This window comes from Chionomys nivalis, chromosome 25, assembly GCF_950005125.1.
Source record: "Chionomys nivalis chromosome 25, mChiNiv1.1, whole genome shotgun sequence".
NCBI lineage: Eukaryota > Metazoa > Chordata > Mammalia > Rodentia > Cricetidae > Chionomys > Chionomys nivalis.
In genome coordinates, this window is record NC_080110.1 from 4,005,104 (window position 1) to 4,077,192 (window position 72,089).

Below are 72,089 nucleotides of genomic sequence, written 5' to 3' on the forward strand. Positions count from 1 at the left end.
CAGCTCAATATCTCTACGTTCAATAAGTCTCCTCTTGTTTTAACAAGTCCCCCTCAAAACCTTTTATTTTTTTAAAAGAAAACAAACTATCTTTTTTATTTCATTTTACATACTAATCCCAGTTCCTACTCCCTCCCCTCCTCCCATACCCTTCACCTTACTCCTCACCCCACCCCCACTCTCCAGAGAGGGTAAGGCACATTGCTCCGAGAAAGGACCAAGGCCCTCCCTGCTATGTCCAGGCTGAGTGTGGTATCCATCCAAAGAGAATGGGTTCCAAAAAAGCCAGTACAAGCAGCAGGGACAAATCCTGGTGCCACTGCCAGTGGCCCCGCAGTCTGCCCCAGCCATATAACTGTTACCCACACTCAGAGGGTCTAACTTGGCCCAGCTGGAGTTGATGAGCTCCCATTAGCTCAGGTAAGCTGTTTTAGTGGGTGTCCCCATCATGGTCTTGACCTCTTTGCTCATATTCTCACTGCTCCCACTCTTCAACTGGACTTAGGGAGCTCAGCCCAATGCTCCGCTGTGGTCTCTGCCTCTGCTTCCATCAGTTGCTGGACTTAGAGTCTATGGTGATATTTAAGATAATCAGCCTGACTAAAGGGCAAGGTCAGTTCGGGCACCCTCTCCACTATTGCTTAGGCTCCTAGCTGGGGTCTTCTTTGTGGATTCCTGAGAATTTCTCTAGTGCCAGGTTTCTTGCTAGCCCCATTCTTTTTTTTTTTTAATTAGCTCTTCTTAAAATTTTATTTCTTCTTGGTCATACTCAACGCTGGGTTTACTTTGCTTTTCTTGTTTTTCTTTCTAGTCTCTGTGTTTGCTGTCTGTGTTCCTACTAGAAGCGAGATCAATGGGAACAGTAACCTTGACAGACCTGATCCCCACTGTCTAGAACAGTGCCTGGTAAATGTGTAGTCGACAAACATTCGCTGCGCACATGCGTGAGCCGATGACCGTACCCAGTGAGCTCACTCTGAGGTCCCCGAGACGGGATGCTGATGCAGTGGCTCCAGAGCTGTGTTGAATCCATCCTATCTCCTTTTCATTCAATATACCTTTAATCAAAGGCACTTGATTTACTAATTGATTTCATTAGAAGCCGACGTAATGCCTAAATTCTGCTAAGAATTCCTGGAACAGCTGGCCCTAAATATTATTCTGATAAAAAGCATGACTTCATATCTTAATCACATTAGGTTATAGGGCATTAGTCAATAATGACCCTCAAATTTCTGGACTCTCTACGTGGGGAAGAAAATTAAAAAGAAAGTTATGATAGAAATGAAATTCTGCAGAAGGAAATTCCTATATTTGAGGGGCGACATTGAAGTGTGTCCTTTAAATTCTGCTGAGGAAAGAACAGTTCTTTTGATAATAAATCTATCTTTTACATCTTCCTTTTGTGTCTCATCTTGTGTGGCCATGAAAGAAGCTTCCAAATAATGGGTTTAAAGAAAATAACAATTCATTTCTCTTTTTTTCTCTTTCCTACAAAATGCCAGGCTGGCCACTCCTAGGTGTCAAGTGCCATGTGTTTTCTCTTGACCTGTCTCTTACTCTGCTTTGAAAAAGATGATGGTTGACGTTCTTAAATTAATCCCATAATTCAACACGGCAACTCCTGCTCCAACAGGATTTCTTCATTGAAACCCTCAAGGAATAAAAAGTAGAAGGGTATGCCTCCTACAAAACACTTTCTTGTAGTTATACAGATTTCCCTTTTGGATTTCTTGGGTCACACATTTGATTTGCAGCTATGCTTAGTTAGCTTCAAGGAATTCTGAGAAATGCCCCTTTGATTTTACAAAGAATTTCAGCGATAGCCCAAGCTCCAAGGTTCCATTTCTGTAAGTGAGCACACAGCCTCTTTCCCTCCTATCAGCTGGCCCTGAAGTTTCTGAGCTATACGGAAGAGTGAGCTTGTTGTGTTTCTATAAAGTGGGCCTGTGGGGAATCAGTAGGCACAAATGGATTCAATTTATTTATCTCCTCATCAGTTTGGCATGCCTTCAGTTAGGAGCTAAGCCTACAGTGCACTGGTTTGTACACACTCTGATGGTGGCAAAGAACTAAGCAACCCAATGCTCTTACCTAAAACAGACATGGTTTTTTGTTTGTTTGTTTGTGAGACAGGGCTTCTCTGTGCAACAGTCCCAGCTGTCCTGGAACTAGCTTTTGTAAATTAGATTGGCCTAAATCACAGAGATCCACCTGCCTCTGCCTCCCAGGTGCTGGGATTAAAGCCGTGCACCACCACTGCCTGGCTAACAGACATGATTTTTTAACCCTGGAATAAAGTAAGGTTTTGTTTTGTGTGTGTGTGTGTGTGTGTGTATGTGTGTGTGTAAAGAGGAGGGAGACATGAATACACAGCATACCTTTGGAGTTGGAGATGCTTTCTGTTCTTATTATATTGACCTAGGAAAAATCTTCTAATCCAAAGGGAGAAACAATCACCAGGACACTTAGAAAATACTGCATCAGAGAATGATTTCAAGTTCAGAATTTCCTCTTTGTAAAAGAAAAATTTAGAGAAGGCTGCAATATCACACTACAAAACTTAGGAAATTCCTATTCCTTAATATCCCTGTGGCCAGATAGGTCATAGACCCTAGAGGAGAACCCAATGCTATTATTCTGTTACATAGATACAGTCTTGAAACGGCTCCCAATGTGATGGAGGAAGGTCATTGGTTGATTAATAAAGAAACTGCTCGGCCTGATAGGTTAGAACATAGGTGGGTGGAGTAAACAGAACAGAATGCTGGGAGGAAGGGGAAGTGAGCTCAGACGCCATGCAGCTGCTCCTCTCCAGAGCAGACGCGGTGAAGCAAGCTGCCACATGCTGAATCTTTCCGGGTAAGACTGGGGCTACAGATTACTAAATATGGGCTAGGCAAGATGTGAGAGGTAGCCATTAAGAGGCCTGAACTAATGGGCCAGGCAGTGTTTAAAAGAATATAATTTGTGTGTTGTTATTTCGGGTAAAGCTAGCCCGTAGCTGGGAGCCGGAGGGCAGGATTGCAGCCTGCAGCTCCTTCTACACCAATGACCCATAGATCAGAGCGTGGTTCAACCCAAACCAGAGAAGTTTCCCTTTTCCGTGCTGACAACTGACACACCGATCCACACGTGGAAGAAAAGAGACAGCTGAGCGCCCTGCCCCGAATGGGGTGTCCGTATCAACAGCACAGGAGCGCAGGGGTAAGGAGTTAGAGAGAGAAGGGGGAGAGAGAGGAGGGGACAGGGGACAGAAGAAAGAAAGAAAGGGGAGAAGGCTGGAGAGCTGCAGGAAAGCCACTTGGTGGGGAAGGGGGCAGATTGGAAGTGGGCAGGGCTTGTCTCTTAAAGGGACAGGGTACCCATGTGACAGGCCTGCAGATTACAATAGGATATTCTCAAAGAAATGTTAATTATTGTTAAAAAAAAAAAAGAGAGAGAGAGAAAACATCCAATGCCAGGCGCACCTGTGGAGTTAATTTTCTGCCTCGGTGGAACTAGACATGAAAATGGGTGCTGGTTAGAGATGAAATCTTGGCCTTTATCTTACCCTGTGATTTTTTTAAAAAAATCTTTTTATTTTACAGTAAACTGAAAACTATATTTGCGAAAGCAAGGCTGTGGCTTAGTGGTAGCATGTGCAAGATCCTAAATTCAGTCACTGGCACCAAAATGTTAGACTTAAATATATTAAAGCATTGCTTAAAATAAAAGATACCGTAATTTGGACTCATAATGCATGGACAATGATGAGAATTGACAGTTAATATACTTTTAAGCAAATACACTTGATTTACTAATATATATTATTAAAAATTCCAGGAATTCCTCTCTTTATGATTTTTTAATTTTTTTTTTAATTTTATTTTACTCCAACCACAGCTCTCCCTCTTCCCCCTCCTCCTGCCTCCCCTACGTCCCCCCTCAACCCAGTCCTCATCCACTCCTCCCAAAGGGTAAGGGCCAATTCTCAAGTCCCCCTTTTTATCAAGGAAGAATTTAAAAGTTATTAAATTCTTAGGGATGGCCAAAGGCTACACATCCATCTATGTAGCATCTGTCTTGGTCCCATGGCACTGAATTCATAAAGGCTATTGTTTGGAACGGTTCAGATTTATCCTGATGAGTGTGTGGTAGGTGGGGCGTTTGCTCAGGTGGAAGGAGAGGTTATGCTGTATCCAGTTCACCTGTGTGTGTAGCGCACACCTGGCGCTCACGTGCCGGGTCTGCTTCTGCTGTTTGCATCCACACAAGGTTCTTCCCAGAATTCCTTTGGTGTCTTGCCTATCAGTCTGTGGGTGAAGCAGGGAAGCAAGCTGCCGTGAGGGCTGGTGTTCGCGCAAGCGTTGTTGTCTCTGAGGGTAACCGACTTGGTAAAGACTGTGGGCTTGTCCCAAACAATGTGAATGCCCTCTCTCTGTGAACCATGACTAAGTAGACCTCTGATATTGACTCAGCGGATGCTTGGTCTTTCTTTGAATTGGAACTTATTGATATTTATTACTGGTGTTATAGTCCATCTCACACTGTGTTAGAATAGGTTCAGGGAAAAAGATTTGCACTTTGCCATAAATTGGTAGAAGCCAATAAGAGATAAAAAGGAAGGCTGAGAGTATCCCAAGTACCTGGAATTTAAATAATATACTCTTTAAAACGCTTAAGTGATTGAGAAGATTATTTGCAAAAATCTCAAACTGAGCAGCAATATAACACACACATACATGCCAAATTCATTAATGGGCCTGACCTGCAATAGCACTTAGAAATGATTCATTTTAAATGTATTTATTAGGAAAACACAGATGATCGAAAACAAATTAGCGCTCAACCGAAGATGCTGGGAAAAGCTTAACAAAGCAAACTCAGGCGAGGAAGTAGTGAGGGCAGGTAGAGAGCAGCCGTAAAAGGGGGGCAACCCAGAGGCCGGTGTTATGAAATGCGGACAAACATCTGGCAAGATGAAAGAAGATATAAATAAATAAAACACAGACCTTGTAGGCCGGTCTGCAAAGTGCCGGTTGTGCAAGCAGGAGGACCAAAGTTCGATCCTCACAACCCGAGTAAAGAGACAGCGAGAGATGGCATGTGTTTGTAATCCCAGTACTGGGGAGTTAGAGACAGGAGGACATGTAGGGTTTGCTAACCCACCAACCCGGCCTAATCAGAGTATCAGGATGAGGAGAGACGTAGGTGGATGTCACCTGAGAAGGAAGAGCCCGAGGTCATCCTCTGCACACACATGCACCTACGTGTGTGTGCTCTCTACCCCCAACAAACCAAGAGATAGTGAAATACAGAAAGAGGGTGGGAATACATCTAGATAGACAGGAAAATAATGTTACGACAGTAATATGTTCCTTTCATGGAACACTTAAGAGACTGCATTAATTTTTGGGAAAAGTATAAAATGAGAAGAAAGACTATAGGAATAAGAGTCACAGTTAAATTGAAATGTAACCTTGAACTTATCCCTGAACACCATCCTCCCCACACACACCTCCTTATTTCAGGCCCCATGTTTATGAGAAAACAAAACAATTCTCCTCCTTGAAGATGATCACCAAATGTAGAAAAGTGTGCAAGGCCCTACATAAAACTGTTACAATTGCTTCTTCAAAATGAGATGACATACAAGTGAGGAGGTGAAAGTTCCATTTTTCCCAAAAACATAGGCAGAAAAATCCTACACGGGGCATGAACTGATGGGCCAGTGAGATGGCCCGGTGGGTAAAGGCTCTTGCCATCAAACCAGATGGCTTGAGATTGTGGGATGCAGATGGGGCAGTCCAGGTCTGTGCCCCACGTGGGGGAATGAGAAATGAGAGACTGCGAGCTGTCCACTGTTCTCTACACGTGTACACACATGAACACACATGACACAAATAAATACATAAATAAATGTAAAAATTGAAATAAATGAACTAACCATTTGCAGTAGTGCATTAAAATTAATAAGCCATCCACACAGGTTACCCTAGAATGCAAACCATTTAACATCTGGAAACTCTGTGGCTATAATCTTACATATTTTCTTATCACTGTTTATCCACATTAGCAGACCAGATGGTACAGATCACATACTTTTCTAAAAGTATGTAGATTCTAAAAGTCGGCTGTGTCATGCAACACTCTATGAAGAAAGCAAAGGGACTTCACTCTAGTCTGAAGGATTTTTCAAAGTCAACGAAGGTCACAGTACCAGAAGCTTGCATCAAACAGCAGCAAGGGTGGTTATGCACAGGTGATATTTGGTATCAGAACAGATCATCAGAGAACTAAGTTCGCATCCCAGGGCACGACTAAGTCTTCAGAGTAGATTCCAAGCCCTATAGTACTTCTATGTGTCCTAATCTCTCGAGTGACAGCACATACCAGGGCAAACCCACTCCTGTGCACACAGGTACACACCTAACATAGAAGGAACCCGGGATGTTCTTTCATCTTGCTTTCTCGAGCCTCGTAGGTTTTGATGAAGTGCCAGGACTTATGATTAACCCAGCCTTGTGCTCATGAAGCTAAACAGAAAGAAATTGATAAACTAGCAATGGTTGGGAAATCTTTAACCTTTAAACCTGTGGAGTCAGCTCAAAGACTGCCAAGGACAGAGCCGGGTGCCCATCTCCTATGAGGGCACTCCCGCACCCCCTGTTAAAGTGCTCCAGGGTTCTGCAGACGCTCTGTGTGAAAACGCCTAGATCTGTGCTTTCTTCTGCACAGTCTTGATAGTTACACCCCATCACCCACAAGCTTCCTTCACTCGCAGTCTCCTGTGATGTCAGGTTTGTGTTGGTCCCTAGATAAATGCAAAGAAGCTTTGCCCATGCAAATTCTTTTGGTTTATGTTTTTGTTTTCATTAGCTCAGGCTAAGCTTGAACTTGCTTCTGTAGCCAAGGATATCCTTGAATTTCTGGTTTTCCTGTCTATACTTTTCTAGTGCCGAGATTACAGGTGTGTACCATCACACCCAATTTTCTGAAGTGCTGGGGAATCAAACCTAGGACTTCCAGCGCGCTAGGCAACTACTCTAAGCCACATCCTTGCTCACAGAGCTTTTTCTGTCTTTTCTTTCTTTCTTTTTTTTAATTAAGAAACTGTTAGTATTCTTTTCTCTGAGAGAGCAGACAGTAAAGTATACTGTTTTGTTTTTCAATCTAGACTTGGGCAATTAAAACAAATGTGAAATGGATTTAAAATTCTATTTTTAACTGATGTGCAAAGAAAAGAGAAGGGCCATGGCCGCCGTGTTCTTCTAAAAACCACGTGTTTATTTAAAAAAGGAGAGAAAGAAGATATAAGAGCCAAGGCTTTGGGCTTGAACAAAACATCGTTTGAATTCCAGCTGTGGATTTAAATTTCCTGGGCAGCCATTGCTTTGTCTGTGCGGAGGAGCTGCACTGTCTGCAAGATGGATGCCAGGAAGAAAGGAAGGCCTGCATGCAGATAAGGCTGCGGTAACTGTGGCCCTCATTCACAGCTGGGCTTTTATATCGCAGGTTCTTCTGATGGCCTTGCCCTCTGTAGCACCCCAGCGATGATGAGGGACAAAGTGACATCTCTAAGACAGTCCCGAACCGAGGGAAACACCCTGTTTCACATCTGCAACCTCTGGAACAGGGGTTCTCAAGCTTCATAACGCTGCGACTCTTTAACGCAGTTCAGTTCCTCATCTTGTGGTGGCCCCAGCCATCAAATTATTTTGTTGCTACTTTAGAACTGTAGTTTTGCTACTGCTATGAGTCAGAATGTAAATCTTTTTGGAGATGGAGATTTGCCGAAGGGGTTGCGACCCACAGGTTGAGAACCATTGCTCTAGAGGGCTTTTGGAGTCAGACAGAGAAGGTGAAAGTCAAGAACATGACCTTGCAACTTATTAGAGGGGATTTTATGAGGCACCCATCAATGATTAATAATTCATTATTATTCAATAATAATAAATTAATAATTGATATTTATTAATGAAGTGTACTTTTAGACAGAAATTATCTTACAATATCAATATTCTCAGAATTTAGGAGAAAGCCTGTTGCACGATGGAGATTCAAAGAATCCTAAACAGCCTTAGACCCACATTTTAAAGACAAAGAAACCGAGGTATAGGTGGAGGCAGTAATCTGTGGGGGCAGCCGTCTGTGGGGGCAGCCGTCTGTCCGGTGAGGAATTAACCCACGTGTTTTGAATTTTGAATCTCAAACTTGAAATGTTATTTTTCCTTCTTGGCAGATTCCTGGCTATTAGGTCAAAGAATTGTGGGAGGGGATGGGGTGGACTTCTAGCACCTTCTATTATTGGCCCATTTTCTCTCAGTCCATTAACTTTGCTTGGGTAAATATTAAGCAGGCTTTGAGTCCTTGATGCCCCCGGCTTCTCACATCTTTCCGAAACTGACCCTCCCGTGTGTTTACGTTTTGTTTTTCCTGCTAGCAATGATTATCTTACCTCCGCTCATGACATCTTCATGTCCACTTGAAGACCACGCCCCGGTACCCATCAGCTCACTCCTACCTAGATCAAGTATTTTTCTCTACCCTGTGGCTTGGCCCTGCCTAAACTAGTTTTATTTTGCTTGACCGCTAGAGGGGTGCGCTGCTGGCAGGGAGGTCACATGCCCCCTCTGTAGTCCCAGCGCTTACACCACCAGGAACACAGAACAAATGCTCCTTAGCTGTCTGTTGTCACACTTTTAAGATGGACTTTAAACATTATCTTCCACTTATCCCGTGTTTGATTATGTGGCAAGAACTGTACTAATTGAACGTTTGATGCATCGTCTAATTCTTTTTTTTGACTTTTTAAATTGTTTTTATTGCAGTATACCTTTTTCTTTTTTTATTTATTTTTATTTTTTTATTTTTAATTTATTTAATAAAGATTTCTGCCTTCTCCCCGCCACTGCCTCCCATTTCCCTCCCCCTCCCCCATCAAGTCCCCCTCCCTCATCATCCCTAAGAGTAATCTGGGTTCCCTGCCCTGTGGGAAGTCCAAGGACCACCCACCTCCATCCAGGTCTAGTAAGGTGAGCATCCAAACTGCCTAGGCTCCCACAAAGCCAGTATGTGCAGTAGGATCAAAAACCCATTGCCATTGTTCTTGAGTTCTCAGTAGTCCTCATTGTCCGTTATGTTCAGCAAGTCCGGTTTTATCCCATGCTTTTTCAGACCCAGGCCAGCTGGCCTTGGTGAGTTCCTGATAGAACATCGTCTAATTCTTATGATTGATGCACTTGAACTCTCTTAGCAAGGCATCCCTAAGGCGGCCATCTGTCCTCTGTGCAGAGTCCCCAGCCCTCGTGTAAGCAGCTAGAACTGGCTGGATTCCAGCCCCAGCACTCCTGCCTTTACTCTTTAGCTACAAATGTCATCCACTGTGGTTTTCTGAAGGAAAGAATGCCAAGGAGATTGACCGGTTTGGTGGTTAATGAAAGGAAGTTGAGGGTGGAGAACATTTAAATTAGGAGCCTGGCTCTATTTCTATGCAGGGAAGGATTATCCTTAAGCATTATCAGCAGACTGTCCCTGGTTCCCTCCAGTGCAGAGAATCCTTACTCCAGGCACCCCTAAATTTCAACAATGCCAAACCTGTCTGAGCTCCAGGATACAGGTGGTCTGGGCTCTCCGCGGTCTACTCTTGTCCAGGGCAGTCTGCCAAATGAGTCCTGTGGTGGCTGCCACACCCTCCGATACGCCTCCCCTGGGGGTAGCCCAGGACCGGTGACCTGGAGCTGCACATGGGCTGTGGACAAGGGTCCACACACTGCTACGTCAGGGCAACGCCCACTGACAGAGCGACCTTACTGCAGTAGGGGACACCCTTTGAAGCCGCCCCTGCCCTGTCCTTCTGAGAGCCAGGTTAAAACCATCAGCCTCGCGTCCGGAGAGCAAACCTTTCAGACCCTGCTGCGGAGAGCTAGAGACCCCAATTATTGGGAGCCAGCATGTCGGCTGTGATCCTGGATCGCCCAGTCCTGAGCAGAAAGTTCTCAGACTTTGGACAGGTGAGCCTGGTGAGCCTCCGGAGCTGGGAGAGACTTGATTCGCAGATGTGAAAACAGCCTGGGGAACACTTGTATTTCCTGAGGTCACTAAGCAATAGGAATTTATGTAAAGATGATGAAAATGCCCCAGGAAGTCAACTGACAAGACTGTCTTTAAGGAGTGGAGGGACACCTATCCTTTAAGGATGCAGAGAGGTTGGGGATCTGACTGCCAGAGCAGCTCCCACATCTGTGTGTCTTTAGATAACTTACTGTTTTGTTTTGTTTTTCGAGACAGGGTTTCTCTGTAGCTTTGGAGCCTGTCCGTCCTGAAACTAGCTCTTGTAGAACAGGATTGCCTCGAACTAACAGAGACTGGTTTCCTGTGTTATCTGCTTTATCTTCTGAAAGGAAAGGGTGGGTCCTCAGTCATCTGGGGCAGCAGTCCCGCTGCATTTCTCCAGTGATAGCCAAACAACCCTTTCTTCTGGGTATGGAAATGAGAAGAAAGTAAGAAGCCCCCCTTCTTTAACGTTCAGGGGATGATGTAGCATGAAGAGAATTTGGGGACTCACTCAGATATGATGAAGGAGAAAGTAAGCCGAGAGAAAAATAAATAGGAGTTAGCCCTGAGTCTGAGTATGCTTTCGGAATCCTGCTGGAGGTGGAAGGAGCCTGTCCCCTCCAGGCTGGCTGTCCTCTCTAGGAGCTCTTGCAGAAAATAGTCTTTACCATGATTTATGTACTTGACCCAGGCCAGGATTCATGGTCTGAACATTGAGATTCAGACCTTGGAGGAAATGGACTCACAGGTAGCTGCTGCGTGCAATCCTTGGGAACTGTCTCGCCTCAGGACCCTAGGAGAGAGTGGATGTCAAAGTCAGAATAATTCTGTAGCTGACACCCATGCCCTGGACCAGGGGGGACACTTTGTGAGCTCATCCTCTGTCAGGACTCAGAGTTGAGGGATGCCTGGAGTCAGAGACTTAGTGCTGAAGACGGTTGTATGAAGGACAGGCGGGCCGGTCCATAGATCCTGGCTCTGCTCTGTTCTAGGCTCCTGTGTTGCTGGTACAGCCGCTTGGCCATCTGGGGAGCTTAAGCCAGTGATGTGGGGGTGGGGAACTAGGGGGAGAGTCTCACAGCTGTATTTATAAGACCCTTAGGTGACTGTGAACCCACAGTTTGTCTCCACCAATAACAGGGACCCTAGAAGAGGATCCAAACATGTCCTGGTTCAACCTCAGCATAAGAGGCAGTGCATCTTCCCTTGAAAAATAAGAATAAAAACCCCTCAGATTCTAGGGTCAAGATGAAAATTAAACAATGCCTATGTATATTTTACTACAGTTTCTAGAGCATTTGAAACTGTCAGTGTGGATTCGGCCAAAGCTGTTTGTTCAGCAGCCTGGGTCTTGAAGTGCAGGAAGGACAGACGGCAAGGCAGATGTCGTGCCTGGTGTCACTTGCTCGTGGGAAATCCTCCACAAACACAGCCAAGACACCAGGGTTGTCCTCTTTGGAGACTCACGTCTACAAAGCTATGCATAATGGAGCTATTTGGTGGGTGTGAGGAGGTTGTTTGGTGTCTATAAAATTGAGATGAAATGCTGGAACTTACGGTGTCTTCTAGCTCCGCCATGCGGCACATTTATGTGTTCTTAAAACTTTTTTATTGCATTAATTTACTTGTGTGTGGGGAGATGCAGTGTATGCAACGACGTGTGTAGAGGTCGGATGACATTTTGGAGAAGCAGTTCCCTCCTCTCAGCATATGAGTCCTTGTTATGGAAGTTGTCAGGCTCGACAGCAAGCACCTTTATGGGCTGAACCGTCTTGCCAGTACTGAGTACCATTTGCATCTTCTTAAAGCTTCCTACCCAGATAAACAAGCACATAGTTGATATAATCCTACTAAGAGGGAGATTGCAGGAAGGAGACTCCGTTCATTGAGGGCATAAAATGTGTCAAGACTTCATCCAGATGGCATGTGCAGTCAGCCTGCGAGACTGAGTGGTTTAGCGCCTTCATTCGCCAACAGGTCAAGAAGCACCCACTGTGTGCCAGGTACAGCAGTGTTTTCCCTCTGTGAAACCACTTTAGTTCAGGAGACAAATGGTAAAGGAATCAACAGGATGAAAGCATAATGCAGTTTCATATAGAGATAAGAGCTGTGAAGAGAATTTAAGCAGAGTAGCGGGGTCAGTGAGGAGCGCAGAGCCACCAGCAAGGACAGGGCAGCCAGTGTTCTATCTAATCTGCTTCCCGTGGCTGAGCACGCTGCTTCATGGCAACCTTTCCTCCTGTGGGAAAATGCTGAAATATGGAGACATCGTCTATCTACACCCGACACACAGATACATGTTCCTCGGGACCTTCTCATCTTGTTTTCAAAAGTTCTTCGGTGCGGATGTGTGCAAGGGGTTGTAACCACACATGCAAATGTGCAAATATGTCAGCCCCAGATCACCAGCACTGGCCCTAAGACATCCTTGACAGAGCACGTTGCTTGTGAATGTGAAACAGAATTCTTTCCAGTGGTAACAGAGGGCGTTTGCGTTCACTGCACAGCTAACGAGAACAGTCTGTGTTTATGCAGAGTGCATTGCTCGATAACGGAAGTGTCTCACTCCTTGATTCCCGGGTCTTTTCCGTGCATGGTTTCTTCCTAGACAGTTTTGAAGGTGCTTTTGCTTATAAGCCAATCAACATGTCTGATAGAATTTTAAAAAGGCATAGTTTCCAAACCAACAAAATTACTATGAAAGAGATTTGCTCATGGGCCCAGGATTGGCTGGGCGAACTTGGAATTCAGATCCATGAAGGCCCACCCCATCTCACAAACTTCTCTGTGCTTCTTTTCATGTAAAGTCCTTCCTGCTTTGAAAAGAAGGAGCCATTGTGACAGTTGAGCCTGCCACTGGAAAGCAGAGTAATGGTGGTTTTGAGACCCCTGAACCTGGGTTCAAGCACAGACTTTGTACGGATTATCTGGATTGCCTAGGAGAAGCCACTTGATCTATTTAACTTGGTGTCTTCATTTTCAAAGCATCAACACTCCATTACTGCCCTTGTGAGGACCAAATGGCCTGTCTCAGGGACCATGCAAAGAGTGGTAGCTGCTGCCAATGACAACATGTATTGAGCATAAAAGGACATGATTTGGTTCCTGTAAATAAATAGATGTTCATATAGGAGCAGACAGAGGGTACTGGCACTAATAACGGCAGTGGAGGGCCATGTTAGGTCACAAATGTGAATTTGTAGGCAGTTGCAGGAATATGTTATGATTTAAGAACCATGATGGTATGTATTCATTATCAGTGGTTTTGAAATTGCCCGCGGTTAAAATGTATTAACCATGATTTTGATAATGAAGGACATGGGAGGAGCCCTGTTAGGACAGGATCATTGGGGAGCACTCAGAGTTAGAGTCATGGGATGGCAGAGGGAAGGACAGACAGTGACCTGACTCTTGAGTATCATCTCTGGGGAAGATGGCCATGGAGTCTGGTTACTGGACACACACAGGAGAGGTGGATGCCTGGGTCTCTACCACAGGTATCTTCAACTTTTAGGTGGCATGGGTTGTCATATATCTTCAGTGCCCCACTTTTCTTGGAGGTCAAGAGAGAAGTGAACTTAAAACAGGGAAGCCCTTTGTTGTTTATTATTCTGAGTCCCTGACAAGAATCTTCCCGCCACCGCCTTCGGTCCCTGAGAGGATGGAATACCCACACCATTAACTTAATTAACTTGCATACGAGAGAGTAATCGTTCTTCCCATTTTTCTTCTCCATTTTAGGGACATGATGCATATTGGGGGGTGCACGTGGAATGTTGTGAATTATCTCAAAACTTAGGAAAAATGCTCAGCAAACCCCGAAATGCCCACACTTATTCCAGTTTCTTTTGTTTCCTCACTGAAGGTACCCATCGCCTGACGATAATAGTTTTATCAATACAAAGCCAATATTCTATTTAAACTTACATTTTCTTTTTCAACATTTGGATAGTATTTGGCCAGAGCTTGTTTTTACTATTATTTCATAGGTGAGGGAATGAGGTAAAGTGATCTGCTCCAAACAGTTCTGGTGATGAATGGATGAGAGAGGATAACACTCAGCCTTTGGACCCGCAGTCTGTGAATATCCATTTTTAATGTCTTTTCACCTTGTGTTTCCCAGTGTTTTCTTAAGGTGATTTTTTAATTTTTGGCAGCACTTGATTCTTCCTCCAAGAATTCTGGCATCTTTACTATGTGTCTGCTAGTCAGAACTTTGACACTGAAAGGATGGGTGTGTTTACCTTAATTCAGATTTCTGCCTCTCCAGGATGTGGGATATGATCTGGTACTAGGTGGGTGATCATTAAAATATATTGATTTTTGCCAGTGACTAGGGGCATCGATGAGCAATTTGAGCTTTGAACTTCAAAAGTCAACCCAAGAGTGATATGCATTATTTGGTTGTTCTCAACTTACTTCTTTCTGACCTCTCTGCCTGCTGTATAGAATACATTAGTTCATTTTGTTTGGAAGCTTGAGGAGGAGGAGGAATTGTTTATGCTGGCCTCCTCTTGACAGTTTCTAGGGAATAATTACTAAGCTGTGGAAGACATTTTAACCAGGTGATCTAATTCTGCAGGAGACCAGTTATATTGAAGACAACTCCAACCAAAATGGGGCTGTGTCTCTGCTTTTCTCACTCAAAGAAGAAGTCGGCGCCCTAGCGAAGGTCCTGCGTTTGTTTGAAGTAAGTGCTTGGTTCCTGGGTGTCCTGGGCAATGGCATAATCATTAGCCTTGGTATTTTTTTAAGAAAACATTTTTTTAAAATTTCATTTCCATTAGTTCTTTGAGAATTTGGTATAAAATATTTCGCTCATATTCACCCTTCTTCTAATTTCTCCCAGATCTTTTCCCTTTTCCTACCCTTGCTACCCAACTTTGTTGACCTGCCAGGTCCACACCCTTAAAAAGAAACCGACTCTCCCTCTTTCCCCAGCAATCATGTGCCAACAGCTCCTGAGCTAAGGCTGAGACTTCTGGTCAACCTCTGCTTTCTATGCTGTGATTTTGCCTGGCTTGAGCTTGTGCTGTTTCCACTGTTGTGAGGTCACATGCACAGGCACATGGCCGTGTCTGGAGAGCACTGCTCTGCTTTACACATGGCCGTGTCTGGAGAGCACTGCTCTGCTTTACACATGGCCGTGTCTGGAGAGCACTCCTCTGCTTTAGTCGTCCATTGTCCTCAGCTCTGGCAATCTTCCCACTCCTTCTGCGGTGATTCCAGAGCCTTGGAAGACGGAGAAGGGGTTTAATACACATGCCTCATTTAGGGCTGAGAACTGTAGTCTCTTATTCTCTGTACCCTGACTAACTGGGGGTCTCTGTTAATCACCGCCCACTAAAAATAGAAACTTCTCTGATGAGCGTTTAGAAATGCCATCACCTGTGGATATAATAATAAGTCATTGGGAGTTGGTTTACTATTGTGTCAATTTAGCTGAATAGTGGTAGGGTCTCCCCCAGAACCTATGATTTGCTGACATACCTTCACAAACACATCCAGATGTTTGCCTCCTAGGTGATTACAGATCAATCAACCTGACAATGAAGATCAGCCGTCATCGTGACCACATGACACTAGATACAAATTCATGAAATCTCAGTAACAATACTCTGGTGCTAGGCGTGAAACCCAGAGCGCCGCGCTTGCCAAGCAAGAGCTCTAAGACTGTGCCAGCTTCAGCCCGTGAATCCATGTTGAACATCTAAAATTACTCTAGAAACCGAAGTGTATTTAAAACAGAGAACCCGACTTTCTAAAGTGGTGGTGGTAGTTGAGGGGAGACGAATGCCCAAGCGCAAGCAGAGGGAGTGGAGAGAACAGAATGCTGTCTCAGAAGGTTTCTGCAGAATACTCCAGTGCGCCTACTTAGCCTTTGCACTAGCCTATTAGGGAACCTAATAGGGAGTCACATGTTTTTCTTGAACAGTTGCCCCTTGGGACCAAGTCAGCATTAATGGATTAAATAATAATAAATGAAGAGGCTGTTTACACTCTAATAAACAAACCACAAGTAATAAATTAGCTGAGCTGGTTGGAGAGCAGTGTGTGTGTGTGTATGTGTGTGTGTGTGTACTCTGACTGGATTCATGCATTGCCCAACTCTCAATTCCTCGAGGGCCTTATTTTACCCATCCTGCTGAGGAGGATACAGAGCTGGACGTGCTGGTTGGTTGGTTGGAGGTTGTTATTAGTGTGCATTGATTTCTTTCCTCCCAGCACCTTCAAAAATTGCCATAGGAACTTTCCATCCCAGTCCACCTTTTAAAGCCGATTAACACTTTGGTAAAGTTCACAGTCAAATGGTAGTCACTCGAAGTCGTGAGTGAAGGGAGAAAACAAATTCTTGTTCCCATGGCACCACACATAGATGTCAGACACACAGGTTCTCCACTTGGGTGGAAGCCATCCTTTTATTGTACGGATGAGGAAACGGAGGCTCTGCAAGGAGATCACACAGGGAGGAGGAGTGGAGGTGAATTTGAACCCCGGGTCTCAGGCTTCCATGTCCACGGTCACTCTGGGACACCCACACTTCTGACAAACGGAATGAGCTTGACAGACGAAGGGGAGGGTGCTGAGGTCATGGTGCTTTTGCATGTCTGTATCTGTTATTACACCTTTGTGTTCTGACAAAGGTTTTGGACATAAAAAGTGAAATCAAAAGCGGCAAATGACAGAGCAAATGGAAAAAAACTGAAGTACTTTAAGGCAGTATTTTCTTTAAAAATCATTCTAGCAAATTCTATGTTGTTAGAAAAGAACTCTGGCAATTCATCTTAGACCTGGGTTTTGGAGAGCCACAGGGCACACATGCATGTTAAGGACTGGTCAGCTTGCAGTGGGAAGACCATTGTCACACTTTGTGTATTTCTTAAACACATTTGACCTTGGCACCTTCTTTAGGGACCCCATAGTATCTTCTAGCTTTTAGTATTTTATTAAACTTATGCTGTCTTAGGTTTTCACCTTTAATGTATTGGGTGCAAACCTTTTCCTGGGGAGATAGAGCACACATACACAACATGCCTCTACTTGGCCCACAAGAGACCAAAGTTATTGATGTGGGAGTCTTCTGTTTTGTGTTTATTTCATTGGTTAAATAAAGAAACTGCCTTGGCCCTTTAATAGGACAGAAAATTAGGTAGGCGGAGTAAACAGAACAGAACGCTGGGAGAAAGAAGCCGAGTAGGCAGTCGCCATGATTCCCCCACTCCAGACGGACGCAGGTTAAGATCTTCCCTGGTAAGCCAGCTCTTGGTGCTACGCAGAATATTAGAAATGGGTTAGATCAAAATGTGAGAATTAGCCAGTCAGAGGCTAGAGCTAATGGGCCAAGCAGTGTTTAAAAGAATACAGTTTCCGTGTAATTAGTTCGGGGCATAAGCTAGCCAGGCGGCTGGGAGGCGGGTGGAACGCAGCCCACTGCTCACTCCACAAGTTATGACTGCAACAAAGTCCAAGCTCACGGACCAATGAATTTTTAATGGGGTCACTATACGGAGTCTGGGCAAAGTGGCGAAGTGTTATGCAAAACTCTTGAGCAGATGCTCAAAAAAAAAAAAAAAAGCAATTGCTTCACCAGAGTCCTCTCATGCAACCCCATATGGGTGACCACGCCCGCGAGCTGCAACCCCAGAGCTCTCTGCACAATTTGCAAGACAGTCCACAGGTCTGGGACACCCTACTTTTGTTGCAGCTCAGCTGTTCGGAGCTCCTCCCAGGGCAACTGTTGACGGCTGCTGTAAACCCGAGGAGCTCCTAGGAGAACCTTCTGAGTTTTCCCTTTCTCAGACTCAGGAGCCTCCTCCTTCCTCCTAGATGGAAGGTTTCAATTTGGAGAAACTGCCGAACAGCAGTCTGAATGTGTGGCACCGCGGTAAAGAACCAGATTAAAGTTAAGAGTTTCCTGTTTAGAACCAAAACCCAGCTGCTCTGCGTGAAAGAGAGATGGCTGTAAGCAAGCTGTTTAACCTCTTGGCTTCTTTTCCTCGGTTTCACGGTGATAGTAATAACAAACCTATTATAGGGTTCCCACAAAAATCAAACCCTGTTCTGTGAAAACTAATTAGAAGAGTAACTAATGTAGATGAAGAACTCAGTAAACGTTTGTTGTAATTATTTCTGTGTACTCTATCAATGGAGTCACAGAGCCTAAAGGGTTCTAAGTTCTTGGTTATAGGAAAACTAGTACAAAAATGAGGTTTATTTGGTGCAAAGAGAGAAGGCTTGGGATGGGAATATTCACCTATTCACCTATCTGAGGCTGTCCATGGAAGGAGACTCCTAGAAATCTTCTTAGTGCCAGAGACAAGGTGGCAATGTTAGAAATACAGGGAGAGTATTCCAAATTGTTTACAGGTGACGTCTCTAATATGGAGGGCACTGGGAGGCTTTAGTTTCATGTATTGCATCTGCTAAAATAGACCCCCTCAAAGGACAACATCAGAGCAAAAGTTGCGCTGTAGATACACTTATCTTCCTTAATAGAAACAGAGTGTAAAAGGTCTTAATCTTGACCTGAGAGGGAAAAGCATTTCATAAAGGGATAATCACACATCTCCTATAGCTTTCTGATTAAATAGCCCCGCAATTTAATCCGCAATGCCATCTGGAAGCTTTCTTAGCTCAACTCCTAGTCAGAAACACGAAAGCATACTCGCTCCTTGGAGAAAGACAGGTCTATAGGGTGTGTCATAGACTCCCCTTGACTAGTCAGGGTGTTGTTCCTCATTCCATGGCAGTTAGCTCAAAGTCACCACCCCATTCAGGAGCCACTTTGGCCATCACTGGCCTTATGGACTTCAGCTGGTAGCTACATCAGACTGCCTCTCAACAGACATCGATTACTGTGTTTGCATATGTTTGTGGAGCGATGACTAGAGATTAAGTAGATGTCTGGTAATTTGTGTTCAAACCATTAGGAACACACTCAAACCTTCCTTTACTGACCTACAGACACCCGCTGTCCTCAGGAGATTGCTTTAAATCTCAATTCCTTATGCATTTATTTAAACATTTTTCATAACACTCTGCTTTTAGCCCCTACCAGCCCACATATCATGTTTCTTAGGAAAACAGCCGTTTTTACAAGATGTTTAGGGGTGAATCATACAGTCAGAAGTGGTCTCCTTGGGGGACGCTGCAAAAGAACTTTTTCTTCGTGTGCCCATGACTTCCTAGGGAAGGGAGTAGACAAAGAAACAGATCGGCAAAGCTTTGAGATATAAGGTCATCTCAGACGTTCTCTGGTAGTCTCAAGTAGACTGTTTAACCAGCAGAAGTGAAAAGCTTCAGTTCTGCAAGCTAGTCACAACTGGACAGGTACAGCTGGCACTGGTTCTGAATTTATACTCCACCTTCATGGATACGATTGATCTTTTAGAAGCAATCGAAAGGAAACGGTCTATATTTGCTACGGGCATTTCCTTTGCCCCACCCCTAGCCAGAGATGCACTCCTTCCACACATCCATTGTTTGGAGACCTCATGCCCCTCGCTTTGTGAACCAGTTATTCCCAAAGCAGGATGCTGCTACTGCCTTCCCCTTTCCCTCCTCCCCCTTCTCCCCTTCTCTATTTCCTCCTCTTCCTCCTCTTTTTCTTCTCCCTTTTCCCCTCCTCCTCCTCTGAGTCTCCTTCTCTCCCCTCTCAACCTCTTCCTCTCCCTTCCTTCTTCCTTGCCCCTTTCTCCTCTTTTTCATCTGCTCCCTCTTCCCCGCTCCTCCTCCCCCTTCTCCTCCTCTTGCTTTTTTATTGAGATGGTATATCACTATACAGCATTAGCTGTCTTGGAACTCATTATTAGACATTGTATGGCAACTGTGCTCAAGTGTGCTCACACTACACACACACACACACCATTCAAATAAGTAAATAAGACATGGTGTGATGGGGGCAGATATGGTATAGGTGACTAATGTCAAATAAGAAGTATCTAGTTCATCTCTCTAGCTATGCTATAATATTTTATTCAAAGGAAAAACTCTGGGGGAGGAGTGTGTGTGTGTGTTCTTTCTTAGGAATTCTGACTTCTCATTCAGTCACACTAGCAAATCTGAGGATGGGATGGGATCTAGTGATGATTCTTCTTCAATTTTTCTATCCATGAACTCCTCTCATGATCCTTATAATTTCGATTGTCAAGGCTATTTCTTGAAGCACACAGCCTGTGACGTCTCCTATCCCTTTCATCCTCACTCTGACTGCGGCCACCATCACATCCCACTGGGATGTCACCAGTGACTTCTGGGCAGGACTTGGTGGTTCTGTCGGGTCTATGAGGTTCAGTTTCAAGATGGATGTCAGGTTGATCATGCTAAGATAATACTTAAAACCTCATGAAGGCCCTCATTTCTTTCAGAATCAAGGGTACATTCTCTAAGATAATTTGCATAGCTGTCCTTCTCTTTGTGGTTATTCTGACTTATTAGACTTCATTTTTCACTTCTTCTAGGCCAATTACTCCCCCCATGAGGTCTTCATATATATCAACTCCTTTGGGATGTGCATCTGGTTTGTTTTCTTAAGAAGGCCTCATCCACAGATCCTCTTAAATTCTACAATGTACCCTAACCCTAGCCCCAGGACAGTTGATCTGCTTCATCTGCTCTGCCTTACATATTTTATCCCCTGCCATTAGAAAAGAACACATAGGTTAGTTGTCTTTTATAGCTGTTGCTTTCATTCCCTGCACTTGAATTTAAGATTTAAAAAGAAAAGCATTTAGGTCTGTTTGGTTCATCTAGAGAGTGATTAGCACCTAGTGAGTGTTATATATATTAAAAGCATTAAGTATACTTTCATGTGTAATATTAATTATATGTCTATGTATAATTACCAAATGACTTAAATGAACATATGATGATATTAATAGTAGGTCTGAGCATTGGGTTGCACCCATCAGAGTACGTGTGTGTGTGTTCACTTGTCAAAGACCCCCCAAACGCTCATGGAGCAGGGATCACTAAACCACCTGTGTGAAGATGGGGCGGAGGGATGCAGAAGCATGAAAGTCAGTTGTCTAGAGCTTCTCTATATCTGCTCTAAGTTAGAGCTTACAGACACAGTGCCTAAGTCCTAGGGACCATACTTAAGCAAAACAATGTTGGGTCAATATTATCTATCAAGATTCTGTGGAATTTCATTGGGCAAAAGGGAGACTTTCCCATGTAAATATCACTACTGCTACTATCTTAGGCCTTTGATCACAACCCAAATCCTTTGTAGGCAATTCTAGGCTCTTTATTAGGTCCCCATGTGTCGCGGCCCCCCTCGTCCAGCAAGGAGGACGCGACCACCGGAGCTCTTCTCACTGCAGTTTTATTCAGGACCTTTTGACAATTGTAAAATCTCTCTCTCTCTCTCCCCCTGGGCAAACCTCGCCCAGCCCTTAAGTAGGCCTGGGCCGCCAACCTCAGATTGCCAGGTGGGCACTGCTCATAGGTCCACGCATATGCAAGCAGCTGACAATCATTGCATGATAATAACATAAGTCAGGCTTTAGCCATAGGAGTTGATTATCACAGAGAGCACTCGCTTTCGGGATCGCGGAGGGCGGGAGCCAGCACCATCAGGTGCGACTCCACGCAGCTCTCTACATTGCCATCAGGTGTGGCTTCACGCAGCTCGCTACACCCATGTAGTTTAGTTCGGAGGTGTGTGACTTCCTGTTCCTACCTCTTGTCGGTTGGTGCTTGGCTTTGCAGAAGGTTGAAAGCTTCCAGAACTATAAGGGCTTCCTTATATTCATGCAAAAAAAAAAAAAAAAACCAAAACAAAAAACAAACAAACTGCTCTTCAACTCTGGTTTGCTGTTTTGCGTTAAACTCTGGCTCTGCGTCTTGTTCTGTAGCGGTAACGAAGGCCGGCCCCTCCCACCTGTCTTTGTCTCTGCAGGAGAATGACATCAACCTGACTCACATCGAATCCCGACCCTCCCGGGTACACAAAGACGAGTACGAGTTCTTCACGTACCTGGATAAACGCAGCGTGCCCTCTCTGGGCAGCATCATCAAGAGCCTGCGGCAGGACATCGGCGCCACTGTCCACGAGCTGACCCGAGACAAGGAGAAGAACACAGGTGAGAGTCTAAAGACTGCTGGGACCTCAACAACACAGCACTGTTTTCATAAAATTGCACTGATGACAACTTAAAGGTGTATATAAGGGAGAGGAAGTAAGCCCGGGAACTAGACCAAACCTCACATAGCATTGACACAATCATTAGTCTCGTCTCTTCCCCCTTCTTCAATGTAACCGTTTCTTGTTCTCATTGAATATGTTATATTGGAAGACAAGATACTGTGTAGCCCAGAGTGGTTCCAAACTCACTAAGTGAGCTTGCCCTTGAACTTCTGATCCTCCAGCGTTCACTTGCCAAGTGTTTGGATTACAGGTGCGCTCCACCATATCCAGGTTATACAGAACCAGGGATCAAATCCAGTGCTTTGTGCATGCAACTTCTTATGTATATTTTCAAATTCCTTGGCTACTATCATCTGCCCCAACCAAAGAGCTTTCTCCCAATGTTTACCAATGCATGCCAAACTTGCATCAGGTTTTCAGGTCCTGAAAGGCAGCTCCCCAAGACTCTTCCAAGGGTGTCTTCCCCACGCTCTCCTCTCAGAGGTATAACTCTGACAGGAAGCTCCATCTCTGACTTGCCCTTGCCCAGAGTGGTCAGATGGGCTCAGGTCTTGGGAGGGACCCTTGTAATTCTTCCTCTTCAGATGTCTTCACCTCCTTCCTTTTGCCTCCCAGCCTGACGCCTGTCCTCTCCCGCCTTTCAGGCCACCTGCTCCCAACAGGAACTTCAGACCCTCAGGACAAAGGGCCTGCTGGGTCCTGGGGCAAGCTCTGCTTCTGCTTGAAGCAGGTGGAGGCTGGGGCAGCTGGACTCTGGAGTCAGAAATCAAAGAAATTGACAGGCAGGCAGGCGCTCGCCACTTGGAGAACTAGGAAGATGTATGTGGGCCAGCTGGAAGGCTGCAGCCTGAGCTAGAAGCTCCAAAAGGAGCTTCTTGGAGGGGAAGAGAGAGACAGTTAAGAGCCCAGATTCTTGGACAAATACATAGCACACTTGGTGTGACTTTGAGCAAATTACTAATGCTGACAACCTCCAACTGCATCCAATGGAAGAAATAAGAATCCCTGACATTCGGCGGCTAATGAAATTATATCCCCAGGCACCGGAAATAGAGCAGAGGTTGTTTAGGGGATTCATAAATGCCCTATATTCTTGTCATTATTATCATTGCTATAAAAAAGTGGAAAAGCCACAGGAGCCGCAGCAGTCCAGCCTGTACAAATCCTCTCCTCATAGATTCCAAGAGCTGGAATATGACCTCAGAGGTCATGCAGCCCCACAGACTCCTAAGCTTTGTATCATGAGAATGGTGGTCGTGACTTGCCTTAAGGCAGAGAGCACATTCTGCGTGGTCATAGGCAAGAGAATATTAATGACCAACTCATCTATGTCAGACACTGCGGCAGGTGCTGGAGAAAAATAAGTCAACTGCTTGTTCCTGAGTAGCTCAGTCTGGCTGAGGGGACAAGACACCCAGGTAGACATAGAAGAGGGGCTGTGGCTGTAAGGAGACAGATGCCTTTATCACGTGACTCTTGGGACCCACCAGTGAGGAAGTAGAAAGGTTAACAGTTAAGGTTTTCCTCCAGAGGCATATCCTGCAACTACCGCTGAGCCTTAGACACTAGAAGGAGCACAAAACTAATTCCTCAGGAGGCTGCTCACCTCATTGCTCAGGATGGCGGGGTGCTGGTGTTTGAAGTGTGTGTGGGTGTGTGTTTGTGTGTGGCAATCTTACGGGAGCAAAGAAGAAACAGCCTGTACTCACTATTTGAAACGTGTGACTTTCACTTCTCCGAATAGCCGTTCCCACCTATGATTCAGCAGCTGCTGGAGATGCATGGCAGATGTGGAGGTGACCCCAGCAGGGAGAGAGTGGCTGTCAGGGCTACGGGCAGATCTGTAGGGAGGAGTCTGAGTTCGGAAGCTGGCTTTTGAGAGGAGCATTGCTCTGCATAGCTGTTCCCTCCGATCAGTGCCACCGGAGGAAAGATGAGAGAAAGGAGATGCAGGAGGAGATCCGGACCTTTGATTCTTTCTCCAGACAAAATGCCCTTTTTAATGAGGGGCTCAGATCTCAGGGGCAAGGCTGACAGCAGGTTCAAGTGAGGGACCTGAACCCCTCAAAGCAATTAAGCTAAACCACTTTCCCCTCTAGTCGCTAAACCATTCAGACAGCAGCGTGGGCGACAGAGAATCAAAGTTCCTCGGTTTCTTAATTGCTAACGTTCCCCACCCGAAACAGCTTGAGGGAAGGTTAATTATGGTGACAGGTTAAAGAAGCCCCAACCTCCTCAAATGCCTCCTGGAGAAGCTGATGGGGGCTTAATAGGATTTTAATCCAGAGAGTCTTTTGAATGCTTAATCTATTCTCCTGCTGCCGTCTCTCCTGATGACCTCAAATCCTTCTTCAACTCAACATGAAAGAGCATTAATATTGGCCATCGATCCACCTACTAATCCGTTTCCCTCTTCCTTTGAGTGTTCTGCATGACATTGCGTTTAGTGAGGGGGTAGAAAATGCCTACATGGAGACAGATTGCAGCCAGGGGAAGCAGACAGACATGGACACAGTGTCTTGGGTAGTCAGAGGTTAGAGCATTGCCCTTTGAGAGACTTGCCCCTTTGTACATGTTTCTTAAAAGACTTTCTCCAACTTGGGGCTGTTTAACAGGATATTGTGTCGAGACAGCGAACTCAGGTTTCTATTACAACAATTATTCTGTGCAAAACAGAAAGACTAGCTGATATCTATCTATGCATCTATGTCTGTCTGTCTGTCTGTCTGTTTATCTATCTTCTATTCATTCACCTGTTTTATCATCTGTCTGCATATATACACAAGTACATATATATGTTTATCTATCTATCATCTATCTATTGTCTATCTATCTGTCATCTCTCTACCACGCACTGTCTCTTATTTATCTGCCTAGCCTAGAGCTAAGATTATTGATAAAGTCATTATTACATAAGTTTTCCCCATGTAGCCCAGTCCCCTGTAGATTTCTCTTTTCTTTATCAATAATGCTGCTCTGAAGGCCATGCTAAGTAAGACAGATGTTTTAGATTCATTTCGGTTTTCTGTGGTCAGTGAGAAGACCCCTTAAAAGGCTCTGACCTTCCCCTCCCAGGACCTGGCAAATGGTGCACATGTGTGCACGCCTACTTGTTTGTAAGAGAAGAAGGGTGTTCAAAGGAGTACTGGTTCCCAAAGTGATAAGACTCTTTAGAAGAAAGCTGCTTAAGGCCGAGTGGTCCAGATGGTTGGAGGTTCTTTAGTCTCACCACCTGCATCTCTGCTTTTCCTGTCCCTTTCTCTGTCTGTTCCATATCAATTCTTGCCTTGTTCCCTTTCAATTGGAAATTTCCTTCCACGTATTTTCCTTCGTCCTGTGCATGGTTTTCACAATCATAGCTCTACGTGCTCAGGCTCCTACATCTGCAGGGAATCAATTCTTCAGACTGGGGGAAATACACAGTTACATCACTATTTCGTCTTCATTTAAATGCTCACTGGATGTACTGATGTTGCTGTGTGTCCTAGAAGTCAGGGAGACATCTCCTGTTTCTTCAGACTGCTCCTGTTGAGACAAACTGGCCCCATCTGGGGGGGATAAGCTTGTTCAAGAGGAGAGGGGAAATGTGGGGACTCTATGCAGAACAGCTTAATGCTATTAATACTCTGCTTGTTCCCCAAATTCTGTCAATAATTCACTGACAAAGAAAAATCTGAACAAATGAGCCGATGATGCTGAGTTAGCTGGTCAGACAGAGTTTAAGCTAAGGAAGACCATAGCATGATGAAATAAAAGAGAATTCTTCATTTGTATTCTAAATCTATCTCTTAAAATTCTTGCTTATTTTGCTTGTCTCATTTAGTCTTTGCAAGGTAGGGTAGCCAGAGAACATTCTTCATGATTTCAGTATTAGAAGACAAGAGAGGGAAAAGCTGGGAGGAGAATGGTTTTGTGCCCTTCCTCTTCCTGTTTGATCTCTCGTCTGTAGCTGTTGGGCCAGCTTGTTTTGAAGGTTCCCATGTCTCATTTGAAAAGTGAAGATGTTCGGTGCTAATGTGACTGTGTGGTCACATGATACAATTTTAGGAGAGGTGCCGACATGCAGGGCTCATGTGGTCAGTGAACTTATACCTGAATATCTTAACAGGAGACGCACAATTCTTAAGGTTTCTTGGGTCCCCTCATTCGCACCCTTTGCTGACTATAGGGCATGACCATGTGCTGTTTGGTTCAGACAGATGATTATGAACATTAGAAGGAACAGATGAACACCACCCTTCTTCCATGTGCCATGTATGGTCCTTAAGTTGCAGGAGAGAATAAGGAGATGCAGTTGTAACTAAATGCCAACTTGTCATTCACAGTGGGGCAAGGGACCCTCATAGTGACCTGGAAAGGGTGATATGTTTAAAGTCAAGAGCTGATATTTGGTTCTCTGCTTTCTACATGGTTGTTTGTCACCTCGCCTTTCAGGGCTCAGTTCCTCCAGCCTCTTCTTCATCTGGGAAATATAATGAAGATCTGCTCTGTTGCTCTCTGAGGTTCGTGGACAAGGTCACGTGAGATATCTTGAGGCATCTGAAGGTCTGAGTTGAACTTGCTTGAGATGAACAGGCTCTTGGTCTCTGGCGTGTTTGGGCCTCAATAGGGATATATGTCTGTAATCCATCACCCCAACTAGTATCAGGTCATTCATTACACCAGTGTATGGAAACCGACCCTGACCAGGGTAGCAATGCAGAGGGAACCACGTTGGGGTCGACTTTACCCATTAGTTACGTGTGCGGCTTTGTGAGGGTCCTGCAAGCAGGTTCCCATTTCCAAGCCTTCCTGTGATCGGCAGCCACGCAGCTGTGGTTTGTTGGGAAGAACAGGGGCAAGAGAGCCAGGAAGCCAGCGTTTCTCCTTCCCTCTCGTTCTCCTTTTCTCCTTCCATTCTCATTCCCTCGGTCTTTTCCACGTTTTCCTCCTTCCTTTCCTACCAATGTTGACAACGCTCATTATCCAAGTGATATATCTTTGGGGGGATATTTCCATCACCTTTGAGATTTTTGCTTCATCGGATACCCTTTTCTCTTCTTGCCTAGCATGTATACATCACGTGACCCTTTCATTGTAAACCCCACCCACGGCATTCTCTTCCTTTAATCACTGTCCCTTCTCGAACTTGGCTTTTCCCACCCCTTTCTTTCTCGTTCTCATTCACCCTCTGACTCCCCTCCATCCATGCTCTTCAGGGTTAGCAGCAGGAGGACCAGCAGACATGGTACCTGACTTGGTGCCACGTCGTTGCTGTATGCCATGCTGTATGGCAATGATGGGGATGATATGGAATTCCTAAGGAGTATCATTTTGGGTACACTGAACTCAGCCTTTGAAAGTGGGACCAGGCAAGACCTGGGATAAGAGAAGACTTTACATGTATTATGTGTGACCTAATATCAGCAGGTGGACCAGAACTCAAATGAATGTGAATGACAGGTCACCTGATCTCCTACTTCTATGAGCTTTAGGAAGGTAGAATTGGGTGTCTGGGAGATACAGTGGGCAACCTGTCGCTATTTACCCTTAAGAGCCATGGCGTTTTTGGAACTGGAGAGATGGCTCACAGTTTAAAACATCGATTGCTCCTTACCGAGGATAGGAGTTGGATGCCCAGCACCCAGGTCGGGTGGCTCACAACTTCCTGTAACTCCATTTTGAAGGGGACCCAATGCCTCTGGCCTCTTCTGGCTCCAGCACTCTCTTGCACATGCCTCCCCCAGTTAAAAATAAAACTAATCTCTTAAAAAAGAGACAGACATGTGGCCCTTTAGAAGGGTCAGCGTGAGGGTAGCTCCTGTTTAGGGGACGGCTGGAGTAAAGGGCCTTACAGGTGATGCTGTTTACTCACAATTTCAACGTTTCATTGAAATGTCTGTTCTTCACGCACTTATTTATCTGATTCTATGAAGTTGATCTTAATTAGCAGAGGCCAGATGCTTTGCCCGTCCCATCTTGACTGATTCTGCTCTGCCCAGGATGCAAAGGGGACCAGCTTGTCCCCTCGGCCAGGCTTTGACTCCTTCATCTTTGCCAAAGATCTTCCTCAGGGTTTTTCTTTCCCTAGAAATGAACGTAGACATGCCTTCAAGCAGAATAAGACCCTGCAGGACTTGGCCTGCAAAACCCGGCAGCCATGCTCTCTTCCTTTGCTCCTGGAACTCATACAGCTCCTGCCTCCTTACAAATCCGGAGGCTGTGCCTCAGAGGAGGCGCAGGGGAGCCTGGAGTGAGGGTGAGAACACCATTCTGTCTCGGGTCTCTGAACTGGAGGATTTATTGCTCTTCCTGAGACAGGCTGGCCACAATCCTGGGTGCCTTGTCCCCTCAGCCCTGGGGCTGGTGAGTGTCTGATGCAGCATGAGAACTAGATTGTGATCTGTCTGCCTCAAACTACTGTGGTCTAATGGGCTTGCACTGACCCACCAGTCAGGAAGTAGGCTCTCGCCTGTGGGCCCTTTCCTTTGGGAGCACTCTGGAGCCACTGGTCCCTTGGCGTCTGGGCAGAACAGTTGACCCTGACTTAATGGGACCACAACGTGGGTGTCCAGGGTCTGCTCTCCAGCAGGCTGCTTCCTTTGGAGCCAAATCAATATTTATTAATGATCTGCACCCCTCCCGGGTGCCAGTGGCTTCACAGAGAGCCTCTGTTACGCCAGCCGGCTCAGTCATTCATTAACCCGAAGCCCAGAGCCTGTGAGGGCCTTGCAGAGGCTGACCCACCACTGGGGTATTTGGCAAGGTCATTAATGAGCTAATCTGATTTAACTTTTCAAAATGAAGGCCTGGGTCACTGGGGTCAGTGCCTATTCCCTGCATTGTGACTGAGACCCCTATGTGTGTGTGTGGGGGGGGAGGCTGCAACTTTCTTCTGAAGAGGAGAACGTGTGTGGAGGAGAAGGTAGGCATTATGCGTTACCAGGGCTGTCCAGGAAGGCTGGGATGGAAGACAGGAAGCACTTCTTCAAGGCCCTGTGGGGTCCTACTTTTGCTTACCCAAAGAACAAAGGTAACTAGAACTGTTGGCAGATTGGTCAGGCCTGTGGGGCTGGGGGCACAAAAGTGGACTTAGGCTCTGCCCCCAGGAGCCTGAGTGACAATATTTACTTAGCCAGACAGGCACCTCCAGGCTTTGTGAAGTGGTTCAAACGCAATGACCGTTGACATAGCCCTACCTGCTACAGGTTCGTTACTTCCCATACCAGTGAAGGTGACAGGTGGCAGAATTAGTTGTCTTACACATTTTACAGATGAAGAGTGTGCAGCTGCTGGCTCCCCAGATTCCTGGGGAGAGAGTAACTCGCTCAGACGCACATGGTTTGTGCTCAGGAAGATACACTTGAGCCCAGAGTGACCTTCCAGCTTCCAGTCCTGGATGCTCAACCTGTGCTTAGTGTCAGCTGGAGCTGAGTGGGTCCAGCATCCCTCTCGGGCTCCCTGCCTTTGTGTGAGTTCCCAGACTGCGTGTCCTTCATACTCTGAAGAGAAAGGAAGCCATAGGCTTCAAGACACTCTTGCCTCCTGTACCCAGAGCCTGTCTCCCTTAGGTCTCTCGTCTCAAGACTCAGTCCTTGTTCCAAGGCGACAGCCTGTGAACTCTTCATTGACCTGGGTCTTTCTATCCCACAGGACACAGGCTGTAAAAGCAATGCCTTGGAGGAGGTGGGGGTTTGAGTCCAAGTAGGGCAAGGCAGCTGCCAACAGTGTGTCCCACGCCGGTCACATTTTACCCTCTGGCTTTCTCATAATCCCGAGAATAATATTTCCCAATAGTTTAAAATCCCGCATGCGTGTTGAACGCTTTTGTTAGCTTTCTTTATGGGCTAATACATGGCTCGGCATTTTTAATCTCTGTCTGTAGGTGTGCGTGCAGGTTCATGCAGTGTGCAGTGTGTGCAAACGCCACAGCGTGAGTGTGGAGATCAGAGGTGACCTCTGGTACTGGTTCCCTCCTTCTACTTTGGGATAGTCTCTGTTTCACCTCTGTGTACTCCAGCCTAGCTGGCCCGTGAGCTCATGGCGATCCTCCGGTCTTCACCTCCCATTTCACTGTGGGGAGCATTGGGATCACGCATGCGTGCGAGGCTGGCTTTACATGGGTCCTGGGAGTTTGAACTCTGGTCAGCCCATTTCCTGGGGAGGGGCTTTAACACTGAGTCACCTCCCCATCTCCTGATCCTCACTTACTCACTGAGGGCTGTATGAGTTTTAATGGTTCTTTTGCAAATGAGAAACTAAGGAACTGCTGAGATTAGACGCTTTGCTTCGAGTCCAGAAGTCGGGACCGAGCAGAGAAATCTTCTCACCCAAACCTGTGTCAGGAGTTCCCAAGCTTTTCCATTTTTCTGGACAGGCTTTGTGTTTCAGCCACTTCTGTATGATGATGGAGCTCAAAAGTCACCGGAGGCTCCTGCCCTTGCGTGGCTGTCATGACCTTCTAATCCTGCAGTCTCAAGACCAGGTGCTGAGTTCAAAAGACTGGAGCTTACCAGGCTGTGTGCTCTTTAGATCTTAGAATACTTGTAATGGTTTCGAGTTCTCTTATTTATTTATTTATTTATTTATTTATTTATTTATTTATTTATTTATTTATTTATTTATTTATGATTAATTAGCTAATTAGATAACTTACTTCTTTTCTGCTAAGAGGTCTGAGCTAAGCCTGGTGCGCCCAACTAGTTTGGTTTTGCTTTTAGGGAAGAATTCCTCAGAGCTAGGTCTGACTGGCTTTGCTGCTCTCTAGTGGTGAGTTGGGAGATAGCAGGCGTGCCTAGTTTTGAGGCCAGCGTCCGTGGGTGGAGGAGCAAAGCTATGGCTAGGGCCTGAGACTGTTTTGACCGTACTCCCAGGAGATGAACACAGCTGCCTTGCTGACAACGGTGGAAGCATCTTTCCACGCATCCTCTGACCAGCCTCTCACAACATTCCACGCATCTCAGAGCACAAGAGTCACTAAGGACTGGAGCAAAAAGTAAACACATCCTGTAGCTTATAGGGGAAACTGAGGCCCGGTGTTAGGAAGGATTTTTAACGCTGGAGACGGATGCAGATGCAGCTCTTCACTCTAATGGCTGGTGTCCTCCCCTCACTTCCTCCATTACTGCCGGAATGGTGAAATCTGCCGTCACAGTAGACGTGGATGGACCCTCTGTGTGTGGCGCCTAGGGCTAAGGTGTGTCATGTCGGCTGTGTTCAGTTTGTTTAACAGCAAAGGGATATTATTTGAATCTGTTTCGTGGGTCCGGATGACAAAACTACAGGCGCGTGTATAGTTATATAACAAAGGAAGTGGCATGCTTACTAGTTTTTCTGAAAATTTCACTCTGTCCTTTGTGTGAGGAGGAAAACAACATAGCTAACCCCTCTCTCTCTCTCTCTCTCTCTCTCTCTCTCTCTCTCTCTCTCTCTCTCCTTCTCTCTCTTTCTCTTTCCTTCTCTCTCTCTCATCTTCTTTCCCTCTCCCTCCTCTCTTTTGTGTGTGTGTGTGTGTATGTATGTATGCATACAGTCAGGCCCCATATAAGGATGTTAGACTACAGTGGACCCCAGATAGTGAGTCCCTTAAGATGATAGCACTTAGTAAAATCATAGACATCTGAGCTTGCATGAATACTCTCTGGATCACACAGGGCAAAACTGTGCTTTTCTCAGAATGTATTTGGTAAGCGATATGTGACAAGGTCTGTGTGCGTGTTTACAACTGAATAACAATACTGTTCACTATGTCCATAACTTTTCCCAGGGGCATCCGTATTGACCCATTTGAGCACTTATTGTTCTTGTGAAGGGGTACTCTGCAGCCTTCTTGCTTTACCATCTTATGGGAGGGACACAGAGGCACAAGAGGGTTAGTTACTTTTCTGGGCTCTTAGATAGTAAGGGCAGAGACAGGACGCAAACCCAGGCAGTCTGACCCTTTCTAGACTCACTGTCCTGCGCAGATGGGACACCAGGGAAACAGGAACAGAGGCTAGCTGTCCCTGATCCCAGGGAGCTCTGGTGGACTAGGATCCAGTCACTGAACTTTCCAGGAACTGGAGGAATAGATGCTGTATATAGCATCCTGTGAGTAACAGAACGGATAAGAGATAACCAGTGTGGTGAGGGCTCAGGACAGAGAGAATCCGCCTGCGCTGATGAGTGAGTGGACATCAGCACTTCCTTGTTCACGGTGGCACAATTAACTACAGTTAAGAATAAAATGTTCATAGATATGTGAGCAGATACAGAAAATGTAGGATGGATATATATATATATATATATATATATATATATATATATATATATTTCGGTCATCATAGGTAACCTTTATATTTGCTGAAGTATGAATGAGGGTCCTTTTGTAAGGAAAATCAGCTCCCTGAAGGAAAATAAATGCTATAAGACCTTACCCATTCAGGGAACCTGAAAAGTCAGATTCACAGAGGCAGAGAATGGGGCTTGCCAGGTGCTGGGGCAGGGGTGGGGGTGGGGATAGGGTTAGGAGTAGAGAGATATTAACCGAATGGTGCAGAGTTTCAGTTGTAAGATAAATCAACTCTGGGGATCTAACATGCAATGAATAATAATAATAATAATAAACACATTGTATACTTGAAATTGATGAGAGACATCTTGTGTCCTCAACACACACACACATATACATACGCACACATACACACAGTGGTGACTATGAAGCTATGGATGAGTTCACTAACTTGGCTGTGGCAACCATTTCCCACCGCATATTTGTATCGAATCATCATTGCTAAGTACAAACATGCGCACGCCTTGTTAATCATAACTCAGCAAGGCTGGAGAGTGTTTAAAAGGAATGAAATAACACACCCATGGAGCTCCTGGTACTGATGTAGATTCATGGCTTTTTTTTATTATTTTGTGCTGCCCCTGTGGAGTGTAAGCACCCCAGGGTGGCCATCAGTGCCAACACCTGCCATATTATGCCAGGAAAACACTGGGGCCAGGGCTGAAAAACAGTTCTCTCATCTGCGGGGATCCCTGCAAATGCTCTAGCCAGCAGAGATGTGATCTGGGTGAGGCAAAAGGGGAATCTGGTTCAACCCGGCTTAGTTAGCTGGTGTGGGCTCTAACCTCTAGAATCTGGTACCGGTCAGTTTAGTTTGTAGGTGTTTAGGAATCTGGTACCGGTCAGTTTAGTTTGTAGGTGTTTAGGTGAAGTCCAATTCTGGAAAAAGGTTTCCGGTAACAATTATGTCAGTCTCATGTGCGCCATACAGCTTAAGGCCACTTAAGAGCCCAGAGGAGGACCAGGTGTGCTCTCGGCCATACAGATGTCCTAGAGGTCACTAAGCTATGAAGTTCGTGTGACATCTTTCCTAGGGATGGTATCTATCGACTGAGAAAAAAAAAGCTCAAGTTATAGGTCTGGGATAGATGCAATAGCCTAGCCCTACAGACAGCACAGGCCAACAGGCTATTAATAGCATCCACTCCTAGCCTGGAGGGTGGGAAGCAGGTATAAACCTCCATTACATCGAAGAGACAAGCCTGTGGGCTTCACATTCCTGCTTTTGCCAGTGGATGCCTGAGTGAGCACAAGGACCTTGTGCCCTCTACATATGGTGGGCAAGGAGAACATGTTGCTGAATAGAGGCTCCAAAAATCTCAGCAGCCTGGCATGAGGAGTTATCTTTCTAGATCTTTCTCCCTGCTCCTCAGCACTGCCATGTGACCAACTGCCTGGTGCCATGGCGATGATGGGAGGAGGCTGCTTAGGTAGGGTGTGGAGGAGGACGGTCCCTGTCATGTAAGTGGCATCAGGATGTGAACTAAGACAGCTTCCATTGTCAACCCTCAAAGGGATGTGTTCAAGTGGCCCATGCTTTAAAGCCACGGAAACCCCAGTGTGAGAAACTAAAAGGCCAGTGCTCTCAATCAGGTGGTAATATCACTGTCCCTTGCAGGACAGAGTGGCTAAGGTCAAGATCCAGGAACAAGCCCGGGAGGCAGTTGGGTGTGAATCCTGACTCGGTCATTCGCTGGCAGCATGTGCATGTGCATATGTGTGCATGTGCTTTGTTCATGTGCGTGCATGTATGCATGTGTCTGTGTGTCTGTATTTTGTCTGTGTTAAATCTGAACCCATGGAACTCTAAAATGGGTCATATTGCGTTGTCCCACATACTAGCCAGAAACCAAGGGATGATTTGGGGATAAGTGCCTCAGGCAAGGCTGGAAACACTTGAAAACCTGCTCAGCTGCTCTTCAAAACCATCCTTTGAGCACCTCGGTGCCTTGGTTAGACAGAGGTACCAAAGAGCTCGCCGCATGGAGTATTTAGAGTCACACCTCGGGCTGGTCTGCATTGTTGACGTGGGTTGTGGAGAGCTCCACAGCTGGGATCCGCAGAGAACAGGCTCTGACTTCATTTTATGAGCACATTTTATGAGTTGGTGTCAGTCCTTGTCTCCTAGTTTGAGAGAAGTCCTTGCCGATTCTTGTTTAGGCTCTTGCTTAGATCGCCATAGAGCACTTCCTCATATTGACCACTAGATGGCAGGAGTGTTCTTTCTCATCCCACTTGAGCGGGTACCCTGGGCTGTATTGCCGCCTTCAAGGAAACTTCCTATTAAAGGACCCACTCCACCCCAAATGCTCACCCCAGTACCCAGCACATGGTAGGTCTTCAGGAAACATCGCTGTCCTTTTTATTATTAGCGTTTCCGTTTTCTCAGAGAAGGGACTGAGCACAGGGACCCTAATCATCCGAAACCAGCAGGGGGCTGCTTGCTCCAGCCTCCTTCGGGGGTAACAGCCACTGCCTTGGCTCGCTGCGTGGACCCTGCTGTGTCTGTCTGCTCTCATCATTAAGATGCTGTCTTAGTTCCTGCGTGACCTTAAACCAGTGATTTTGATTTTCAGATTTTTAACTGCTCGGCTTTCCGTCTGTATAATAGAGACTGTAATAGTTCTTATTTGAGGAAGACTTTCGGGAACAGAAACTAGGTCAGAGCAGGGGCTGTGAATGGCTGTCACGATCGCTAAAGTCCTCTGTGTTCCTATAACTTCCCCCTTCCCTTGCAGTTTTCCTCAGCCTCTCCACGTGCATGCGCACTCAAGGCTCCTGCCCTCAGGCCACTCACAGTTCACATTTTCCTAGTTTCAGTCCACACGCGGGACACTTGGACCCAGTGTGTCTCTTCCTTATAAGCCACAAAGATTCGGGTGGTGTCATCTACTCTTCCCTCCTGTCCCTCTCTAGAAAGGACATCATCGTTGCCAACACCAAACTCAGGTGATCGTGTCCTCCCTCATGGTGCTGTTTTCCAAACTGAACTGTTAGCTACCCGGCTGTCGCTTCCACGGGGCTGTAGCTGACTCTGAGATCAAAAGGTGTCATGGGGTTGCCCAAGGCACTCGGAAGAGAGTCTCACGGTCGGAAATTGGGTTCTAAGCGCTCATCTTTAAGTTTTGTCCTATTTATATTTGGGGCTATACATCTTTTGCTGCTAGAGGAACTCATCGGTGCCCGCTGCTCTAAGTGATGGGTGGGGAGGAATATGTGACAATTGAGGAAAACCTTCAGGCTCATGAGACTGAGAGCCGGGCTGTGGGCTTCATTCAGAGTGCAAGGGTTTAACATTCCAGAGGGCAGGGCTTGAATCTTTCCTGGGTTCTGTGGGCAGGGAAAGGGTCCTTCAGTGGGCTTCAGGCTTCGGTAGGGGACTGGGCTAAGACCACCTCATTCCTCATTCTTGAGACAAGGGGTCCTGAAGAAGAATGGTCTGGGCAGGGTTTAGTCTGGCGGTCTTTTGAGGACATGTTTTAACATCAGTTTCACCAGAAAATAGAACTTATTATTTTTTAATTTTTATTTTGTTATTTATTTGAGACAGGGTCTCTATGTGTAGCTTCGACTGACCTGGAACTCACCATGTAGGCCAGGCTGGCCTTGAACTCTTAGCGATCCTCCTGTACCTGCCTCCCAAGGTTGGGGATTAAAGGTGCGCCACCACCACTACCCAGCTTAAATTTGTAGCTTTAACAGTTTAGGAGTTATGCAGAACCCCGTTTGCCATCACCATCCATGTGACTAATTGGGGGATCGGGGAGGCTGTTAGCCACACGTCCCACAATCCACACTCAGGACTCTGCCCTTTCTGTATTGCAGTGCCCTGGTTTCCAAGGACCATTCAAGAGCTGGACAGATTTGCCAATCAGATTCTCAGCTATGGAGCGGAACTGGATGCAGACCACCCGGTGAGCCCAGGTCTTCCCACCTTCCCACCTTCTTTCCAACTTCTCTTCCTTTCCCTTCCTCCCTCATCTCCAGCTTGGAGCAATGTGAGTTCCTACTTATGCCAGGGCAGGGAAAGTGAAGACTGAGGAGACCATGAGATTGCACTGTCGCCGTTACCATGGTTACTACGGTTACTACTGTGGAATGGGTGTGAACCAGTGACTAGGAAAGGCTGTCCCTATACAGCCGTGTGTATTTCTAATTCTGCCTTTGCTTACTTTATGGGCGTTTAAACAAGCCCAGCGAGGGGACAGTGACAGAGGTGACGCTGGCCCTTCAGAGAGCCGAGCAGAGGGCTCTAGTCAGATGAGGGAAGAGGGGCTGACGAGGGGGTCTTCAGGAATGGAGATGGGTGGGTGGCACCTCAGGGATGACAGTGGGAGAATGAGCTGAGGCAGGGGTGGTCAGATGTACCGGAGTGGTGAATTTCACTGAGCCGTGCATATTGTAGGCAGAGGACAGGTTTTTAAATGGGTTCTCACTAGAGGAATGGATCAGGGGGTATGTGTGTGTTGGGGGAGTCTTCTCATTCCTTCTCTGGGGTCAGTGGTCCTTGGGAGTGGACAGAGGTGGTCCGGCAGCTTCCTTGCATGGGCAATGCGCCATTATGACCTTATGTTCTCCAGGCTCTGTCAGGCAGTGGACTCTCTGGCCTTTTTAACCTGGAAGCAGTTTGTATCAACTAGGTTTTAGCGTGGCTGGTGCTGGAGCATGTCTGTGTCCGTCCAGACTCTGCTCACAGCCTTGTGGGGTGTAATAACCAACAGGAGGCGCTCTCTTCCCAGAGGCAGTTTCCTATAAGCAATCTAAGGCTTCCGTCTCACAGACTGGCCCAGAGATGTCAGGTAGCTTTTCAACTATGCTTTGTCTATTGTTGGACCTGGGATCCTTGGACCCTTAACCTAGTGCTCAGGGGAGCTGAGGACACAGGCTTGGCTGGCAACAAGAAACACAATCTCCTGCATGCCAACAAATGGGGAGCCATAGGCCAGCCTTTCAAAACATGAGCAGTTGGCTCAGGCGCATGCTCCAACCCAAGTAGTAAAGCTTGTGAGCTGACGCAGTTGGCCTGAGAAAGACAATGAATACGCCAGCAACTTCAGTCATCAGTTTTCTCTTTATACCATCCTTCAGTGAGGGGGGGGGAGAGGAGAGAGAGCACACGAGAGAGTGAGCGAGAGAGCATTTTATAAATAGAAACAAGGTGAATTCATCCTACCCGTAGAAGAAAACATTATTTTCACACTTTTCTAAAATAATGTTCGTGTCTGGGAGAGGCCCCACACACGCACAGCCACACGAATGTACACATATGGGTCTGCCTGTTACTCCGACCTTCATCGTCACACTCCAGTGAAGATTTCTGCCTGACATCTCCAAATGGACTTCTAACGGCTCTCCCGAATCTTAGCTGTGACGTTAGAATAAATTATCCTGAGCTGAGGACAGAAGATGTATTTAGGCATCATTCTTAAGCCTTAAATATTGCGTTTCACAGATGTGGTGGTGAGCCCTTGTGAGCCTCGGGCACACAGGTTTGTGACTTCTAAGATGGCCTGGGCTAGGCAGTGAGACTCTGTCTCTAAAACCAAGCTAAACTAGGTCAGACCAAAACTAGATCAAGCCAAATGAAATTAAACCAAACTGAAAACAAAGCGAAAATGTCAGCTCTGGAGAGACAGGTTCTCTGTTGTCTTCCTGTAGATGATACACTCCATTTCTCGGAGTCTAGAGGCGGCAAAGGCCACACTGCATCGCTCTGATGTTTTTCCTCTCTAATGAGCCTCTGCCTGGACCTCTCAACTGTGGGCCCAGCACACAGAAACACCTTGGGAGATTTCTTCCTCCGAGGAGAGCAAGTCCAGCCTGACCCAACCTGCCGGACGCACACACGAGAACTTTTCTTCCCTCCCCAAGTCCCATCGTCCAGCCTTGACCCTCTGTTCTTCCCTTTGGCCTCTATCCTAATCATTTGGGTGGGTGGGAGAGGCCAGTCCAGAGAGAGAGGGACACGTCCTTCCCTTTAGTCTCATGTTCCCTCAGAAGCCAAAGCCGGCCTTAAAGCTCTCTGGAGTTCATTTCTCTTTGCTAACCCAGGCCACAGCTTTGGCTCCCCAGCCTCTCCTTGTCAAGAATTTTATCACCAAAACAGAACTTATCAGGTACACCGTCCCCCTGTAGAGGAGGCGCCAGGCTCTCTCTGTTCCTTCTGTCTTTCATCAGATGCTGGGAACAAGGGCCAAGCATAGAGCAAACCCACGGGTGTCTCGCCGCAGCTGCCAGCGCCCTCCCCCCCCGGGCCTGGCCTCAAGGTGTGAGCTGCAAGCAGACACCAGCCTAGCAGTGAAGGGGTTGTTCTTCTTCAAGGACCCTCTGTTCTGCTCTGTCCCTTGCAGTCAGCACGATCCCTTCCTCCCCTGACCCCCTGCCCTTGGCAGGATGCATCTGTGTTTGACCTAGTACTTCGGGGTCTCCCAGACAGTCACTTTGTGACAGAAAGCCTTCCAATAATGGGTCTTCTCTCATGTCCCCAATGTCCTCATGCCCCTCCCCCCTTTTCTGCTTCAGATTCCAAATCTCAATTTGCCAGCATGGTTAGGCTTGGAAAACCTTAATGAAAATGCTGTGCTTTATTTTTATTTATTTTTTTACACTGCAGGACCCTTCAGCAAATGGCCTGAGGGGGCTTTACTTTCTACCATTCTGATAGCAAAACAGACAGAACTAGACATTCTTCAGAGTGCTTGCTGGTGTGAACATCTTTCACTATTTTGAAAGGCTAGAGAGAAACACAGACTACTCTCTGTTAAGACTGGCTAGTCCAGATGACAACTGTCAAATTCGAGTTGCTATTTTGACCTCAAATATGAAGATATAGATTAAGTGTTTATTGTTTAGTCCAGTAGAGATGGTTCTCCCATGGCAAGCTGATGGTGCTTGGGAATTAAACCAAAGGACCAAGTTTTCTTCTTAGAATACACAAGGGCACTCATATTTCCTCAGTATAAATGGACCTTATGTTAATTGCAAGATCTTAGGTTCCTAAAGTCTGGTGTCATGGTATACACATATAATCCCAATGCACAGTATCCGGGGCAGGATGATTACAGAAGCCAGCCTGAACTACAGAGTAAGACCCTGTCTCAGAAACCAACAGCAAATAACTAAAAAGCTCCCAAGTTCCTTATTTGTTTGATTTTTATGATTTATTTTATTTCTATTTATGTGTGTGTGTGTGTCATATGGCACATGGGTGTACATGCCTATGGAGCCCAGGAGAGGGTATGGTATCCCCAGAGTTGGATTTATGGGTGGACATGAAGCCTCCTTATGTGGGTGCTGGGAACCAAACCTGAGCCCCCTGGAAGAGCTGCAAGCGCTCTGAGCTGAGTTAAGATGCTGAGCCATCTCTCCAGCCCCCTATTTCTGATGAATGATTTCAACCCAGTCAGTGTTTCAGGGAACACAGCTTGTGCTTTGTAACCGCCCTATCATAGAGTCTTTAACCGAGTAATATTTTCTTCAACTGGGATTTGGGTGTGGTAATTTTAGTTTACCAGTGTGGTGCTTTTGAGATTTTCTTATTTCTCAGAATCCATCCTGGTAAACAAACTAGAAATCCCGCATCTCGCCCCCCCATCTTTTCTCCAGTTTTTTTCCTCCCTCCCTTTCTCCCCTCTCTTCCTCCCTCCCTCTCCTGTTTCTTCTTTCGATGTCAGTGATTCTGTCAGTAATGTTCCCATGTTCCATGTTCTCAGGTAAAATTAATTTATATAAATTTTCCAAACTTTTTTTAAACTGCTGGTTGACACTGATATATATACATATATATGTATATATATATATGTTTTTTAATATATATCCAATAAACCAGTCAAACAAAGAAAACAGGCAGCATTTGGAAAGCAGAGGCTATCGACCTTCTTCAAAAGCTTCTTTAAACCCTGCTTGTTTTCCAAGCCTTGGTTTTCAAGCTGTTCAGCCCATGGTTTGAAGACAAATAATAGCGAATCAAAGTGTTTTCTGGAAGAGCCTGTTGGGAAACGTCTGTAGGGAACAAAGACGAGTTCCATGGCAGTGGACCAGTGTCTTGACTTCAGACCACAGTGAACTTTTCTGTAAAGTACCCTCCTCATCCGCTGGGACATTTCCAGCTCCTGATGTGCCCCACTCCACCCTAAACACTCAAAGACACACTCGGCCCCCTCTGCTCACTTGGAAATGTGCTGCTTGGCACCCTGGGAAGACTGCCTGCCAGTCAGCCTCGGAGGAGTCGCTTGTCATCCTCCTGTGCGGGGTGGCTCACTCAGTCAACAGAGCGCCTGCCAGGTCAGAAAGGTTCACAGTTACTGATGTGTAATAAGAAGAGCAGAGGGCTGGGTGATCCAAAGCATGGATCCACTTCCCCGAGTCTCTCATTGATTCTGGAAGAATACACATACTGATCGGCCTGATGTTATACCAAAGCTGCCACAGCTGTAGACACCTGGGAAATGCCATTTTCAACAATTGCCAGCAGGGCATGGTGGCACAGGCTTGTAATCCTAGTTCTTGGGAGGCTGAGGCAGGAGAGTTGAGGCCAGTTTGGGCTATCTGGAAATATTTTATTTCAAGAAAATAAAATGCAAAACATTAAATTGCCCTAGCAGTAAGGGCACACCATCTGTTCACGGGAATGAGGAGCGGCCTCCGTGTTCATTTCCAGGGCACACCATCTGTTCACGGGAATGAGGAGCGGCCTCCGTGTTCATTTCCAGGGCACACCATCTGTTCACGGGAATGAGGAGCGGCCTCCGTGTTCATTTCCAGGGCACACCATCTGTTCACGGGAATGAGGAGCGGCCTCCGTGTTCATTTCCAGGGCACACCATCTGTTCACGGGAATGAGGAGCGGCCTCCGTGTTCATTTCCAGGGCACACCATCTGTTCACGGGAATGAGGAGCGGCCTCCGTGTTCATTTCCAGGGCACACCATCTGTTCACGGGAATGAGGAGCGGCCTCCGTGTTCATTTCCAGGGCACACCATCTGTTCACGGGAATGAGGAGTGGCCTCCGTGTTCATTTCCAGGGCACACCATCTGTTCACGGGAATGAGGAGCGGCCTCCGTGTTCATTTCCAGGGCACACCATCTGTTCACGGGAATGAGGAGCGGCCTCCGTGTTCATTTCCAGGGCACACCCATTTGTTCACAGGAAATGAGGAGGAGCCTCCGTATTCATTTCCATAGTGACTAGTATTTCTTTTAATAGAAAGTGTGGAGATAGCTCAGTTAGAAAAGAACAGATGTTCAGATATGATGACCAAAGTACAGCCCCCAGCATCCATGTAAAAAGCTGGGCATGGTGTCACATGCCTAGCTCATAACGCTAGGTGGAGGTTTCCTGAGGATTGACACTCAAGGTTGACCTTTGGTTTCAGAATGCTCCCACTCCCGTCTAATGTCTCTCTCTCTCTCTCTCTCTCTCTCTCTCTCTCTCTCTCTCTCACACACACACATACACACACACACACAGAGATATGCATGCACATGAGAAGGCATTACTAAACACACACCACTCAGAAACTGAGTGAATATTTTATGCCTTCAACACAGACCTCTAACTTGGGGTTGGCTTAGAAACTGGGAATGGTGCGGATGACATTTCTTTAAGAACAGAGTCTATCTGTAGATATTGGAATGTCAGGCTGGTGAAGATTTCACTGCATTGAAGGGGTGGCTAAGTGTACGTCTCTCTCAACCATGGGAAAACCTCCTCTGTATTTAACCGAGACTGTGTGTTAGAGCATCATCGAGGAAAGGAGTGTGAACCATCATAGTTGAAAGGCTTCCAAGCAGATTGTTGATAGAGGTGTCATGTGGGTGGAATTTTTTGTCGGGACCACTGGCTTTACAAAAAAGGACATGGAGACTTATTAATTATAAATGCTCAGCGGATAGCTTAGACTTATTACTAACTAGCTCTTACAACTTAACCCATATTTCTTTTTTTTAAAGATTTATTATGTATATAGTATTCTGCCTACATATATCCTATAGGCGAGTGAGAGCACCAGATCTCAATACAGATGGTTGTGAGCCACCATGTGGTTGCTGGGAATTGAACTCTGAACCTCTGGAAGAGCAGTCAGTGCTCTTAACCTCTGAGCCACCTCTCCAGCTCACCCCCATATTTCTTATCTATGTTTTACCATGTAGTGGTAGCTTTTTTCAGCATGTCAAGTTCATCTTGCCTCTCTCTGAATCCTGGTGACCCCACCCTTCATCATCCCAGGGCTCTCCCTCAACCACAAGTCTTGTCCAAACTCTTCCTGCCTAACCACTGGCCATTAGCTCTTCATTAAACCAACGAGAGCAACACATCTTCACAGTGTACAATTCTACAACAGTGCCAGGCCTCTCCCTCTGCAGACCTGAGTCATCAAGTCTCTTCTTTCTCCTAGGGCTTTAAAGATCCTGTGTACCGGGAAAGACGAAAGCAGTTTGCTGACATTGCCTACAACTACCGCCAGTAAGTCTCCCTGTTGGACAACCGAGAGAAGAACATACCCCAGCCCCTGCTCTAGATCGGCAACAATCGGCCCAGAACACCCTGCTTTGTGTGTATGTGAAAGAGCTTGTATATGTGTGTGTATGTATATGTGTGTATGTGTGTGTGTTTAAGCTCTCTTATAATAATGTTTTAAAAAATTGCCTCTAGATCAAACAGAAGTATCACTGCTGTAGCCCAGCTCACTCCCAAGTTTGCTAGCTCAGTGTTCGTTGTCTGGAATGATTGGAGAGGCTTCCATCCTGAATGGGAAAGCCTGTGGTCTCCACATTAGTCCAGGAGGAAAAGAGCTGGCCATTCCAGCGAAATGACGATCCCAGGAGCCTTTGCACCAGCTACACTCCTATATTCTACTGATCCTGCTGTGACCCAGTTTTGTAGGGCAACTGTCAGATGAGATTTTTATTTCCTGCTCAGGATGCTATCATTTTAGCCAAGAGGAAATGGCCATATCAAATGTGTGTTTGGGAACATACTGACGTTGCTGTTTTGAGTCCCAAGAACTATGTAAATTGTGACTTGGGAAAGTTGTGTTTTGAGGACAGCAGTTTCTGAGGTAAGGGAAAAAGAAAAGACATGCACGAAAAGCAGCATGCTGTCCCAGAGACTAAGGTACCAGGACATCAGCGACAGAAGGAAATGCTGGGGTGTTGTGGGGCGAAAGCAGATCTACCTGTGGATGGAGAGCCATCCAGAGCACCCCTTTCTCAGAATGACTCTGGGAAGGGAAGGAGCCAGAGCTGTGTGGCCTTAGTCAATTAAAGTCCATTTAGACCTGGCTTCTGTTTAGTAGAAATTAGGGAACATGGTGACCTTTCTCTGTCCTCACCTTTGTCCCACTAAGTCAGTATAGGCAAGAACCCTTCTTCATAGTCAATTTGGTTACCATCTCTTTGCTGAGTATTTGGGGTTTTGCTAAATTTCATACCCCCCACATAAATAGTATTATAATAAATCCTCATTTTTTTTTTCAGATGAGGAAATAGAGGCTAAAAGAAGTCAAATAACTAGGAGGTGACAAAGGCAGGCTTTAACTTTATCTGTCCCTAGAATTAATCTCAACACTTCCACAGTGTCTAGTAACCCTGGGCCTAAGCAGGTTCAGAACCAGGTATCTCTTTCCATCTTTCCAGCCCACACCCTTGACTGTTCTTGCTTCAGGCGTGGCCTCCCCTTCTCAGAGATGGGTTGCGTGTGATGCCCCAGCTCAGTTAGAAGCTCTGGCTCTTTCCCACAGTCAGCCAAAGTTCTGTGATTGGGTCTTATCGTTCGTAACCGGACGTGGACCCTGACCACACTCCCAGCCGTAAAGGTGGCCCTGAGTGTCCCCTTCCTCAGATGCCACAGGCTCAAGGAGGCAGCACAAGAAGTGTGGGGTCACTGGGAGAGAAAGTGGGCGGCAGCATGTTCAAAATGCCACCACCTCTGAAGTTTGTTCCAGAAAATTGCCTGTCTTGTTTTCGTTTTTACTGTTGCATTTTATTTGTTTATTATTTTTTGTGGTGTTTGTGTGTGTGTGTGTGTGTGTGTTTACCTGCCACAACTCGGGTAGAAGCCAGCCACAACTTGTGTGAATCAACTCTTCGTGTGGGTTCTGGGCTTGGCAGCAAGTGCCCTTGCCTACAGAGCTATCCTGCTGGCCCCAATAATGCCTTTCTTTGAAATGAGAACTAGTTATGTTTAAGATCAATGGTATTGCCAGTTCCAATATTAGGAATGTGTGCATGTTAGTTTATGCACAACATAATATAACCTTGTCCACATTAAAAAACACATGTCAATTGCAGGACCAATGCTCACAGCCGTTTTCTAAACTGCCCGAGGCCACATATCTAGAAAATGGCAGGACCCAGTTTTGTTCAGTTTCTATTTACAAAGCCCTTCTGGTTTTCTTCCATCACCGCGTGACCCCGGATTATGGTGTAGTCTTAGGCAAAGGCTTACCTGTCACTGTTTGTAGTCCCTGCCAACCGATCAGATCCTCTGAACTTTTTTTTTCCTCTTTTTTTTTTCAATCAACAATCTGCCTTTCCTCCCTAATCCCGGCCCACCTTTCCATAGAAAAATAACAGTCTTTGCTCTAATGTCCTTGGATGAGCCGCAGTTTTGAAAGTGCGGGAGGAACTTAGCTTGAAACCAGATCCACAGTTCCAAGATAAACGGTCCCATTGTGTCCCAGACTCTGTCCCTGGTAAGAGGAGCAGAGCTGCAGCCCAGGGAATAAGCCGTGGTCTGGGAGGCCGGGCTTTGTTTGGTTTTTCTTGTTTTCAGCACACAGCTTAGAAGCTGCCAAACTAATGACTCTTAAATTGAAGTTCCCATCAGTCACCTGAGGGGGCGCTATTAAGATCCATCTGTCCTTGACTTTCTGGGCTCCAGTGTATCAGGACAATGGGGCAGGGTCTCATGTCGGCGCTTTGACAAATGTGGCACATAGAAGTGTACCTTACACCTTAGCATGCTTCTTTGTTCCTCCATCTCAATATTTATAGATTTCTTACCTTCGGTCTAGAACTTGGTTAACTGACAAATCTGTGACTTTACGACATACAACATCCCACACAGACACACATCTTAAGATACGTAGCTATATACGCTGTGGGACCTTAGCCTACATTTAAATAGCTCTAACTTCCCAGGAACAGAAACATCAAGCTTAGCAAATGCAACCTGCCCGGACAAGTTTCGAACACGCACCCTAGCTAGTAAATTCAGGTTAGCCATAGCAGAATTGCTTTAGCTTATCAAGTACAAGACTTGGAGGTGCTTTCGCTGGGCGTGGGGGTCTCTGTTTAGAAACAGGATGCGGTGTCTAGTGTCTCAGCTCCCTGTCTGCATATCACTCTGTCCATACTGCTTTATACCTGTATGTCGCCTGTGTAGTACCTGAAAGCAGATTTCTACCTTGAACAAACAGACTGTGAGGAAGCAGAAAGGCCAAATGGTTTTCCAGAGTGATAGCAATTCCTCAACCAAACCATGGTTTCCTGTGGTTTTTCTCTTGCAAACAATGCTTGTAGTCCATGCTGGTCGGTGGCAGCGTCTCACAAATTGTGAAGCCCGACTCTCTTGTGACCTTACTCCATTGTGCGCCCTGGTCCTTCCCCGCTGGAGACACCTGTTCCATGCTTGTATTCTAGTGGGCAGCCCATCCCTCGGGTGGACTACACAGAGGAAGAGAAGAAGACCTGGGGGACAGTGTTCAGGACCCTGAAGTCCTTGTATAAAACGCATGCCTGCTACGAGCACAATCACATCTTCCCACTTCTGGAAAAGTACTGCGGGTTCCGTGAAGACAACATTCCCCAGCTGGAAGATGTATCCCAGTTTCTGCAGTGTAAGTCCACAGCAGGCAGGGGCCAGGGAGGCGGGAGGCGGGGATGAAGCGAAGGGTGTTGGGAGTCGTGGTGTGAGGGAGCCTGCAGGCTGAGCCTCCCAAGGGAAATCCAGCTGCATCGTCTCCTGCCTCCCGTCTCACCTCCATTATCCATCTTCTTCCACCCACGCAATAACGGCAGGGTGGATTTTTGCCACATAGCTGTCTCTGAAAGGATTTTCTCTCAGATCCAAAACTGAGGTGCCCAGGCAGTGTTTCCCCTGGAGTGCCCACTGTTAGGGAATGGCTGTCATGCCAAGTCAAGGAAAAAGTATGCTTTTCTTGTGGCCCAGTGCCGAGAGTCCCTCGCTCTGAGTCTATTCATCTGGGATGGATCCTGCCTTTGACCTTTTCTGGTTGTGTAAATCTGCCTTCATGTGGTTCACCTGCCAAACAGACACTGTCGCCCTCTTGGCATCCGTCACAGAGAAATCACGAAAATGGAATGAGATTTTGCATGTGAAGGCACTTGGCATGATGCTGGGTTCACTGTCAGTGTTCGGTGAACCTGAGGGTTAATGTGATCTGATTGCTGCTCGGCAGTGCACTGTCAGAGGGGTAAGCCCCTGCAGAGCCTTCCCAAAGGGAGAGAGGTTTCTCCTTCTGACAATGGGATGCTCATTCAGTAAAGCCCCAACAGTCGACTAGTTCCAGTTGAACACCTACATATGCGAGGTAGGAGAAGGAGACGTGGGGGGATGGGCCACAATCATATAGAAAGGAATAATTATTCTCTGCATCAGAGCCTCGAAGAGATAGGGAATAGGCCAAAATAAGTATATGGAGGGAGGGAGCTTAGAACTAGGACAGATGAGGCCATCTTCCAGATCTCTCCCCACATCTAGGATAAAGCAAGGAGCAAGAGTTTGAACTAGAGTAATTATCAACCTGAAAGTGCAGGGTGAAGGGAGAGAGAGGCGGTCCTAAAGATGATCTCCCATTTACTGCTGGATGCTGGGCCCATGGTAAGAATGATGTTAGCATCAATGCTAGCTGTTACCAGGTTATACAATTGCAGTCAAAAGGCTTTGAAGCCCTGAGACCTGTGGCTCTGGACTGAGAGCTTTAACCCATGCCTCAACTTCCCCATCTTTAAAGTAGGGGTGATAAAGTGTCTTCCTCGCAGTTCTTGCAAGGGGTAACTTGTGCCTGGCATGTAATGTTATGGTCATCAGTAGTGCCACCTTCTGCTCCCAGGGCAGAGAGGATTGAGGAGCAGGTGTAGGAAGGAGAGGACAGTTAGCAGTTGGGAGCTTTAAAGAAGAGTTATTTGGAGGATGTGGTGTAGATGGGTGCTCAAAAACTTCCCAATACTTTAGCTCTTGATTAGGGAAACATTTACCAGATCTCAGTGCCCCCTACATTGTAGAGCTAAGAGAAACCCATATGCACTGCTTTACAGATGAGGGGGGAGGATGAGAGAGACACGGAGACACAGAGTTAAATTGAACGCAGTAGATTTCTCTTAGGTTTTCCCAGTCAGACAGGACATTGCTCCTCCCGGGATGGCCTGTGTGTGGTAGGTTCTGGAAGAGATTCTGGAAGTCTCATTGCATGCTCTACTCCTAATGCTGATCTTACATCTCCTTGCTACTGCAGAAACATGAGAAGTAGTGGGAAAGTATTTGATCCTGATAAGCAGTAACCACGGAGAAATTTGCTGAATGTTTGTAAGGGACTAGGCTCTGCTAAGTAATTTGTAGTCATTACTGTTTCGATGCTCAGTAAATCCCTCAGTAGGACTCGCCTAAATTTTACAGGTGAGAAAACTGAATCTCAGCAACGTGAGTTTACTTGACCCAACACAGCCAAGGGGGCAGAGACCAGAAGCCAGCCGAGTCTCAGTAGAAAGTCCACACCCTGGGGCATTGCTTCTCTGCTGGGAGTTACGTAGCCTTTCCAGCTTCACCCCAGGCATTGAGTTTTAGGTTATCTTCTGCTTTCCAGCTTGTACCGGTTTCCGTCTCCGACCTGTTGCTGGCTTACTGTCCTCTCGGGATTTCTTGGGTGGCCTGGCCTTCCGAGTCTTCCACTGCACACAGTACATCAGGCATGGATCTAAGCCCATGTACACACCTGAACCGTGAGTATCATTTTCCCGCTACTACTGCCCATCACAGTGGATACTAGTCCTACCTGCTAAGAATGCTGAACAGGACCATTGCAGGCTGGTCCGCACGGTTCCTTGCCTGCTTTGTTTGATCATAGTTCTAAGAGAAATTCATACCCTGGGATTTTTTTTCTTGGTCCAGATAGATAAAATTTGGACTCATAGATCCAGCCATTCTGTGAACCGAGGATTAGGATTCCCTTGCGTAGCAGGAAAAGAGCTTCCATCGAGCCTCAAAGTCAGACCTCTGGAGGAAGTTCCAAATAGGACAGGCGCGAGAGTAGCTGAGTGATCTCAGCATCTCCGAAATACGCATTTAGATGGTTCCAGTTCCTTGCATGGATTATGTCTTGGCCAGAAGGAGAGAATGGGTGGCCACTGTGCTTTCTGCTTGGGCTTCTAGCCACCTCATTAGTCACAGAGAAGTTTATCCAAAGAGATCAGTATGACGCCCCAAATTGTTTCCTTCTTATGACGTTAATGGTTGCCGATTAGAAAGGACTTCTAGCTGTCAACCTGTTACTGTTTGAGATAAACGTAGCCTTTCTTTTTTGACTTTTGGCCTACTCTTGGCCAAGAAAAGAACTCCTTTGTTTAAAAAAAGTTCTTACTGGAAAATCTGGGCACATTATCCCTCTCCAGGTAGGTGAGTGGCAAGGAGACATGGGATGGGAGGACTCTGAACCGCATCTCACTCCTTACACAGATATCTGAGAAGAGACCTATGGGGATGCTGGCTTCCTGTCTCCCAGGACTCCTAATAGCTCTGATTTTTCTTTCTTTTATTCCCCCTTTTTTTCTTTTCTTTCATACTTTATTTCAAGGGATCCTTTGCTCAGCTCAGGGCTTATTCTTTAGAGTGAAGTCCCACGTGTCAGTGAGCTGTTTGTTCCTGTCCATTCTCCGTATAAGATCCCTGAGTCTAACTTGGTTTCACTAGTCCCTCCACTGAATGCTGTGTTTTCTGTTTTAGTGACATCTGCCATGAACTGTTGGGACATGTGCCTTTGTTTTCAGATCGCAGCTTTGCCCAGTTTTCACAGGTAAGGAAAAAAGATGTAGTTCTAGGGTCGGGACTGGAATGAATCAATCCCTGCCTGACAAAGGGGCTGTCACATGCTCTGTGAGAGTGGAAACAAGGTACCATTCCACATGTTCTGTGAGAGTAGAAACAATGTATCATTCATTCCACATGCTCTGTGAGAGTGGAAACAATGTATCATTCATTCCATATGCTCTGTGAGAGTGGAAACAATGTATCATTCCACAAACCTTCCGGAGACCCCGAGAAGGGTGTGTGGTTCTGTGGACCAAGCTGAACACTCATTCCCAGAATTGCGGCCTGGGTCTGGTGATTGATCGTCCTCTGACGTACCTGTACCCAACTGGCTAATCTCAACGATCAGCTGTCCATTAGAACCTCCTCACAGATGAAAGAATCTCTGATCTCTATGCAGACGTCACCTCAGCTGTTTCCAAATTTGCCTACTACTTTCCCTCCAGTACTGAAACTTTGGCACTTTCCATCTTGTCAGGTAGTTATCTGTATGTGTACTTGATAACGTTGGCCAAGAATCCAATGTCAATGATCTTATGTATAACTGGCTAGAGAAAGGAAGATAAAAGAAATCCAAATGTCGCATTGCCATTGTCAAAATGGTACCATGGCTTTGATTCATCTTTTAGAGTAATGGTAAAGCTCAAAATTGTTTTCTGATGAGTTAAAAAAATTCTAATTCTCTCTCATCACTGAGGGGGGGGATCTCAAAATTGTGTGTGCATGCATGTGTGTTAGAGGGCATCTAGGGAGATGGCGTAGCAGTTAAGAGAGTATATTTCTCTTGCAGAGGATCATAGTTTTTGTTCAAGCACCCACATCAGGCAACTAATAGCCACCCTTAACTCTAGCTCTAAGAGAAATGATGACCGTGGTCTCTGCAGGCATCTGCATTCATATGAATACACCCCACAGAGACACAAGGCATCCAAATAATTTTAAAAAGCTATAAAACTATTTTAAAACAGAGTAGCTGGGATTATGGAATATTGGAAGACGGCTCCAAGGTGCTTATGGGCTCAACCCAGAGCTTTGGTGAACGGGAGCTGTGTGAACTGGGGCAAGTTGAGAAGCCAGCCTTGCCTCAGTTTCCGCGGATTTGAATCAGTAAAATACCCCCTTTATTAGTCTTCATCCTCACTAAAAAAGAACGATAAATCAAAGGATGGCTCATGAGTGAATGATGCTTCAGGTAGGAGTTAGAGAGTACTGACATTGTGCACGAATCCTCAACATTCCCATTAGCTGCAGCAAGTGTTTACGCTGTTCAGCACTGAAGCTGCCACTTGATGTCTGAAACAAACCCAATAAAAAGGTTCAGCTGATTCCTTCACTACTCGGCAGACATAGGCTCTCCAAACGAAAACACTTGCTGCTTCCACGTGAGGTCAGGAGAATTATGGAGCCCGGAAACCATTGGACCTCAGAAGAGGGAGTGTCTGGCTGAACTTTGACTGTGGAAGTGTTATTGCCAATAGTGTAGTTATGGCTGCCAAGATGGTGTTGATTGCTCAAGGCAGTTCTAAAAGGGACTGGTTACTATGACAGGAGAATTAGAAGCTTTCTCCTTGGAGAATAGGAAGCTTAAATTCTTGACCCCAGAGATAGTCTAGCTGTAGAGCAGATGGCAACCTTCCTTAAATCGTTTGCATTTTGGGCAGCCCTGGAGAGGAGTGGACACTTAACGTCAACAGATATTGTTGGATCATTTGTTTGACGCTCTCAACTTTGACGTGGAAGGTCCCAAGGCAGAGAGTTATTCTGTGAGAACATTTTGTTTTGATTTAAAGACAACAGTTTCTTACCACTGTAGAGCAGTATAGGGGTGATGAGGGAGTGCAGAGGGATATTGGGGTCCCCCTATAAGCCAAGCTCTTGACTTACAAAGAACAATGACAAGATATTGGGTGTCATGGCACACACCTCTAATTTGAGCATTTGGAAGAAGGAAGATAAGAAATCCAAGCCTACCCTTGCCTGTACAGTCAGCTTGTGGCTAGCCTGGGATACATGAGACCCTAACTTTGAAAATGATGTCAAGAGAAAAAAGGGCAGGGATACGATCTCAGTTTATCAATGGATTCTGTTAAACTCAGTCTATCTAGGAATAGAGATTTAGGAGAAATGAGGTAGTAGAGGCAGGCTAGGGGCAATCTGAACTTGAATGGATAAAATGAATTTTATGCCCTGGCAATGCTGAAGCATGCATGGGCAGCTCGTATATGGCGGTTCTGTTGAACTTGTCCATGTTGGGCTTCATGGTCTAAATTGATGAGGACTACTGACCAGGTCTCTTCCTCAAGAGGGCACCAGATCTCATTATAGATGGTTGTGAGCCATCATGTGTTTGCTGAGAATCGAACTAAAGACCTTTGGAAGGGTAGGCAGTGCTCTTAACCTCTGAGCCATCTAGTTTATCCTAAATCAGACAACACTTTTTATGGGGACAGTGTAGGTCAGCCTCTGGGTGGGATCCAGAGAGGCTGCATTGATACAGAGCTCGTAGCCTCTTTCTTCAAGAAAGACAAAATCCTTCATCCTCCTCCCTGCCCATGCCAATTCCTTTGGTGAGTTTAACCAGTCCTGTGGCTGTGAATACTATCTCGAATAAAATAATGGACATTCACGTCCTTGGCATAGACGTCAAGGCCAAATTCAGTCTTACATATGGACCATCAACTCAGCATCTCTGCTCCACTGGACATTGATTAGACATCACCTCCTGTCCAGAGGTGAACTTTGAGTCTTCCTCAAAGCTTCTGCACCCATAGGTTTCCTTGGATGAACCCATGGCAAACTCCATTGTTTGACTTGCTCAAACCAAAAAAAACCTCTGGGGGTTAATGTGATCACCATTCTCATTCCTCTCTTGCTCTCTGTAGCTTCCTTGTTGGCATCTCTGCTCCTGAGGTCTGTGCCTCCATGCTATGTGGCCCAATCAGGGTGGACGTCTATAAATATGCAGGGTCAATCTGAACTCTTCAGATGGCGCTTAGTCAGGCATTGCCTGCCCATGATTGGGTGCCAGGTTGGCTTTGAGGGTTAATTAAGTCTTAATATGGGTTGTGCCAGTGACACTCTTTCTCTCCACCCAGGAAATCGGGCTTGCTTCTCTCGGTGCGCCCGATGACTACATCGAGAAACTGGCCACAGTAAGTCTTTCTTGTCCTTGGAGGGGTTATGGGAATGCTTCAGGCTGGGGCCTTCAGATCACTGAAGATTTCTTCTCTCCCTGGCAGCTAGGGCATTTGAAATCATGATAAGAATGTGTCAAATTACAGTCACATGAATGAGATGACACATTTTGATTTTTTTAAGGGGCTGAATTTTTAAGTGATTTTTATAGATATTTCTACATACTTGTTAATAGGATCTCCTTGGAAACACCAACCAGCTGTTCTAATGGTCCTAAAAATCTGTTGGGCCATAATGTGCCAGGGACTGGCTGGATTTGAATATTTACCTCTCTATTCCCACACTAGAAGGTCTTTAGGATCTTCCTCAAACAGATGGTAAAAATGGGTCTTGGCTTCACATTTTTGCCAAACGTTGTCCTCTTACAATAGAAGCAGGGACCATGCACACACAGGTGCTATGGAGTCACCGTTGGCAATTTCCTGCCTTCCATTTTCCAGTTTCAATATATCTTAGGAATTTCTCGTTCCAGTGTGTGCCACAGGCAGAAAAGTAGAAGGCATAGAGACGTTCCTGCCACGCAGAAAAGAACTAGTTGGGGACATCTAGCACATTCTAACATGTCTTATCACATCATGGTTTATCCACCCCTGAATCAACAGGTGACGAGAGAGGAAGACATGAGATGCAGACATGATTCAGAGACTGTATCTGTGCAGACTCCTACCTACCGTATATGTCCTGGTACTTTGGGTACCCGATGCCTTGCTCATCCCCGAGATAAGCATCTTTTGCTTGCTTGCTTTCTCTTCCAGATTTACTGGTTTACTGTGGAGTTTGGGCTCTGCAAGGAGGGAGACTCCATTAAGGCATACGGCGCTGGGCTCCTGTCATCATTTGGTGAATTACAAGTATGAGTTTAACGGACACCAAGCATGGGTGCTTAGAAGCAGGGACACGGGGGAGCATCCTCATCCTTGAGGCTTTGCTGAAGTGCGATTGGATGTGCTTAGAGCTGCGCTTTCTCAGGCAGTCGATGCCTTAGCAGCTAGGATCTGGGCACACCTGTGTGTTAGAGGTAGAAATTCAAGCACAAGTCTCCAGGACTCTGTGAAGGAGAGGCCTCCTGAGCCTAAGCCGACCTGAACATGCAACTTTGTAAATATGCAAACATATGTCAAGAAATATGGCCAGCGCTCCCAGTGTCTGTTGAGTTCCTTAATATGAAGTGTTTGCAGTGAGTTGTTTCTTTCTAGCTAACTGTAGGTTTTTCATGAGCTATGGAGAGCTGATCCAGTACATGCTAGACAGCTCAGTTTACCAGATTTGCACTGGGCTAGGGAAACAGCGGGATGAGAGGAACTTTGCAGATGGATTATGGGATGGAGGTGAGAACATAGACATTGGATTAGCTGAAAACTTCTCTCTGGGTCCCTGCAGTACTGTCTATCAGAGAAGCCGAAGCTGCTGCCCCTGGACCTGGAGAAGACGGCCTCACAGGAGTACAGCGTCACAGAGTTCCAGCCCTTGTACTATGTGGCAGAGAGTTTCAATGATGCCAAGGAGAAAGTGAGGTGAGATTTCAGAAAGAAGGCCCGAGACTGCCTGTTCCAACTGAGGTCTATTCAGTGAGGTGGGTGTGAACATTCCCCCAAGGTTGAAAGGGGTGCTCTGTAAGAAGAGAGGGGAAGAGACTTGGTCCAGTCATAATCAGAGATGTGCATCTCATGACACAAGGCACCCACTCACTAAGCTAAAGTTGCTTTCAGAGAGGGCAAGTGGAAGCAGACTTTGTGAGTCACAAGTCATTCGATAGCATGTGTCATGACCCTCTGAGCTGGGGACTGTCACTAACCTGATCTTAGAGAACAATAAGGAATGTGAGGAACAGAGGAGAAAAAAGCCTATTGCTCATGATCCCAAGGGCTGTAACTGACAAGAAAGGAAGCCAGACAGCATGACTTGGGGACTTAGGATGCTGCTCTTGCCAAACCTGGGGCAACTTACTGCCTGTCCTGATAACTGTCATTTTCAGTACAGTAGCTTTCACTTTCATCCTAGGCTAACCTAGACATAATATCTAAGGCGTCTTTGGAGCGTCTTGTTAGTTATACTGATTGATGTCCCTCATAAAGACCACCCCTGGGAGATTCCTACAGACTTGGGAGTCATGCGTAGGAAAGGCGGGAAAGCACCCAGATGAGAACCAGGCTGCCTGGGTTCCTTCACCGCACTGCAACTGACGTTGATGGCCCACGTCCTGTTTACCAAGGTTCAGCCTCTGTGTTTGTAAACTAGAGGTAACCACAGTACTTAATTCTTAGGGCTTGGGGAAAGGGTTACTTAGTGATATTTTTAAGGGGTTTAGAACAGTTAGAATTTAATATGGTCCTAGGTTCATTTCAGACACCTAATCCATGCCACTATAGTTGTTTTAGTCAATTGACCAGAGCTGTGTTTCTTTTTGCAGTGATTGTCAAGTACCTTTGATTTTTTTTAAAGCAGTGCTCTGTAGCTAGGTTTCATTTTCTCAGTAAGTCATTGCCTGTTGCGCTTTTACACATGCGTACAAAGGCTTCTCCAGCTGCCCTCACTCAGTTGTCATCTCTGCCCCAGCTTCTGAGCTGCTGTTCTAGGGAGTTCCAGAGCTTAGAGCAAAGTAAAGGCACTCGGAGCCCCTTCAGCATAACCTCTCTCTAAATGGTACCCTTCACTTAGGCCCTTGATTTTGGTTTCAGGGCCTTTGCTGCCACCATCCCCCGGCCCTTCTCAGTTCGCTATGACCCCTACACTCAAAGGGTTGAGGTCCTGGACAACACTCAGCAGTTGAAGATTTTGGCTGATTCCATCAATAGTAAGTACCTCACAGCCTCTTGGTACCTCACTACCTTCTCTCCTAGGATAGAGGCCATCTCTTCTGACCTTTCCTATAGGGACAAAAGAAACATCTCCATAAATGCCATAGGTTCACTGGAGGGGAAGAGCTGTGTAAACTGCCTAACCTGTCCCTTTGCCTTTGACCTCCCGGCGTCCAACCCCATCTCTCACCACTTCCCCACCTTCTCGCGTGCAGCCCGACACTCCCAGGTTCTCCCTCATTATTTGCCCTTTGGCTGCTTTTCTTCTCAATGTCAGTGGATATCACCCAGCCTGGAATCTCAACTAAGTTCTGTCTGCTTCCTTGGCTGTCCATTCCCCAGCCCATCTACTGCTGCCGGCCTGCTGCTCTTCCTTGGTGGGGGATATTATAACAGTTACTGTAGTAACATTGCCGGGCTTCCTTGTTCATACCTGCTTCACTGTGGCCCCTGAAATCACCCTCTAGCAACACAGATCAGCTTCTGGCCCCTGCACACTCACCTGACTTTTGCCCATGGCATCCTTTCTGCTTCAAACACTCTTCTTCCAGGCCTATGTGAGGTGTCCAAAGCCAGTTCATCTCCTATGTGTAGCACAGACATCTCTTCTTGTAGGACGTCTATCTTTGTATTCTTGTAGATCTTCCTTCCAGAGGATTTCACCATTTTAGAATCACTTAGTGTCTGTGTTCTCAATCAGACCTGAGCATAGCTAAATATCAGACTCTTTGTCAAGTCTCTAGAACCTAGCCTTACTCAAAAGGATTATAATCGATACTTTAGTGTAGATGGAGGCTGCTCGTTCATTCCCAGCTTCCCAGTCCCAAAATAATCACAGCAACTATGTTATTTAAATCACTGCTTGGCCAGTCACTTAAGCATATTGCTAGCTAGCTCTTATATCTTAAATTAACCCATTTCTATTAATCTGTGTATTGTCACATGGCTGTGGCCTACCAGGCAAAGTTCCAATATCTGTCTCTTCCAGCGGCTACATGTCGTCTCAGGGATTCCACCTCCTTTCTCCCAGCATTCAGTTTAGTTTCCCCACCTAGCTCTATTCTGTCTTACCACAGACCAAAGCAACTTCTTTATTCATTAACCAATAAAAGCAACCCATCTACGGAAGGACTTCCCGCACCACTAATGAGCTTTTGAATGAATGGGTGAGGAATGCCTGCAGGGGACCACCAAAAGTTGTTTCTATAATTAAATCATATTTCTGTAAGAGCAGAAGAAACTTCGTATGCACCACTGAAACACTGGAATTCATAATATGTAATGGTCTCACATATAAGCCCAGCTGTTTCAGGCAGAGTGTGTGCATCTGTGTGTCCAGAACCAAAACTGCAGTCAAGTGACATCATATGACACAGGCTAGCACTACAAAACCACCCTGGATTCATTATGGATCTAATTTATAATTAGGTTTTTATTTCCATTATCAGTATAGTGGGCATGGTGGCAGGCAGGCAGGCACAGTGCTGGAGAAGTAGCTGAGAGTTCTATATCCAGATCCACAGGCAGTAGGAAAAGAGAGTGAGCCATTGGGCTTGGCTTGGGTTTCTGAGACCTCAAAACCCACTCCTAGTGACATACTTCATCCAACAATGCCACACCCACTCCCACAAGGCCACATCTTCTAATCAAATATTTGAGCCTATGGGGGCCATCCCTATTCAAATCATCCCAAGTGCTGGAAAAAAAGATAGCCCTGAGTTGTAGTACCAAGCTAAATTTCCTCAATTTGTGCAGAGGCTTTGGACCTCAGGTGATTCTGACATGGGGGACTTAAATGAACCCCACTCCTTTAGGTTTAACAGCTTGGAGTCTTGAAGCTGTTATGGATAGATGTGTCAAAAAGAGCACACAGCCCTGGGCATTTCTTGGAAAACCTGTTGCTTAAACAAACCCCTTTTAGCTCCAGGAAACAACTTGTGAAGGGGGGGGGGGCAGATCATATAGACAACTCTAGAACTCATTACACACTAGACCCAGCCCAGTGCTGTCTCTGTAGCTAATGGGCCATTGCTCTCAAGTTTAGGGTGATCCACCCCAGTGACCCTACTGGGTTTCGCATCTACTAACGAGTGACTCACCTATGTGCCGTTCTTCTTTGCAGGTGAGGTTGGAATCCTCTGCGGTGCCCTGCAGAAAATAAAGTCATGAACAGGAAATGACGTCATGGCTAGAACTTGGGAGATCAACCAAAAATCTGTTGATAGACATATAATGACTGCTTCTTTCCATCTGACAAGAAAAACCTTAATTTGAAATGTTGGCTTTTATTACTTCTTACACAGTGGGCATCACCAATTAAATCTAACTTCTCTTAAATGAAAGTATGCTAAAACCTACCAGGGGTCAATCTTTCAGAGTCATCTTTATGATTTAGACATCTTATACTTTTAAAATGTAATTTCTCACCTCCTTTCAATATTCATTAAAATTTGTTACCCTTAGGCTTTTTTTTTTTTTTTTTTAATTTTCGAGACAGGGTTTCTCTGTAGCTTTTGGTTCCTGTCCTGGAACTAGCTCTTGTAGACCAGGCTAACCTCGAACTCACAGAGATACGCCTGCTTCTGCTTCCCAAGTGCTGGGATTAAAGGCATGCGCCACCACCACCCCAGCACCCTTAGGCTTTATCTGTTTGTTATCTCCCAGGTAAGCCCTAATGGAACACACACATACACACACACACATATATATGTGTACACACATATGTATATAGATGGCTAAGTGTAAAGCATAAGACTGTCCTCAGGGATAAATCATTTGGTTCAGTACAGTTCTCAATCTATGAAGCTTAGCTTCTATGTTCATTCACTATGGCTCTGAGAATGGTTTCATTATTCTGTCTGTGTAAATCTCCTCTGATTTGAGACTTCTCAAGATAGTTATAAGCAATAAAGCTTTAAATCATTATATAAAACATTATGTGTGCTTTATTTATGTATAGTGTGCTGCAGACTATGAACCTGCCCACCCCATCCCCCTCCCACAGCTGCTGACGTCATTTTCATGTTACTTCTCAAGTACGTTTGAGAAATAGTTTGAAGGCACTTGTCATCCGGCAGATATTAGCTGGGTATAATAGAGTAAACATCAGGAGAAGAGCTGGACACATTTAAAAATAGCAAATCCACTAGAAAAATGAGGCTTTTATTTATGCTGGAGAGAAATGTCAATGTTACGAAATTTTAAAGTTTCAAATGCTTTTTGAATTAAATATTTTTCTCACTGCCTTAGAAATCCATTAGCTGGAAGATCTTGGGACACAAACTCGAGACTCGAGGACACAGCCCACTGCATGTATCCTTATGATCACTGAAGTCAGTTGTGGGGCATCAACAGACTTTGGTTTTTATTGGTTATGAATTTTTCATGAATACATGTAACATATGAGATGCAATGGGGGCTGTCTTTGTCTTTTAGGATGTGATTTAAAGTTCTTACACAGCACACAATTGATTTTGGAAGCAGTTATGTCTTAGGGGATTTTTGTGGTGTTTCTTCAAGTCTACGTCTCAGACCAGCTGTAGCATCAGCATTAACTGGAGCCCTCTCCTCTCTCTTCCCATTTAGAATCACTAGGCAAGATGCTCAGCAGCATCCCCAGGTTATCCTTTCTTTCACATTTGCTTATTTATTTTATTGGGGTCTGTGTGCATATGTCATGTATACATGCATGTGTGTGTTTATGGGCGGGCAGTATATACATGTGCAGATGTGTGTGCCTGTGGTTATTCATCTGAAGGTCAGAAATCAGTGTTGGACATCTACCTCTAATATTCTCCACCTTATTCTTTGAGGCAGAGTCTCTCATTGAACCTCGAGCCCAGTGTTGGTGTATAATGGTTGGCCAAGTAGCCCATGATCCTCTGATCTCTACTCTTCTGTGCTGGGATTACACGTGGGTGCAATTGCTCCTGACCTTTCGCTTGAGTGGTGGGGATCAGAACTAAAGTCCTCATGCTTGCACTGCAAGAACTTTACTCACCCAGACATCTCTCTACCCGGCAATCCAGGATGAGAGAAATGGAAGAAAGCACTGGGAGAGAGATGCTCTATGCTCAGGGATCGCAAGAACTAATATTGTTCAAAAGTCTATCTAAGGCTGTGTTTTCCTCCTCCACAGCCAAACTATATGGGTAGCACAAATGGACTTGTCGGGGCGCTGAAAAGAATAAAGAGAACTTGAAGTTTGGAGGGGTAGGGGAGGAGGCAGAGCTAGATCAGGAAGAAGTCATGGAGAGGAGAGTGGGGGGTGAATGTGATTACAGCACATTGCATGAAATCAACAAAAATTAATTTGAAAAGTTCATCTAATCATAAGTAATTAGTTGATGTCATGAAATTCTTGTCTAACCCCATTGATCTTTTAGCAGAATTAAAAAAAGAAATCCTACAGCACATCCACACTCCTCAAAGCCCGTTATTAGCTAAAAAAAAAACCCTGAGGAAAAAGAATAACGCTCGAGGCATTACACCACTTGATCTCAGAACGACCTATCATCAAAACACCAGGATATTATCATGTAAAGAAGACATCTAGAAAAGTGGTACAGAATAGAGAACCCAGCAATAAATCTACATTTATGATCAGTTGATTCTTGACAAATGTGCCACAGATATTCCAAGGTGGGGAAAGACAAACTTTTAAAACTAGTAGTGGAGAAGCTAAATATGGATATGCAAAAGAATACAGTTGGGCTTTTAGTTCATATCTTATATGAAAAGCAATTAAAAATGTAACAATACAATTAACAGAGTGGAAAGGCAACCTGTGGAATAAAAATATTTTTAAAACATATGAATGTGTGCGTGTGTTCCTATGTGTATATGTATGCATATATTATATATTATAGCCAAAATACATAAAGAGCTAAACTGAAAGGCAAGAAAAGAATCTGACTGCACAGCATGCAAAGGACCAAGTGCTGCAGCTCCAGAGGTTGCAGAAGGTGGGGCAGACCAGGGCCTTAAACACCCACCGGGCAATGCTGGCCAGGACCATGGACAGCTCCCAGCCCCTGGTTCTTGTACTAGGAATCAGTCTTAAGTTCTAATCCCTAGAATAAACATCATGTTGATGGGTCTGTCTTTCCCTAGCTACAGAACTTCCCACCCACCACCAGGTGTTTTCTGAGTTACTCCAGTCCAGCCTTGAGCTAGGAGGCACGCGATGGTCCAAAGCTGAAGAGCTCAAAAAGGACAATGCTTAGTTGTCTGGAGCTCAGTTTCCATATCCTCATAGGACAAGTGACAATCAAGTGGGGCATCCAACAGAGAAAGCAGCTACAGCACTGGAGATATGAGAACCAAGTCACTGCTTTTTCTTCAGGGGTGGGTGCTGATGGGGTGGTGGGATGACTTGGGGAAAAGAGGCGAGACCTGCTTCCTTTGAGGTCTTGTTCATTTCCAAGAAAGGAAAAGATGGTAAAGAGGTGCGTCAGAGTCCTCCACTCAACTGAGATATAGAGACAAAGACAGACAGATGATAGATGACAGAAAGAGGTTTTTATGTTTGTGTCTCCGTTTTTGTATGCATGTGTATGTAACACATACATACAAGGCAAGAGGTCAAGGTTGAATGCTTTCTTCAATGGCTTGCCACCCCATTTTCTGAGACAGGGTCTCTCACTGAACCTGGTGCTCACTGGTTAAACCAATCTAACTGGCGAAGGATGGAGCTGAGCTCATTAGAATCGACAGAGCCCCTCTTCTTTCCCATCTTGTCTTTCCTCACCCACCTGTGTGTGGAAGATGGCCTGTAATTTGATATCGATTTTCTCAATACCCACACTTCAGCAGCCACTGGAATTTCATCACAGTCTTCTAGCCCCTTTCCTTTCTTTGAAGATTAATATTTTCATTTATTCTTTGAAAATCATATATATATATTTTTTTTTGGTTTTTCGAGACAGGGTTTCTGTGGTTTTGGAGCCTGTCCTGGAACTAGCTCTTGTAGACCAGGCTGGTCTCGAACTCACAGAGATCCGCCTGCCTCTGCCTCCCAAGTGCTGGGATTAAAGGCGTGCGCCACCACCGCCCGGCAGAAAATCATATATTTATACAATGTATTTGAAAATCATATATTTATACAATGTATTTTGGTCATAGTTACTACCTTCCTCCAACCCCTTCTAGTGCCCTCAACCCTGTCAACTTCCCAACTCAAGTCCTCTTTTTTATTGTTGCTAAAAATACCCCAAATCCAATAGCACTACTGGTATGTACACGGGTAAGGAGCCATCTACTAGAGCATGGACAACCTCCCAGCAGCCACATCTCTGAGGAAAAGTGACTATCCCTCCCTGAGAAGCCATCAACTAACTATCAATAAATCATCCACTAGGGCTGATCCCTCAAGGGCTCTGTCCCCATATGTACTGCAGTTTGGATTGGCTTGACCTTGTCCCGGTCTTGTGCGGGTAACCGTAGCTGCCATGAGTTGCTGTTTGTAGTGGCTACGTCATGTTCAAAAGGTGGCATTTCACAGCTCTCCTATCCTATTTAGTAGTTTTTGACAACTTGACACAGCCTAGCATCACGTGGGAAGAGCGAGCCTCCATCAGATAGGCCTGTGAACCTGCCTGGTGGGATATTGTGTTGATTGCTAATTGGCAGAGGAGGATAGAGCCCTAGGCAGGTGAACCTGGGTTGTATGAGCAGGCTAGTCAAGTGTACTAGAGAGCAGCATTACTCGGCTGGTTCTGGGGTGAGTTCCTGCCTACGTCCCTACACTAGATACTCTCAATGACTGATTTCCTACAAGTGCAAGCCAGGATTAACTCTGCCCTGTCCAAGCTGCTTCGGGTCAAAATGTCTTATCTCAGACACAGAAGGAAAGTAGACAGTGCCCCATTCTTGGGCTCTTAAATTTTTTCTCCACCCTCTTCTGCTATATTCCCTAAGCTTTGGCTAGGCTAGGGAGAGACTCAGCTAGGCACCCATCCACAGCTGAGCGCTCACATTTACTCATACTCAGCACCTTGACTGGTTATGAGTCTCTGCATCCACCACCCACTACAAAAGGAAGCTTCTGTATTGTATTAGGAAATATCTGGGAACAAGCCAAGCGCACATCATGAAGAGGTTGTTCAGACATATTATTGCACCTATAAAAGCTGACTTGGGAAGCTTACTACATATTGTAAAATGAAGAAAAAAAAGACCACACTTTAGGTTTAAAAAGATAGCAATAGCTTATATGTATAGCTCATGGAAGAAATAAAGCCTAGTGATTAAGAATGCCGACTGTGGTCACTGTGACTAGAAACCAAACTGGAAGATACTTTTTTCTTTGCTTTATATTATCTTTTTAAACTTACTTTTATTTTTTATTATTTTAAAAGAAGACAAGTTTTCTTTTTTCATTTTACACACAAATCCCAATTCCCACTCGCTCCCCTCCTTCCATTCCTTCCACCGTCTCCCTAATCCCCACCCCCATCCACTCCTCAGAGAGGGTAGGGTGCATAGCTTGGGGGAGGTGCAAGTTCTCCCTACTATACCTACACAGAGCAAGGTATCCATCCAAAGAGAATAGGTTTCAAAAAAGCCAGTAGAAGCAGTAGGGATAAATTCTGGTGACACTGCCAGTGGCCCCGCAGTCTGCCCCAGCCATACAACTGTCACCCAAATTCAGAGGGACTAGTTTGAACCTATGCTGTTTCTTTCCCTGTCCAGCTGGAGTTGTTGAGCCCCCATTAGCTCAGGTAAACTGTTTCGGTGGGTGCCCCCATCATGGTCTTGACCTCTTTGCTCATATTCTCACTCCTCCCACTCTTCAACTGGACTTTGGTAGCTAAGTCCAGTACTCTGCTGTGGTCTCTGTCTCTGTTTCCATCAGTTCCTGGATGAAGGTTCTATAGTGATATTTAAGACAATCATCAGTCTGACTACAGGGCAAGGTCAGTTCAGGACCCCTCTCTCCTCTATTGCTTAGTTAGGGTCTTAGCTGGGGTCATCCTTGTGGATTCCTGGGAATTTCTCTAGTGTCAGGTTTCTTGCTAGCCCTGTAATGGCTCCCCTGGTCAAAATATCTCTTTCCTTGCTCTCATCTCTGTCCTTCCTCCATCTCAACTATCCTGTCCCCCAAGTTCTCTTCCCCCTCCTTTTCTTCCCCCATCTTTCCCTTCTGCCCTCCCTATTCCCCCCACCTCCATGCTCCCAATTTTGTCAGGCAACCTTGTCTATCTCTCCTTTCCTGGTGGATATTTGTGTTTTTTTCTTAGGGTTTACTACCTTGTTACTTACTTCTCTAGGATCATGAACTATAGGCTCAATATCCTTTTTTATATCTGCTATCCACTTACGAGTGAGTACATACCATGTTAATCTTTCTAGGTCTGGGTTACTTCACTCAAGGATGGTGTTTTCTAGTTCCATCCATTTGCATGCAAATTTCAAGATGCCATTGTCCATTTATAGGGGAGTCTGTGAGCCTGAGACTGCTGGTCAAGGAGGAAACTGGAAGAATGAATGGCTACATCCCTCTGAAAGCCAGGGTGCGAGGGAACCATTAATACAAGACTGTTCCCCAGAACAGGCACCGAGAATGGGTCGGCATAGAGGACGACGAAAGTGCACTTGGAGGAGTAAAGGGACATTAGCGTAGGAACAGAGGGACATTGTCACCAATGGGTGCTGAGCATGTGCCGTGTGCAGAGGAGGAAGAGGGTTCATACATAAACTCATGACTTGGTATGCAAAGGGGAAGGCTCTGTGGACGGGCCAGCAGGATTCACTGGGAGTGCAATTGTTCAAGATAAAGTTATTTTGTTTCCTTTCCCAATATAAACCATCTGAAACTACAGACATCTTTAATTTGTAAGTACAAATCCCCTTGGGAACGACACAAGAAGACAACAAGTGGCTGGGCCATCACTACTTGACGAGGGATTCAGGGAAAGGCGGGTACCCTGACCTTTCAGAGAAAACTGAAGAAATCTGCTCCCAGGAGGGTTTGCAGAGGGAAGTGGCTGTTCCCTCGATAAGGCCAAGGGGGGCGAGCTCAATGAGGCCCGAGCCAATTACATGGTGTAATTCACTGAATGGTGTTGGCCGCCTCACAATGTTTCAAGATAATTTTTTTTCAATATATAATTAGCAGGGGGAAAAAAGATACTTGGATGCTGCCTTTTTCCAAAGGAAACTTGACTACGGTCAGAAAGAGAAAAATATCCTTCTCCTCGAGAAGTCTCATGTTTCTATGCAAAGTGGTGTCCCAACTCAGAATTTACACAATGTGTTATTGCCTGGCCTGTGAGGATCATCTAATTAGTTGCAAGCCAAATGCCAAGATAAACAAACCCAGTCCTTAAAGGATTCCAAGAAGCCACGTGACTAAGAGGCACCTTCAGGGGCAAGGAGAGGCCATACTGCTGGTTTATCACTGACTACACATTAGAGCTGCATGGGAACTTTAAAACTCGATGCCAAGACTCCACCCAGAGCAATTAATCCAGAATTTCTTACAGTAATGTCCAGGCATAGGGTTTTTCCTTTCTTTTTTCATTTTTGGAAGCAGCTATAACCATAGGATGTTAGAGTCGAGACCCTTTGGTCCATAAGACACCCCTCCATCTTTAACATATGCCACACGCCTGAAGCCATCGGACCACTTGCCTTGCTGACTAATCAGTTCCATCCACCAGTTGTCTTGGCCCCCAGAGCCTGCGGCTCCTTTTCCCACCATCCTTTATTGTATCTTGAGGTAATGTGACAGAGGTGTCAAGCCTGGGGCTCTGAGATCATCCTGTCTCAGTCTACTTATGGATGACGTGGCTTCAGACAGGTCACTCAGTGGTCCCGAGGCCTAGTGTCAGCATGTGGAGACTGGAGACGATGCCAGAGACTGCGATAACCTAGATTGTTATGAGCACTAGGCTAGGAGATGTTTATGAAGGTCTCAGTGCAGTGCCCATCAGAGAGCGAGCCACCCCTCACTGTCATCGTGTGTCCAGACTGTAGCCAAGGGGACACAACGCATGGGTCCTTACATCCTCCCCAACAGGCATTAGGAGTCTCTGACATAGCAGAGGGCAGAGGATGGTCCCTTCTCACTAAGCATCTGTAGACAAGGCAGATGCTCTCTGATCACTCCACAAGACAGGCAGGGACACTCTGATCACTCCACAAGACAGGCAGGGACACTCTGATCACTCCATACTAAGACAGGGACACTCTGATCACTCCATACTACAGACAGGGACACTCTGATCACTCCATACTACAGACAGGGACACTCTGATCACTCCATACTACAGACAGGGACACTCTGATCACTCCATACTAAGACAGGGACACTCTGATCACTCCATACTACAGACAGGGACACTCTGATCACTCCATACTACAGACAGGGACACTCTGATCACTCCATACTAAGACAGGGACACTCTGATCACTCCATGCTACAGACAGGGACACTCTGATCACTCCACAAGACAGGCAGGGACACTCTGATCACTCCACAAGACAGGCAGGGACACTCTGATCACTCCATACTACAGGCAGGGACACTCTGATCACTCCATACTACAGGCAGGGACACTCTGATCACTCCATACTACAGGCAGGGACACTCTGATCACTCCACAAGACAGGCAGGGAGGGACTCCTATCAAGGAGCTCTACTATTTCTGCCACCAGTAGACGCCATCGTTTGAAAGTGGCATGTACTTTGATAGACACATCTTCTCTCAGTCCTCAGATATATTCACAGAATCATGAAGCATCCTACTAAGTTACTAAAACTCTAACCTGGAGAGGGTTAGCAGCTTTCCTCGGGTTATCAATTTGATAACTGTCTAGGGGTCCAATGTAGGAGCTTGTCTTTAGAGTTTATGCTTTTTGTCAGTGAGGCCATGGCCTTGTCCTTAACGATGCTCTCAATGTTAGGAGGGCTTTGGATTCTTCTCTAGTGGGGGAAGAAAAAGAAAGATTCTGTGATAAGCACATGGGCCGTCTTCCAGAGCGTGAAGCCTGCTCTGTAAGCCTATGCCTGCTAGTGTGACGTAATGTGAGCTAGCATGTAGAGGGGAAGGGCAGGCACTAGGGAACTGGATGAGTTACAGGGAGTACGTAGACCCCTTACACTGTGGCCTTGGATCCGGAGGTTTCACTAGAAGAACTGCTTTCTCCACAAGAGAATTCCACGAGGCTGCTACTTGCCTTTGCTCCACAGAACTCCACAGGGTGACACCTACCTGCCTTTGGTACCTGTCTGAGGCTTGACTGTCATGCTTAGCAGTGGGTGGCCATGCTTGGACAGAAGAGGGGCTCACATGAGACAATCTGTAACCAGAGAATCTGCTACCTACTTAACCCAGGACAGGGCATCAAAGTCATTCCGATGCCATGTTTTCTGGCTCCAGTGACCTGGCTTACTCACAAATAAATTTTTCCTGATTTTGAAAAATACTGTGTGAGAATTCTTACAAAAAAGTATTTAATTAGTCACATTTGCATATATTTGATATGTGCATTAACTATCTCTTTGCAGAGATAAAATGATGAAATACTTGTCTAGTTCTATTGAGAGTTTTTTTTTTTTTAATGTGCCCATCTTTATATTCACTTATTTAAGCCCTGTTATTTCCCTATAGAGTGTGACGTATCCTTTTGGCTGGGGAAACCATAGCCCATACAGGTCAAGAATTTATTTAATCAATGGATTCTGAACTGTATCTCTGATATCAGGATTCAGCAGGAACCAGGACCTTCACCTGAATAGGGTAAATGGAGAGCCTAGATACCAGGAACAGGTGTGCTCCAAGGAAACCGAGAAGGAGAAGCAGTACCAGGTCCCACACTTGCAGTGAAAGACCCGTGACAGGAAGTAGAAAAGTAACACAGGACCCAGCAGGGAAAGAGTTGGCAGAACAACAACCTGACCCACCACCCTCCCCTTGGTCCTCCTGCAGCGCCCTCCATTGCCTGACTGGCAACGCTTAAGGCCAACACCCACTGCTGAAGCTCAGGCCTCCCTGCCCACGCTGGTTCTCAGTCTGTTTGCTCTGGTGTTAGTATGTGTGTATGCCCAACTATCCTGACAAGTGAGCTCATATTTGGCAGTCAGAGCAGTTTCTTGAGCTTCTAGTACTTTCTGTCCCTCTTTGTCAAGAAACCACTAACCAGCCGTTTATTCTGTAAACACTTATTGATCATCTATCAATATGTCTTCGGTATGCACACTTCAATGCAGGAACCACAGCTATGAAGGATAGTGTTTTCAGGAGATTGATCTAGGGCCTGACCTCTCGATGAACCCTCTGTCTGCAGTGTGCACTTTTTATACCTGATATTTTGTTGAAGGACACTTTGGGAATTGCTTAAAAAGACAGCACAGCCACAAACATCAATGGTTAGTTGGTTTCATGTCCTCACTCACCTGCGAGCACCGCTCTGTTTTCTGTCCAGCTGGGGGCAGCAAATCCTTGCGTAGGAAAGGACCTCAGAGGAACCAACCCGTTTGCTTCTTGAGCTCCTGGCTTTCAGACACAATCTGTTTCCCAAAGTATCCACCTGGAGTAGTCTGAAGAACTACATAGGAAAAAGACAATTGCAAAGTCAGGTGAGGTTGGAAGTTGTGGTTTTTAAACAGGTTCAAGCAGGACATCTCAAAACATTTAATATACTTTCATGGTACAAAGGAAGGAGTTTAAGGGCTTTCCCTATGATGATGAAATTATTGAAGGAGACATTTTCAACTTGATTTGAACATCACACAATGAATACAGGCACAGCTACACCACATGGTGTTCTGTCAGTGTGTGTAACTTTATTGTTTTATGAGTAGGTTGAAACATAAATTGGATCATGAAGCGTCCCCCAGCTCAGCAGGCTACGCTGCTAAGTGTTTCACCTGTATTGATCTAGCGCATCTCCATGGCGATACACATTCTACACAGGAGGAAACAGAAGCGCAGGGCTTAGAAGCAAATTTAAAACCTTCTACTCCAGGACTTGCATGTTTAGCCATCATTGTTGGGAGCAGTGAGACCCCAGATCCTGAATTTCTTGTAAACAACTTGTTTTCCCCTGATCTGAGTGCCTACAGCTGCTCTGAGCACGAGACCTTCAGGAGTTCCTGATGGCAGGAGAGTGGTTTCTGGTGGGTTTGGCTGGGGCGTGGCTATCTCTATAATCTATAATCTTCTGGGTGAAATTAAATCTAGTTTCTAATCAAAACTTTTCTCTATCACACTGAATCATTTGTTTTTGTAATATCTATTCAGTGTGAGTGTGTGTGTGCTGCATGCCGCTGCCCTTTTGTGGAGGTCAGAGAAAAATTTAGGAGATTTCGTTCTTCTAATCATGTAGGTCCAGGGGATTGAATTTAGGTCTTCAGACTCAGGGGCAGGAGCCATCTCTGCTAATCCACAAATGGATGTTCTTAATTGTTCAAATAAAGCCAACTGTTTATCAGCCAAACGGATTTGTTGAGCTGTGGTTTGTAGGCATGAGGGTTTCTATTTCTAAAACAGCATGAGTAGAAGCTGAGAGGTATCAGATATTTACAGTGGCTAACAATCCCAGAGACAGGCAGGTAATGCAAACATGATAAAGGAGATTTTGTACAACCACCTAGAGGCCAAGATGCTTATAACCCTGTTAAGATCACCTCAGCCAGTTTCAGTTGTTTGCTAACATGATCTCATGATCAAAAGAGAATTAAAAACTAGAGACACATTATCTACGGCTGAAGATGCACTCTGTCCTACAGAGATGTCTGAAAACTTGGGAAGAAACATATTGACCCCAAAGCAAAATAAGAAAAAAAAAAAACCCACTGTTGAGGGAGCTGCGGGCTGCATTCCTGCCATCCAGCTTTCGGCCACCTGGCTAGCTTATGCCCCGAAATAAAAACACACAAACTGTATTCTTTTAAACACTGCTTGGCCCACTAGCTCTAGCCTCTAACTGGCTAATTCTCATATTTTGATTAACCCATCTCTAATAATCTGTGTAGCACCAGTCTTACCGGGAAAGATTCAGCATGTCTGACCTGGTAGCTTGCTTCATCGCGTCTGCCCCAGAGAGGAGAGGAAATGGCGTCTGTCTGAGGCGTCTTACCTCACTTCATCTTCCTCCCAGCATTCTGTCCTGTTTACTCCACCCACCTAAGGTGGGCCAAGGCAGTTTATTAGCCAATGACTTTCCTCCATCACTCCACTATAACCTTAACATTCTTATGAATGCTTAACTACATGCCTGGAAAACAGCACATCAGACAATCAGCTGCAATGCAACTAGTTTGTGGTTAAGTTATATTTAATTTGAGATGGGAAACCTGGCTGCACGTCACACTACCATGCTCAATGGATTTGAGGGGCTTAAAAAGAACGCCAGGTGTCACCCACAAAATGACAGACAGCACCTTACCTTCCTGAGAAGCATGTGGGGTCACTGAGTGCCACTTACAAGCCCTGAACAATGTGCTCGTAGTCTAGGCAAAAAGTCCTAGGCAATAAAGTCGAGTAATTGTGTGAATTCCCACAGCCACCCAGAATCCTATTCCTGGTGATGATCGCCATCTCTTGGCTCCTGCCTGAGACTCTGTACCCAGGGTGTGGGAAGGCTTTGAGCCATCTGAATCTGACTCATCAGGATGGTTGTTAAAGTGCAGACTCACAGTCCCTACCGCAACTGCACCCGGGAATCTGCATTCTGCCCTACACAACGCTGCCTACTGCTTTAGCGCGGTTGCTGGGGATTTATGGATGCTGCCATCGTCCCTTTGACTAGTCAGCTTTGTCTCCAATCAGCTGCTGAACTGATCCAGGGAGTCTGTTGGCACAATGGGAATAAAATAAAACGAACACTGGCTTCTTTCTAAAACAATAGGAGACACGACCTGCAGAGATGCTTGGCTGGGCAATGCGATCCAGTAGGCTCGGATATTCCAGAACTGTCTTGGAAGAAGAGCCTGATACCTTCTGGTGGATTGCAGGAGACAAATGTGAAGGCTGGTGAGCTAATGATGGGGTAGAAAAGCTCTCTTGGTGAGAATTCAGAATAACTACTGCTGTTACCCAAATCTGCACTCTCTCGGATTCTTTGACTTCCCTTTTTTCTTCTGACCAAAATTCTCAGAACAATGTATATAGGGGACTTACGGAATGTCCAAAATATGTCAATGCCGAGAGCTCTTCTGAGTATTGGGGAATCCACAGTGGGCAAGTCACGCATTAATCTTAGCTCTTTGAGCCACAAACTGTATGGTCAAGCTTCAGCACAGTCTGGAAGTCAACCAAGAGTTGCCATTGACATTGGTATTTGATTGGTACTGTGTCTCTGTCTACCAATCAGTTCACTTTTTTGTTTATTTGGTTCTGGGCCATGCCGGATCAATAAAAAAGACTTTCTTTCCCACATGGCCCTACCCAAGGACCCCGGGGGCCAATGACATCAATCCTTTTTGAAATTTGCTTTCCAAATTCGTTCTCATGTGATATGGCTCTGTGGAGGGTCACATGGATGTGCTGACTCAGGGAAAACCCCTGGGGAGTCTTGGAGCCCACTGTGGCCTCCTCCAAGAGTCACCAGAGGAGTGGTGGTGAGATGCTCCCCTCTGATAGGCGTTAGCCCTATAAAAAGAAGCAAAAATCATCCCAGAGTCCAAAGAATCCCTTCTAGAGTAGCTCTAGGGTTCCAGTTAATGTCATGAAGAGGTGGGGGAAAGAGATGGAACTTGACCCAGGAAGTAGGAGGCCTGGTAGGAGGGGACCCCTCAGCAGAGACACCTGTGACTATTAGGAAAATACACTTTCTTCCCATCACCAGCTTAACCAAGTCTGGCAAATTCTATCGATTGTGACATTTCTTTCCGAAACATTTAGACTGAATTTAATTTTCTCAATTTTGAAATTAGTACAGAAAACATACTGGGGGAACCTATATACATCAATTTATTGAATACATATTTAGTCTCTATAGTAGTGTTTGGCATCAGTGTGGACCTTGTGGTGTAATGATAAACAACAGTCTTCAGGGCTGGAGAAATGACGCAGCATTTGTGAGCACTCGGTGAATTTACAGGGGACTAGGTTTGACTCCTAGCACCCACAGAGTGGGTCATGACTTAGGCAACTCTCCTGGCTTCCACAGGCTCAGACAAGCACACGTACATGCATCTCAAAAAAACCTTTGACAATAAACACACACAAAGCATTTTTAGCATAGTAATCACAGTAATTCTAATTAGGGAAGATGGGGTATAAAACCGCGGTAGTTACACGAAAAGACAGGTGTGATCAAATGCCAGGTAACAAGAAGAGCCAGGAAGAAATGAAGCGGGGGAAAGACAGAGGATGTTCTTTATAACATGGGTGAGCAGGGATGACTGAGGTGATATTTGAGTAGAAAGTCATAGGGAAGGAGGGAGTGATCTAGGCAGATGTTTGAGCAAAGAACACTCTGTATAAAGGAAGCGGCCAAGCCGAGTGACCACCGAAGCTGGCTGTTATGGATCCCCCGCACATGATGAATATTTGCAGGATTAGTGGATGCAGGTGTTTTCCTGACATTTGAGAAAACTGG

General features: G+C 45.7%; 1 protein-coding gene across 1 annotated transcript; it reads left to right on the forward strand.

Moving 5' to 3' along the window:
* The first annotated feature begins 9,843 nt into the window (after window positions 1-9,843).
* Pah (phenylalanine hydroxylase) lies at window positions 9,844-58,437 on the forward strand. Its single transcript, XM_057758106.1, has 13 exons — window positions 9,844-9,995; window positions 14,621-14,728; window positions 21,941-22,124; window positions 36,324-36,412; window positions 42,896-42,963; window positions 46,143-46,339; window positions 48,326-48,461; window positions 49,462-49,531; window positions 52,641-52,697; window positions 53,496-53,591; window positions 54,121-54,254; window positions 55,419-55,534; window positions 57,661-58,437. Exons 1-13 carry the CDS (start codon window positions 9,936-9,938, stop codon window positions 57,705-57,707), a joined length of 1,362 nt encoding a protein of 453 aa, XP_057614089.1. The 5' UTR covers window positions 9,844-9,935; the 3' UTR covers window positions 57,708-58,437.
* The last annotated feature ends 13,652 nt before the right edge of the window (window positions 58,438-72,089 follow it).

Coding starts and splice junctions, on each gene's coding strand:
- Pah (XM_057758106.1), top strand. CDS start 9,936: ATGTCGGCTGTGATCCTGGATCGCCCAGTCCTGAGCAGAAAGTTCTCA. Junction 54,255..55,418: donor GATGCCAAGGAGAAAGTGAG/GTGAGATTTCAG, acceptor TTTTGGTTTCAG/GGCCTTTGCTGCCACCATCC. Junction 55,535..57,660: donor TTTGGCTGATTCCATCAATA/GTAAGTACCTCA, acceptor TCTTCTTTGCAG/GTGAGGTTGGAATCCTCTGC.